Source organism: Pristiophorus japonicus, chromosome 1 (assembly GCF_044704955.1).
Source record: "Pristiophorus japonicus isolate sPriJap1 chromosome 1, sPriJap1.hap1, whole genome shotgun sequence".
NCBI classification, from domain to species: Eukaryota; Metazoa; Chordata; class Chondrichthyes; family Pristiophoridae; genus Pristiophorus; species Pristiophorus japonicus.
This window is the reverse complement of record NC_091977.1, coordinates 203,235,388-203,307,476: the sequence shown is the minus strand read 5'-3', so window position 1 is coordinate 203,307,476 and position 72,089 is coordinate 203,235,388.

Here is a 72,089-nt window from a genome sequence, read left to right as displayed (position 1 = left end):
CTTGTCTGCCTAGAGAACTGTGTACCGCATTAACAATGTTGATTCCCTGCCGCATTTGAGCCAAGATTTTTGCCAAGATTTTTGCCATAAATCATTCTGGTTTCTTCCTCCCCTGAGATAATTGTCTGGGCTATTATAGCCGCTGCTTTCAAGGTCAAGTCTTTGGTCTCAATCAGTTTCCTGAAAACCCCAGCGTGCCCGATGCCCTCAATAAAAAAGTCTCGCAGCATCTCCGCTCTGCATGCATCTGGGAACTTACATAGACTCGCCCGAGATCTGTCACGAAGTCTGGAACACTTTGCCCTTCTTGCCGCTGGTTCTTGTAAATCCGGTGTCTCGCCATGTGCATGCTGCTCGTCGATTTAAAGTGTTCCCCGATCAACTTACTGAGCTCTTCGAACGTCTTGTCCGCCAGCTTCTCTGGCGCTAGAAGGTCCTTCATCAGGGGGTACATTCTGGATCCACAAACCGTCAGGAGATGAGCCCTGCATTTGTCGGCCGAATCCTGTCTCAACCATTCCTTAGTGACAAAACTTTGCTATAGTCTCTCAATAAAGTCATCCCAATCATCACCAACACAGTACCTCTCTTCTATGCTGCTAGTGGCCATGCTCGCGTGGTTTAAATCTCAGTTTCTCGTCGCCAATAATATGTCCTTACTATACAGTATAAATGCACACGAGGCCCATACTTGAGAAAAGATCACTCTGTGACCAGTTACCTTTATTACTAAGACCTCAAGAGGCAGACGGTGGGTGGAGCTTTCCCTTTTATACCGGAAAGTCCCAGGTTAGGAGTGTCTCCCACAAGTTCGCCCCCTGTGGTCAGTGTTCTCAAGGTATACAACTTAGGTCAGCTTATACATGGGTTACAATGACAGTTGAATACACGACAGTACATGTGCTTGTATCAAATTCCTGTCCATGATATATATTGCAGATGTTTGAATTGTGTAGATAGATTTTAAATTGGCGTTGATGAGAACACTCAGCCGAAGCTGGCGGGGCCATTTTAAAACAGCATTTCACCCTCAGAAGGTGAAGGCCATCAAAGCCTGAATGCTCTCTCCCCATATCAGTATGGTCATGTAAAACATTGCATTGACTTCCATGCCGTGGTGCAAAGAAAGGAGTCAATTTTCCATTTTTGAGGCACAATGTTTTATCCAACTGAACTGTACGTTGGGACTTCACTTGTGCAAAACTCCTGATTTTCCAATTATTACATTTAATGATGGAAAATCAGAAACGGTAGGACTCTTCCCTCTGAGTTACAAAGGTTGTTCAAGTCCCACTCCAGAGATCTGAGAGAAACATCTAATCTGATATTTCAGTGCAGTATTGGGGTCGTGCTGCACCATCTTTTGGATGAGGCATTAAAATAAGGCCCCTTCTGCCCTTTTGCCAGGGTCCAGTCCAATGTTTATCCCTCAACCAAGATCACTAAAAGAGATTATCTGGTCATTTATATCGTTGCTGTTTGCGAGACCTTGCTGTGCAGAAATTGGCTGCTCCGTTTTCTACATTCCAACAGTGACTACACTCCAGAAGGCATTATATAAATGCAAGTCATTTCTATGTGCAATTCCCTTACATACACTACTAACATAGAAGGTTTCACACTGGGAGTTAGAAATTGGACAATTGACAGTATTATTTCAGCCTTGGAACTATGGACGACCAGAAAGAAAATCCTTCCATAGTCTGAATGTCAGCCTTGGCTCAGTGGGAACATTCCCTTGATTCTGAGTCAGAAGATTATGGGCTAAAACCCCACTCTGTGAATGTGCATATAATCACCGCTGACACTTCAGTGCAGTACCGAGGGAGTGTTCCACTGTCGGAGGTACCGTCCTTTGGATAAGATGTTAAGCCAAGGCCTGTTCCGGTGGAGGGAGAGGATTCCAAGGCATTATTTAAAAAAGAGCAGGGAGTTCCCCTGATGTCCTGGCCACCTGCATCCTTTTACTATACTTTCATAATCAGATTTGCTTAGCTAGTCTTTATTTCATTGCTGTTTGTGGGACCTTGCCATGAGCAAATTGGCTGCTGTGTTTTCCTGCAAAACAGTGATTACATTTCTGTAGTAATTCATTGTGTATCCAGACATTCTACTATATAAATGCAAGTTCCAGTTTCTTTCTAAAAGCTAGCCTTGCTGAATTATCATAACTCAGAAAACGTTATCTTACTTGTTGGCTTCCCAGTTGAGCTAAGTGTGGTGGGAGTGTCCATGGCAGCTGTGGCATTTGGATTTGGCATAGCCAATATGGTTGTAGAAACTAAACAAATAAAGGTTACAAATTACACACCTGTTATCAGGGATGTGGAAAAATGTTAGCATATAAATAACTGGATCAATTGTAGAATCATACAGCACAGAATTAGACCATTCAAGCCAATAGTGCCGATGCCGGCTCTTTGAAAGAGCTATCCAATTAGTCCCACACACCTACTCTTTCCCCATAACCCTGCAAAGTTTTGCTTTTCAAATAATTATCCAATTCGCTTTTGATAGTTACTATTGAATATGCTTCCACCACCCTTTCAGGCAATCAATGAACGTTATGGTTTTTGGTAAGAATGCACTTTCTTGACAATATACAAAGTGATGCTACTTTTTGGTATAAAATTATTTGCCTCTCCATTTATGTATTTTATTTTCACAGCTATCTTTTTTGCAAACTCACAACATAAATGAAGAGAAATCTGCTTTATCATGATTAACATATGAACACATTGATGCGTCCATATAAAATCTCCTAGTCTACTATTTCATGATTGACACTTCTGTCAAAAGCGGAAAAAGTAATTTCACATGCGACTAATCTCAGGCGGGCGTCGTTTTCCCTTAATAGATTTTGCAAAGTACATCCAAGACTTCTCAAATTAAATTTGAAAGCAAGTTGCTTTTGTGTGACTATCTATTGAATTTAAAGAGCTCATAAAAATATCCTGATAAACCCAGCAAAAAATATTTGGGGAGGTAATGTTAGGAAATCCATAAACAAAGGCCCCAAGTTTCCACACGCGGCGAAAAAGGCGCACCTCAGAGCTGGCCGCCTGTTTCTCGCGCCGAAAACAGTGCCGGAAAAAAAGTGCGGTATTCTCGAGCTCCTTGGAGCTCGATGTCTGCTTGGTGCGGCGCACAATGGGCGGAGCCTACCACTCGCGCCGATTTTGTAAGTAGGAGGGGGCGGGTACAATTGAAATGAGGCTTCTTGGTGCCGGCAACCCTGCGCGTGCGCGTTGGAGCGTTCGCGCACGCGCAGTCTGAAGTAAACATTGGCACTCGGCCATTTTTAAAAGTGCTGCAGAAAAAGTGAAGATTTGTTTCTTGGACCCCTGCAAAGGCTTGTATTTTAATTTTCTTGATATTTCTGTGTGTGAGCGAGTGCTTTTAGCAGCACTGCTGAATAAATCACCTGCTGAAATCAGTGAGTTCAGCTTTTCACTGCTAAACTTGCAGAACCGGTGCCTGCAAATTAAGGACTGTGTGTTTGGAGAAATAAAAGTGCCAATTCAACTTTGCAATGGATCAACTTCCACCAAGAACAAAGAATTTCTTGCATGAGGAAGCAAACCATTGCATAATATGTGGTGCACCCATTCTGCAAATTTAAATATAAAGATGTCGATGTGGCTGCCTCTCCCTGTCCAAATGGCCTCAGTCAGTCCCCCTCACAGCTCGAAGGCTGCTGCTGTTCTTTCTTCGGCTCCCGACCAGCCACTGACGCCGCTGCAATCCCATGGCCGAATGGCCTCAAGTCCGTCCGGGTGCTGCATCTTCGCGGGGAATGAAGGCCTGCCTCAAGCACCGCAGCTCAGCTCGAAGGCTGCTTGCTGCCTGTCCCTGCCGTCGAGAGACACTGATGCCACACCCCTGCCTCAAGCACCGCAGCTCAGCTCGAAGGCTGCTTGCTGCCGCTGCCGTCGAGACACTGACGCCACACCGCTGCCTGAAAGGCCTGCCTGAAGCATTTTCACACAGGTAGGAACATGGTTTATTTAATCTTTTCTTTGCTTATAAATTTTTATTCAGGTTGGATTTATTTGTATAATTATAACTAAGGATTGATTGCAGAATTTAATGACTTCCCTTCCCCCTCCTCCCCCCCCGCCCACCTTGTTCCCTATGCCAAATTTGTAACCTGCGCCTGATTTTTTAAAGTGCAGACAAGGTTTTTTCAAGCGTACAAAAATCTTCACTTACTCCATTCTAAGTTAGTTTGGAGTACGTTTTCACTGTGGAAACTATGAAATCAGGCGTCAGTGGCCGGACACGCCCCCTTTTGAAAAAAACATTCTGTTCCAAAGTGAAACTGTTCTACCTGACGAGAACTGCAGAAAATTAAATGTGGAGAATTCCGATTTCTAAGATACTCCGTTCTACACCAGTTGCTCCGAAAAATCAGGAGCAAATCATGTGGAAACTTGGGGCCTAAGTATCTAAACTTATGGAAAGTGACAAATTAAGATGGAACTATTCAAATCTCCATTCTCAACAAGCCAGGAAGAAGCACAGAACCCATGCTAATATATTCCAATAAATGATAATTAAATGTGAGTTAAATATTTTAAGGCAGCTCCCTCCTGTTTTGGACAGGAGTGCTGGAGACACCGATGTCAAAGCTTACCCAAAAATCATATTGAAGGTCTCTAGCGAGAAGATTGAAGTAAGTTTTAAAATGTTTTTGTCTCCCTACTGCCTTATTCACCTTGATAAATGGGGAGAGGGTAGTGAAGGAAAACTCATCACCCCATATTTGGGCTTTCATTTATCATGTTCCTCTTTCTCTGATTTTAATTTTAACTTCCACTGCTAAGCAGGAATGGAGTAGAGTGCAGAGACAATGGAGCTGCTCCATTTCCCCGCTCCTTTGCCTTTGAAAGCCCAGACGCCCGGTTGAAATAGTGACTCGAATTGTTGCAGGACTTGTGAGTACGAACTTCGCTCCACCGAGGACATTGCGTGAACATCCCCCCATTTGCAGTTCATCTCGGCTAACCAGCTCCTCCCCAACAGTGCGGGACCATTGCCCGGGACAATCCAGAGTGGCAGCCGGTTCACTAATCCACTGTGTGTGACAGCCATCATTGCACTGCCTAGCACCGGAATGATTTCTTTGGTGCAAGTCCGTAATTGTGTCTCAATACATTCTAATTTGGGTCTACTGGCTTTGCGTGGCCATAGCTTCTCGAATTGCTGAACGCCCATGAGTGACTGGCTGGCCCCAGTGTCCAGCTCCATGCGTACTGGGATACCGTTCAACAAAACCCTCATCATCATTGGTGGCGTTTTGATGTATGAACTGTGAATATTCGCCACATGGACCCGCTGAACCTCAGCGTCCATCGATTTTCCCCAAAAGTCATCCTGCCTCACAGAACCTTCTTCTGGTCGATCTGCCTCATAAATCAGTCTGGTTGCAGGTTTTCTGCACATTCGAGCTAAATGGCCACTGAGATTGCAGTTTCGGCAATGTAAAGTCCTTACTCCACAACATGAAACCACACGAGGCACATTCCACGGACAAGGCCACTCTGTGACCTTAACTCTTTATTACAGGACTCCAGAAGTGATGAGCCTGCGTGGGACCTCCCTTTATATACCTATGTGATCAGGTAAGGAGTGTCTCCCACAAGTTCATCCCCTGTGGTCAAAGTGTGTATCTAAGTTGAGTGTATACAGTAATACAGTGGTGTTACATTGTAGTTACAAACATAACACCGTCCTTTGGATGAGATGTTAAACTAAGGCCTGATCCGGTGGAGGTATAGGGTTCCAAGGCACTATTTAAAAAAGAGCAGGGAGCTCCCCTGATGTCCTGGCTACATGCATCCTTTTACTATACTATCATATACAGGTTTGCTTAGCTAGTCTTTATTTTATTGCTGTATGTGGGACCTTGCCATGAGCAAATTGGCTGCTGTATTTTCCTGCAAAACAGTGATTACATTTCCATAGTAATTCATTGTGTATCCAGATACTCTGCTATATAAATGAAAGTTCCAGTTTCTTTCTAAAAGCTGGCCTTGCTGAATTATCATAACTCAGAACATGTTATCTTACTTGTTGGCTTCCCAGTTGAGCTAAGTGTGGTGGGAGTGTCCATGGCAGCTGTGGCATTTGGATTTGGCATAGCCAATATGGTTGTAGAAACTAAACAAATAAAGGTTACAAATTACACACCTGTTATCAGGGATGTGGAAAAATGTTAGCATATAAATAACTCGTTCAATCATAGGACTAGAGTTTCCTCTTAAATTCCCCCTTTATGCCCAGTTACCGCCCAGAAATACAAGTTTCGTCGAAAAAACACATAGATTCCACAGTTATTACCGCTGGCCGGTATTCGATACTGTCCGCCCATATATTACCGCCCAAAAAGGAAATTTCATCATTAAGATCCGTTTACCACCGGAACTTAATGCTGTCCTGAAAAAGCAGGTCTTACTGGATCCTAAGTGGATCTTAAGTGGGCAGTGCGCACGCAGATCTGACAGGTTTGTTTGATATTACACCGATCTTTATAGTTCTCCACAGTTTTATGTATTTTTAAATGGATTGTAGTATTTTCTCGTGTTAGGCAATAATATAAATGGTCTAATAAAGCCTTATTTACTCCTTTAGTCCCTCTCACTCACGAGTCTCACCCCCACCCCAGTCTCTCTCATCCTATCCCCGTCTCTCTCATCCCCAACCCCGTCTCTCTCACCCCCACCCCTGTTTCTGGCCCCCTAGTCTCACTTCCCCCCAGTCTCTCTCCCTCCCCCCGCAGTCTCTCTCTCCCACCCCGCAGTCTCTCTCTCCCACCCCGCAGTCTCTCTCTCCCACCCCCCAGTCTCTCCTCCCCCATCCCCCAGTCTCTCCTCCCCCCAGTTTCTCCTCCCTCCCAGTCTCTCCTCCCTCCCAGTCTCTCTCACCCCCCAATCTCTCCTCCCCCGGAGTCCCTCTCACACCCAGTCTCTCCTACCCCCCAGTCTCTCCTACTCCCTACAGTGATCTCTCCCCGTCCCCCACAGCGATCTCTCCCTCCCCCCCCGCCAGCGATCTCAGGCCGTCAGTCTCTGGCCTCTTGTCGGTGCCCCTCGGAAGGGCGGAGTGTCAAGTATGTATGCTTGAGGTTATAGCCACCAGGTGGCGCGACTGTCGGAGGTCATTGGGCTGTACGCACATGTGTGTAGCCCAGGTATAAAAGGCAAGCCATCTTGTAATGCCATCACTTTGGGCTCTAATAAAGCAGAGCCAGGTTTGTACCTGTGTTCGTTTACAGTATTCAGTCTATTGAGTTATTACATACATAACATTGGGTGACAAGGTAACTTAAGAACCTTCGTATGCAAAAATAAGCACAATTGGAATTCTGGAGAGATTTGTGGAGGGAGAGGACTGGGCAGATTTTGTAGCTCGCCTGGACCAGCACTTCGTGGCCAACAAAATGGAGGAACCCACTGACGCAGTTAGGCACAGGGCAGTCTTCCTCACGGTTTGCGGTCCGAAAATCTATGGATTCATAAAGAATCTTCTCTTGCCTGCAAGTCCAACAGACAAGGACTATGAGGAATTGTGTGCTCTGGTATGTGACCATCTGAAACCAGAAGGTGGCTTCATCATCTCACAATATCGATTCTACAAGCACGTTCGTTCTGAGGGGCAGGATGTGTCGGAATTTGTTGCCGACCTAAGACGTCTAGCTGGACCGTGTAAATTCAAAAACGCTTTGGGAAACATGCTGCGGACTTCTTTGTAATCGACATCAACCATGAGGTGATCCTGCATAAGCTACTGGCGGCAGAGACGCTGGATTTGAGCAAGGCATGCATGATGACGGACAAAAACTTAAAGCAGATATCATCGGAAAATCGGAACTCGGCAAGTACTATGAACAAGATTATATCGTCGTTTGGCAGAGCTGCATATGGCAGGGCCTACTCGACTGCGTATGTGAAACCTGTGGCTGCTCAAAGTCCACCAATGGGAATGAATCTGATTTCACAGTGTAGGCGTTGTGGGGGCAATCATCGGCCTCATCAGTGTCGGTTTAAACAGTACATTTGTAAAGGTTGTTCGAGACTGGGGCATCTCCAGCGCATGTGTCTGCAACTGAGCAAGCGTGCTGAGACACACCACGTGGAGGATGATGACCAGTAGAGCACGGATCCAGATATGCAATCCAAGATACCAGAGGAGGAAGTGTATGGACTATATTCGTTCCTAACCAAGAGCCGACCGATAATGATTAATGTGAAACTTTACGGTGTGCCGGTACCGATGGAATTGGACATGGGTGCGAGCCAATCAATAATCAGCCAGAAGACATTCGACAAGCTGTGGGATACTAAGGCTGTGAGGCTGAAGCTGAGTCTTGTCAATGCCAAGTTGCGTACGTACACTAAAGAACTCATAACGGTGATTGGCAGTGCAGTAGTCAAGGTGTCATATGATGGTGAGGTTCATGATTTACCATTATGGATTGTTCCAGGCAATGGTCCAACGCTGTTGGCTAGAAAAAAATCAAATGGAATTAGAACGATATCAAAGCATTGTCGTCGGAGGATGGTACTCCATGTGCTCAAGTGCTGAGCAAGTTCCCCTCGCTGTTTGAACCAAGCATCGGCAAATTCATGGGAGCCAAGGTGCAGATCCACGTGGACTCGGATGCAAGACCCGTCCATCATAAAGCTCGGGCTGTTCCGTACATGACGAGGGAGAAGGTTGAAATCGAACTGGACAGACTCCAGCGTGAAGGGGTCATATCACTGGTCGAATTTAACGAATGGGCCAGCCCCATTGTTCCTGTGTTGAAGAATGATGGCACTGTCAGGATTTGTGGAGACTACAAGGTTACGATCAACCGAGTTTTGAAACAGGATCAATACCCATTACCGAAGGCTGATGACCTGTTTGCAACACCAGCTGGGGAGAAGTCGTTCACTAACCTGGATCTGACATTGGCCTACATGACACAGGAACTGGTCGAGATGTCGAAGAAACTTACATGCATCAACACTCATAAAGGACTGTTTATCTATAACAGGTGTCCTTTTGGAATTCGCTCGGCTGCAGCCATATTTCAGAGGAACATGGGGAGTCTACTGAAGTCCATCCCTAGAACTATTGTGTTCCAAGATGACATCCGGGTCATAGGTCGTGACACTGCCAAACATCTGAACAACCTGGAAGAGGTTCTACATCGTGGGACAAAGTGGGACTCAGACTGAAACGTTCGAAGTGTGTCTTCATGATATCGGAAGTCGGATTCCTGGGGAATTCTAATGCTAATGCTAATGCTAATATATTCCAATAAATGCTAATTAAATGTGAGTTAAATATTTTAAGGCAGCTCCCTCCTGTTTTGGACAGGAGTGCTGGAGACACCGATGTCAAAGCGTACCCAAAAATCATATTGAGGGTCTCTAGCGAGAAGATTGAAGTAAGTTTTAAAATGTTTTTGTCTCCCTACTGCCTTATTCACCTTGATAAATGGGGAGAGGGTAGTGAAGGAAAACTCATCACCCCATATTTGGGCTTTCATTTATCATGTTCCTCTTTCTCTGATTTTAATTTTAACTTCCACTGCTAAGCAGGAATGGAGTAGAGTGCAGAGACAATGGAGCTGCTCCATTTCCCTGCTCCTTTGCCTTTGAAAGCCCAGACGCCCGGTTGAAATAGTGACTCGAATTGTTGCAGGACTTGTGAGCACGAACTTCGCTCCACCGAGGACATTGCGTGAACATCCCCCCATTTCCAGTTCATCTCGGCTAACCAGCTCCTCCCCAACAGTGCGGGACCATTGCCCGGGACAATCCAGAGTGGCAGCCAGTTCACTAATCCACTGTGTGTGACAGCCATCATTGCACTGCCTAGCACCGGAATGATTTATTTGGTGTAAGTCCGTAATTGTGTCTCAATACATTCTAATTTGGGTCTACTGGCTTTGCGTGGCCATAGCTTCTCGAATTGCTGAACGCCCATGAGTGACTGGCTGGCCCCAGTGTCCAGCTCCATGCGTACTGGGATACCGTTCAACAAAACCCTCATCATCATTGGTGGCGTTTTGATGTATGAACTGTGAATATTCGCCACATGGACCCGCTGAACCTCAGCGTCCATCGATTTTCCCCAAAAGTCATCCTGCCTCACAGAACCTTCTTCTGGTCGATCTGCCTCATAAATCAGTCTGGTTGCAGGTTTTCTGCACATTCGAGCTAAATGGCCACTGAGATTGCAGTTTCGGCAGACAAACTGTTGGAATCTGCAAGATCTGGCTGGGTGTTTTCCCCCACACCTCCAGCATGAGTTAAAGTTTCCACTGTTGGGGACAAAGGGACTATGGCCAGGAATTCCGCGCTGACTGTCCCTTTGACTGCTCTTAAGTATCCTATTAGTGGGTGTCAATGGTCCCATCCCGGGCCGCATTGTCCACTGTGATGGCATGAACGTCTGTTCAGCCTGCCATTGTCTCTGTTGAGGTCCTGCTCTGGGGTCTATTGCTGCCTGGTAACTCATAACGGTGATTGGCAGTGCAGTAGTCAAGGTGTCATATGATGGTGAGGTTCATGATTTACCATTATGGATTGTTCCAGGCAATGGTCCAACGCTGTTGGCTAGAAAAAAATCAAATGGAATTAGAACGTTTGAAGTGTGTCTTCATGGCACTGGAAGTCGAATTCCTGGGGAGGAAAATTACTGCTGACGGTATCAGGCCCACAGACTCGAAAACCAAGGCCATCAAAAATGCACCCAAGCCTCAGAATGTGACGGAGCCGCCTTCGTTTCTTGGTCTACTCAACTACTTTGGTAATTTCCTACTTAGATTGAGCACTTTATTCGAGCCACTGCACATGCTGCTAAGAAAAGGTGACAACTGGATTTCTCTCCTTAATAAAGAAAGGAAAGATAGATTACAAAGGTAAACTTGCGCAAAACATAAAAACGGATCGTAAAAGCTTTTACAGATATATAAAATGGAAAAGAGTGACTTAAGTAAATGTTGGTCCCTTAGAAGATGAGAAGGGGGATTTAATAATGGGAAATGTGGAAATGGCTGAGACCTTAAACAATTATTTTGCTTCGGTCTTCACAGTGGATTACACAGAAACCATGCCAGAAATTGCTGGTCACAAGAATGTGGGAAGGGAGGACCTTGAGACAATCACTATCACTAGGAGGGTAGTGCTGGACAGGCTAATGGGACTCAAGGTAGACAAGTCCCCTGGTCCTGATGAAATGCATCCCAGGGTATTAAAAGAGATGGCGGAAGTTATAGCAGATGCATTCGTTATAATCTACCAAAATTCTCTGGACTCTGGGGAGGTACCAGCGGATTGGAAAGCAGCTAATGTCACGCCTCTGTTTAAAAAAGGAGGCAGACAAAAGGCAGGTAACTATAGGCCGGTTAGTTTAACATCTGTAGTGGGGAAAATGCTTGAAGCTATCATTAAGGAAGAAATAGCGGGACATCTAGATAGGAATAGTGCAATCAAGCAGACGCAGCATGGATTCATGAAGGGGAAATCATGTTTAACTAATTTACTGGAATTCTTTGAGGATATAACGAGCATGGTGGATAGAGGTACACCGATGGATGTGGTATATTTAGATTTTCAAAAGGCATTCGATAAGGTGCCACACAAAAGGTTACTGCAGAAGATAAAGGTATGCGGAGTCAGAGGAAATGTATTAGCATGGATCGAGAATTGGCTGGCTAACAGAAAGCAGAGAGTCGGGATAAATGGGTCCTTTTTGGGTTGGAAATCGATGGTTAATGGTGTGCCACAGGGATCGGTGCTGGGACCACAACTGTTTACAATATACATAGATGACCTGGAAGAGGGGACAGAGTGTAGTGTAACAAAATTTGCAGATGACACAAAGATTAGTGGGAAAGCGGGTTGTGTAGAGGACACAGAGATGCTGCAAAGAGATTTAGATAGGTTAAGCGAATGGGCTAAGGTTTGGAAAATGGAATACAATGTCGGAAAGTGTGAGGTCATTCACCTTGGGAAAAAAAACAGTAAAAGGGAATATTATTTGAATGGGGAGAAATTACAACATGCTGCGGTGCAGAGGGACCTGGGGGTCCTTGTGCATGAATCCCAAAAAGTTAGTTTGCAGGTGCAGCAGGTAATCAGGAAGGCGAATGAAATGTTGGCCTTCATTGCGAGAGGGATGGAGTACAAAAGCAGGGAGGTCCTTCCGCAACTGTATAGGGTATTGGTGAGGCCGCACCTGGAGTACTGCGTGCAGTTTTGGTCACCTTACTTAAGGAAGGATATACTAGCTTTCGAGGCGGTACAGAGACGATTCACTAGGCTGATTCCGGAGATGAGGGGGTTACCTTATGATGATAGATTGAGTAGACTGGGTCTTTACTCGTTGGAGTTCAGAAGGATGAGGGGTGATCTTATAGAAACATTTTAAATAATGAAAGGGATAGACAAGATAGAGGCAGAGAGGTTGTTTCCACTGGTCGGGGAGACTAGAACTAGGGGGCACAGCCTCAAAATACGGGGGAGCCAATTTAAAACCGAGTTGAGAAGGAATTTCTTCTCCCAGAGGGTTGTGAATCTGTGGAATTCTCTGCCCAGGGAAGCAGTTGAGGCTAGCTCATTGAATGTATTCAAGTCACAGATAGATAGATTTTTAACCAATAAGGGAATTAAGGGTTATGGGGAGTGGGTGGGTAAGTGGAGCTGAGTCCACGGCCAGATCAGCCATGATCTTGTTGAATGGCGGAGCAGGCTCGAGGGGCTAGATGGCCTACTGCTGTTCCTAATTCTTATGTTCTTGTGTTCTTATGTTCAACTGGGTGTCTCAAGACAGCTTTTGAGAAAGCTACTCATCTGCTTTGCTCTAACAAGCTGCTGGTACATTATGAGCCATGTAAGCATTTAGTATTGGCCTGTGATGCTTCCTCATATGGAATTGGTTGTGTGCTCCAACAAGCCAATGAGTCGGGTAAACTACAACCTGTTGCGTAAAAGTTTGTCAAAGGCGGAAAGAGCCTACAGCATGATAGAAAAAGAAGCATTTGCCTGTGTGTATGCGGTTAAAAAGATGCATCAGTAACTGTTTGGTCTTTGGTTTGAACTGGAAACAGATCACAAGCCACTCATTTCATTGTTTTCGGAAAACAAAGGTATCAATACTAATGCATCGTCCCGCATCCAGAGGTGGGCGCTGACATTATCTGCCTACGATTATGTCATTCACCATAGACCTGGCATCGAGAATTGTGCCAATTCACTGAGCCGTTTGCTGTTGCCCACATTGGAGGTGGAGACGCAATTTTCCTCCCCAGGAATTCGACTTCCCAGGTGCCATAAAAACGCACTTCGAACGTTTCAATCTGAGTCCCACTTTGTCCAGACGATGTAGAACCTCTTCCAGGTTGTTCAGATGTTGGGTGGTGTCACGACCTGTGACCAGGATGTCATCTTGGAATATGACGGTTCTAGGGACGAACTTCAGTAGACTCTCCATGTTCCTCTGAAATATGGCTGCAGCCGAGCGAATTCCGAAAGGACACCTGTTGTAGATGAATAGTCCTTTATGAGTGTTGATGCATGTAAGTTTCTTCGACATCTCGACCAGCTCCTGTGTCATGTTGGCCAACATCAGATCCAGTTTAGTGAACGACTTCCCCCCGGTTAGTGTTGCAAGCAGGTCATCAGCTTTCGGTAATGGGTATTGATCCCGTTTCGAAACTCGGTTGATCGTAACCTTGTAGTCTCCACAAATCCTGACAGTGCCATCATTCTTCAACACAGGAACCTACTGTTAGTTATGGATGCTTTTGAAAGTGAAGGAACCCCTGTCACGGCCCAACAAGTTAAGACCTGGACCAGCCAGGGCCCGATATTATCGGTTGTGAAACGTTGTGTCCTTAGTGGTGATTGGTCTGCAATATCCAAGCAACTGGGTGATGAGACCAAACCTTACAACTGTCGCAAAGACGAACTATATATTCAGTTAGATTGTTTAAGAAAGGCAGAGAGAAATTTGGACATGACCTACAGAGCACTCGCCCTGGTATTGTCATGATGAAAGCCATTGCCAGGTCTCATGTATGGTGGCCTGGAATTGACTGATCTGGAATCATGTGTGCATCAGTGCAACACTTGCATGCAGCTAAGTAAAGCACCAGCAGAATCGCCGCTGAGTCTGTGGTCGTGGCCATCCAAACCACGGTCCAGGATCCACAGCGACTTTGCAGGTCCCTTCTTGGGAAAAATATTTTTAGTTGTGGTGGATGCATATTCCAAGTGGATAGAGTGTATAATCATGTCATCCAGTACATCCACAGCTACCACTGAAAGCCTTCGTGTCATGTTTGCCACTCATAGTCTGCCCGACATCATTGTAAGCGACAACTAACCTTACATAGAAACATAGAAAATAGGTGCCCTTCGAGCCTGCACCACCATTCAATATGATCATGGCTGATCATGCACTTCAGTACCCCATTCCTGCTTTCTCTCCATACCCCTTGATACCTTGAGCCGTAAGGGCCACATCTAACTCCCTTTTGAATATATCTAATGAACTGGACTCAACAACTTTCAGTGGTAGAGAATTCCACATGCTCACAACTCACTGAGTGAAGAAGTTTCTCCTCATCTTGGTCCTAAATGGTGTACCCCATATCCTTAGACTGTGACCCCTGGTTCTGGACTTCCCCAACATCGGGAACATTCTTCCTGCATCTAACCTGTCCAATCCCGCCCGAATTTTATATGTCTCTATGAAGAATTCTACTATATTATGGTCACTCTTCCTCAAGGGGCCTTGCACAACAAGATTGCTAATTAACCCTCTCTCGACACCCAGTCTAGGATGGTCAGCTCTCTAGTTGGTTCCTCGACATATTGGTCTAGAAAACCATGCCTTATACACTCCAGGAAATCTTCCTCCACCGTATTGCTACCAGTTTGGTTAGCCCAATCTATATGTAGATTAAAGTCACCCATGATCACTGCTGTACCTTTATTGCATGCATCTCTAACTTCCTGTTTGATGCCATCCCCAACTTCACAATGACTGTTTGAAGGTCTGTACACAACTCCCACTAGCGTTTTCTGCCCTTTGGTGATCTGCAGCTCTACCCATATAGATTCCACATCATCCACGCTAATGTCCTTCCTTACTATTGCGTTAATCTCCTCTTTAACCAGCAACGCTACCCCACCTCCTTTTCCTTTCTGTCTATCTTTCCTGAATATTGAATACCCTTGGATGTTGAGTTCCCAGCCTTGGTCACCCTGGAGCCATGTCTCCGTAATCCCAATTACATCATATCCGTTGACAGCTATCTGCACAGTTAATTCATCCACTTTATTACGAATGCTCTTCGCACTGAGACACAGAGCATTCAGGCTTATTTTTTTAACACTCTTTATCCTTTTAGAATTATGTTGTAATGTGGCCCTTTTTGATTTTTGCCTTTGATTTTTCTGCCCTCCACTTCTACTTTTCTCCTTTATACCTTTTGCTTCTGACCCCATTTTAATTCCCTCTGTCTCCCTGCATAGGTTCCCATCCCCCTACCCTATTCGTTTAAATCCTCCCTAACAGCACGAGCAAATACTCCCCCTAGGACATTGTTTCCAGTCCTGCCCAGGTGCAGACCATCCGGTTTGTACTGGTCCCACCTCCCCCAGAACCGGTTCCAATGTCCCAGGAATTTGAATCCCTCCCTCTTGCACCATTCCTAAGCCACGTATTCATCCTAACTATCCTGCTATTTCTACTCTAACTAGCACATGGCACTGGTAGCAATCCTGAGATTTAAGGTCCTATTTTGCTTCACGAGTTCATGAAACTCAATGGTATCAAACACGTGAGGTCATCACCATTCAAACTTGCATCTAATGGTCAAGCAGAGTGTGCTGTACAAACCAGCAAGCGGAGTATGAAAGGTTCACTGCAGACTCGCTTGTCACGCATATTGCTTAGTTACAGGTCAAGACCCCACACGCTTACCGAGTTCTCCCTTGCTGAACTATTGATGGAGAGGTCTCAAGAACAGGCTCTCTCTTGTCCACCCTGACTTGAACGATTATGTTGAATACAGACGTCAAAGTCAGCAGTGGTATCATGATCGCGCTGCTGTATCACGTGATATTTCTGTTAATGATCCTGTGTGTATACTAAATTATGGTCAAGGTCCCAAGTGGAACGCCGGTACTGTTATGGCCAAGGAGGGTAACAGAGTGTTTATCATCAAGCTCAAGAATGGGCAAACATGCAGGAAACATGTCGATCAGATAAAGCTGCGGCACACGGATGAACCGGAACAGTCTGAGGAACACACAATCAGTGACCAACCAATCTACCCTCAGTCTTCAGAGGACTCCACTGTCATCAATGAATCTGGACTTTCAATCCCTGACATGGTCATTGCCAGTCCCATCAGATCGGCTACCCAGCCCCCAGTCATAACAGACTCAGAATGCTCGCCCAAGGCTGGAGTTGAACTGAGACGATCAACTCAGGAGTGGAAAGCCCCGAGGCATCTCAATTTGTAAAAAGACTGTTACTAATATCTTAAAGGGGGATATTGTCATGTATGTATGCTTGGAGTTACTAGCCACCAGGTGGCGCAACTATCGGAGGTCATTGGGCTGTGCGCACGTGTGTGCAGCCCAGGTATAAAAGGCAAGCCATCTTGTAATGTCATCATTTTGGGCCCTAATAAGGCATAGCCAGGTTTGTACATGTGTTAGTTTACAGTATTCAGTCTATCGAGTTATTACATATATAACATGGAGTTTGACAGCCGTGCGCGCGTGTGCATAACTTGGGAGCCAAAGATTCCCGAGTTGATAGGCCTCCTCTGTCGCATACCGCCCGCTGCACTTTGCTTCTGCACTGCTTCGCCGCCGCTGCCGACATAGAACACCCGAAAACAGCGGGAGCGTGCACCAGCGGCATTCCGGCGGTTGAAAAAGATGCAACTGCCGGAACACCGCTAGGGATCGGGCGGGGGCGATTTAAAAGGAAAATCCAGCCTGTAGAATCATACAGCACAGAATTAGGTCACTCAAGTCCATTATGCCTGTGCTGGCTCTTTGAAAGAGCTATCCAATTAGTCCCACACCCCTACTCTTTCTACTAACCCTGCAAATTTTTGCTTTTCAAATAATTATCCAATTCCTTGGAAAGAATGCACTTTCTTGACAATATACCAAGTGATGCTACTTTTTGGTATAAAATTATTCTGCCTCTCCATTTAAAAGTTTTTTATTTTCCCAGCTGTCTTTTTTGTAAACCCACAACATAAATGAAGAGAAATCTGCTTTGTCACAATTAGCATATGAACACATTAATGCATCCAAATAAAATCTCCTAGTCTACTATGTCATGATAGACACTTCTGTTAAAGATGGACACAGTAATTTCACATGGGACTAATCTCAGGCGGGCGTGGTTTTCCATCAATAAACTTCGCAAAGTACATCCAAGGCTTCTCAAATTAAATTTGCAAGCAAGTTGCTTTTGTGTGTCTATGTACTGAATTTAAAGAGACAGATCATAAAAACTCCCTGATAAACCAGCAGAAATTGCTAGGGGAGATAATGTTAGGAAATCCATAAACAGAGGGCCCGAAATTCAGTACCGCTGGAAAGCTGGTGCTCCCCCCACCTTTTTGTGGCCGTTAGCACCAAACTTTTTCCATGGCTGGGCCACCCCATATTCAGCACCAAAAGTGAACAAATGGGTTCCAGCGCTAATGAACCCTTCCAAAGTGGATTTTTCAGCGATGTGGCTGTCTTAATTTGTGCGTTATCATCACTGAGAAATTCAGCATGCAGGTAAGGGTTTCTAATGAGCCAGTTGCTTGCTGGTCTTTTTAAAGACCAGGGTTTGCAGCAAGGCCCCAAGGGGGGAAGGAGTTTTGGAAGGATGACTGGTGTAAGAGGTGCAAGGAGAGCCAACAGGTTCACTGATATGGAGCTGGAGACAATGATGGACGGTGTGGAGGACAGAAGAAGAATACTGTTTCCTGACGTGGGGAGACCTGGCAGACCGCCAGTACATAATGCATGGAGGGAGATTGCAGGGGAGGTGTCAGGCACCTCCATATATGTGAGGACGCACCCTCTCAGGAGGGTGCTGGCCAGTCTGCACCCGGCCCTTCCAGGGTGGCGATGGGTCGACGCCTCCAAGCTCTGGGGCAATGGGGATCCTCCTCCTCCTGCTCCACCTCCTCCTCCTGCCCCACCTCCTCCTCCTGCCCCACCTCCTCAGGTGGTGCTGCTGGCTCGACCTCCAGTGGCTGTCCTCTCATGGTGGCCAGGTTATGGCCAGCATGCAGCAGACCACGACGATGATGGAGACCCATTGAGGAGAGTACTGCAAGGTGCCACCAGAGCAGTCCAGGCACCGGAACCTCTGTTTCAGAATGCCTATGCACTGCTCGATGATGCACCTGGTGGCACAATGAGCGTCATTGTATAGATGCTCTGGCACTGTCCTGGGGTTCCACAGTGGAGTGAGCAGCCAAGTGGACAGGGGATATCCTTTGTCCCCAAGCAGCCAACAGCAATCCTGATTCGGGCCGGTGAAGCTGGCGGGCACACTGGTCTGTCGCAGAATGAACGAATCATGGCTGCTGCCTCCCTTGCCCGTTGCCTGTCTGCACGGTGCTGACGGCGACACCTTCTCCTGTGTGCCGCCCTGCTTCTGACCAGGTGTACCAGGTGTCGCCCTCCCAACACTCCTCCCATCCTCAGGGTGAACCCTGCCAAGCAGGTCTCTGCAGCCCACAGGCCTCCACTAAAGAGTCAGACCTGAAAGTTGTACAAAAGTATGTACAAACCTCTGAGCAGCACTCAGCAAGTTGAATGGTGCCAAAACAATTAATAAAACTATTAAAAGATAAATACAGTGGATGCTGTAATTTTAAATAAAAATGCTAAAATTAATAAAACGATTTCCCTGCCTTGATCGCGGCAACACACCAGCGGTGTCCCGTTCAAGCACCGACTCGAGTACCTCGTGGGGGCAGTGCTGGGAAAAGCCTGACTTTTTTGCAGCTGAAAATCCCTGTCCTTTCTGCTTTCCAGCAGCCCGCACGCTGCAGAGCTCTCTGCTGGAACGTCTCTTTTACAGCGACTTCACTGCAACATTTCCGACGGAAGTGCACACCGCTCAAATCCCCCCCGAGCTGAATATGGCTCGGGGAGGGAAAATCATCCCACCGCGGCAGCAGATTGAGTTTTTCAGTCGACCGCCCAAATTCCGCAGCAGCCGTCCCTTCGGGGACAGTGAATTTCAGCCCCGGAGTAGCTAAACTTATGAAAAGTGATAAATTAAGATGGAAGTTTTAAAGTTTTTAAATGTTTTTGCCTCTCTGCTGCCTTATTCACCTTGATAAATGGGGAGACGGTTGTGAAGAAAAACTCATCACCTCATATTTGGGCCTTCATTTATCATAAGAGCATAAAAAATAGGAGCAGGAGTAGGCCATTTGGCTCTTCGAGCCTGCAAGATCATGGCAGATTCAACAAGATCATGGCGGATCTTCAACCTCAACTCCAACCTACTGCTCTCTCCCAGTATCCCTTAATTCCCTTAGTTCACGAAAATGTATCAACCTCTGTCTTGAATATACTCAACGATTGAGCAGCCCCACCTCTCTGGGGTAGAGTTCCAAAGATTCACAACCCTTTACGTGGAGAAATTTCTCCTCATCTCAGTCCGAAATGGCCGACCCCTTATTCTGGAGACTGTGATCCCATGTTCTAGATTCCCCAGCCAGGGGAAACATCTTCTCAGCATTAACCCTGTCAAGCCCCTTCAGAATTTTATATGTTTCAATTAGATCACCTCTCATTTTTCGAAACTCTAGGGAATATAGGCCTAGTCTACACAATTTCTCATAAGAACATTAGAACATAAGAAATAGGAGCAGGAGTAGGCCATACGGCTCCTCGAGCCTGCTCCGCCATTAAATACGATCATGGCTGATCCGATCATGGACTCAGGTCCACTACCCTGCCCGCTCCCCATAACTCCTTATTCCCTTATCATTTAAGAAACTTTCTATTTCTGTCTTACATTTATTCAATGTCCCAACTTCCACAGCTCTCTGAGGGAGTAAATTCCACAGATTCACAACCCTCAGAGAAGAAATTTCTCCTCATCTCTGGAATCAACCTAGTGAACCTTCTCTGAACTGCCTCCAAAACAAGTATATCCTTTCGTAAATATGGAAACGAAAACAGTATTCCAGGTGAGGCCTCACCAATACCCCATATAACTGTAGCAAGACTTCCTTGCTTTTATACTCCATCCTCTTTGCAATAAAGGCCAAGATTCCATTGGCCTTCCTGATCACTTGCTATAGCTGCATACTAACCTTTTGTGTTCCTTACACAAGTACTCCCAGGTCCCGCTGAACTGTAGCACTTTGCAATTTTTATCCATTTAAATAATGACTTGCTCTGTGATTTTTTTTCTGCCAAAGTGCATAACCTCATACTTTCCAACATTATACTCCATCTGCCAAATTTTTGCCCACTCACTGAGCCTGTCTATGTTCTTTTGCAGATTTTTTTGTGTCCTCCTCACACATTGCTTTTCCTCCCATCTTTGTATCATCAGCAAACTTGGCTACGTTACACTTGGCCTCTTCTTTCAAGTCATTAATATAGATTGTAAATAGTTGGGGTCCCAGCACTGATCCCTGTGGCAACCCACTAGCCACTGATTGCCAATCCGAGAATGAACCATTTATCCCGACTCTCTGTTTTCGGTTAGTTAGCCAATCCTCTATCCATGCCTTCTTCACCGCCTGCTGTACCTGCATGCCAACTTTTAATGACTGATGTACCATGGCACCCAGGTCTCGTTACACCTCCCCTTTTCCTAATCTGTCACCATTCAGATAATATTCTGCCTTCCTGTTTTTGCCAACAAAGTGGATAACCTCACATTTATCTACATTATACTGCATCTGCCATGCATTTGCCCACTCAGCTAACCTGTCCAAGTCACCCTGCAACGTCTTAGCATCCTCCTCACAGCTCACACTGCCAGCCAGCTTAGTATCATCTGCAAACTTGGAGATATAACATTCAATTCCTTCATCTAAATCATTAATGTATATTGTAAATAGCTGGGGTCCCAGCACTGAACCTTGCGGTACCCCACTAGTCACTGCCTGTCATTCTGAAAAGGACCCGTTTATTCCTACTCTTTGCTTCCTGTCTGTCAACCAGTTCTCTATCCACTTCAATACATTACCCCCAGTACCATGTGCATTAATTTTGCACACTAATCTCTTGTGTGGGACCTTGTCAAAAGCCTTTTGAAAGTCCAAATACACCATATCCACTGGTTCTCCCTTGTCCACTCTACTAGTTACATGCTCAAAAAATTCCAGAAGATTTGTCAAGCATAATTTCCCTTTCATAAATCCATGCTGAATTGGATTGATCCTGTCACTGATTTCCAAATGTGCTGCTATTACATCTTTAATAATTGATTCCAACATTTTCCCCACTACAGATGTCAGGCTAACTGGTCTATAATTCCTCGTTTTCTCTTTCCCTCCTTTTTAAAAAAAGTAGGGTTACATTAGCTGCCCTCCAATCCACAGGAACTGATCCAGAGTCTATAGAATGTTGGAAAATGACAACCAATGCATCCACTATTTCTAGGGCCACTTCCTTAAGTACTCTGGGATGCAGACTATCAGGCCCTGGGGATTTGTCAGTCTTCAATCCCATCAATTTCCCTAACACAATTTCCTGACTAATAAGAATTTCCTTCAGTTCCTCCCTCTCGCTAGACCCTTGGTCCCCTAGTTTTTCTGGAAGGTTATTGGTGTCTTCCTTAGTGAAGACAGAACCAAAGTATTTGTTCAATTGTTCTGCCAATTCTTTGTTCCCCATTATAAATTCACCTGATTCTGACTGCAAGGAACCTACTTTTGTCTTCACTAATCTTTTTCTCTTCGCATATCTATAGAAGCTTTTGCAGTCAGTTTTTATGTTCCCTGCAAACTTACTCTCATATTCTCTTTTCCCCCTTCAAATTAAATCCTTTGTCCTCCTCTGCTGAATTCTAAATTGCTCCCAGTCATCAGGGTTGCTGCTTTTTTTTGGCCAATTTATATGCCTCTTCCTTGGTTTTAACACTATCCCTAAATTCCCTTGTTAGCCACGGTTGAGCCACTTTCCCTGTTTTATTTTTACGCCAGACAGGGATGTACAATTGTTGAAGTTCATCCATGTGATCTTTAAATGTTTGCCATTGCCTGTCCACCATCAACCCTTTAAGTATCATTCGCCAGTCTATCCTAGCCAATTCACGTCTCATACCATCGAAGTTACCTTTCTTTAAGTTCAGGACCCTAGTCTCTGAATTAACTCTGTCACTCTCCATCTTAATGAAGAATTCTACCATATTACGGTCACTCTTCCCCAAGGGGCTTCACTCAACATTACTAATTAATCCTCTCTCATTACACAACATCCAGTCTAGGATGGCCAGCTCTCTAGTTGGTTGCTCGACATATTGGTCTAGAAAACCATCCACAATGCATCCACTATCCCTGCCGCTACTTCTCTTAAGACCCTCGGATGTAAGCCATCAAATCCATGGGATTTATCCGCTTTTGCCCCATTATCGTATAAGTACCACCTCCTTAGTGATTGTGATTGTGTTAAGTTCCTCCCTCCCTATCGCTCCTTGACTATCCACTGTTGGGATATTTTTAGTGTCCTCCACCATAAAGACTGATACAAAATATTTGTTCAGAGTTTCTGCCATCTCCACGTTCCCCATTACTAATTCCCCGGTCTCATCCCTCTTATTTTAATTTTAACTCCCACTGCTTAGCAGGAATGGAGCAGGGAAGCAGATATAATAGAGCTGCGGCATTTCCCTGCTCTTTGCCTTAGATTTCCGATTTTAATGATTATTTTGCCGGTGGATGAGACTCCAGCCAAAATGAGCCTGGTGTATAAATGCTAAACGAGATCCTGTTACGTCCATAGGACCTTGATGGCATTTTAATCGGGACCTGAGTGGGTAACTGCCATGGTTTTCCCACCAGGCTGCAGCAGGTGAGATACAGTAGCATAGAGGTTACTGATCTAGTAATCCAGAGGCCTGTATTAATGACCCAGCGACATGAGTTCAAATTCCATCATGGCAGCTGGGGAATTTAAATTCAGTTAATTAAATGAATCTAGAATATAAAGCTAGTGTCAATAATGGTGCCCATGAAACTATCGCATTGTTGTAAAAACCCACTTGGTTCATTAGTGTCCTTTACGGATGGAAATCTGCCATCCTTACCTGGTCCGGCTTATATGTGACTCCAGACCCACAGCAATGTGGTTGACTCTTAACTGCCATCTGAAATGGCCTATCAAGTCATTCGGTTATATCAAACCAGTGGACTGCACTGTTCTCCCTGTATTCTACACCACCCCCCCAGAGTTTCTGACCTCCCCCTGCTCGAGCTCCTGACCTTCTTCCCCAGAGTTCCAGATCTTATTTCCCCTGGTTCCTGACCTTCTCTCCCCAAGTTCCAAGTTCCTCACTTTCTCTTCCTGAGTTCCTGACCTGCTGCTCCGCCACAAGCTCCTCTCTCTCCCCTCTGCGAGATCCTCTCTCTGCTGCCTTCATGCTCCTATCTCCCCCCACTTTGATCCCCTATCCTCTCACAACCCATCCGATCTCCAGACCTTCTTCAAAGGGAGCCGAGGAAAGCATGCCATTAAGGCACATGCAACTGGATCGAGTGCGCATGCACTGTACCAAACGAGGCGCACGCACTGTACCAAACGGGGTGCATGCACAGAGGGACTCAGAACACCGTGGAAATAATTACTCCTTAGAAAAACGCTTAACAATTTGAGCACATATATGGTGACTAAGCAGTCCCTTCAATGTGTGAGAGGTAAAGTACTTCCCTGTAATATGAACCGTCTAATAAATATGAAAGAAGGCATCTTTTTAAATATGTCACTGCAGAGTGCCAGCAATTTGAAAACACAGTCAACAACAAGTTTGTTACTTTCAGCTTAAAAATCGTTGTGTACATTATCTTTCAATGTGCTTGAACTGCATCTGTTGTCACTAAAGTGAATGTTGCCAATGTCACAGTAAAGGAGAAGATAGTAGAGAAATTAGATAGGATAGGATAAAAATAGATAAAGAAGAGGCACTTAAAAGATTGGCAGCGCTCAAAGTAAAAAAGTCACCCAGTCCGAATGGTTGCATCATAGGTTGCTGAGGGAAGTAAGGTTGGAAATTGCTGAGACCCTGGCCACAATCTTCCAATCCTCCTTAGATATGGGGGTCATGCCAGAGGACTGGAGGATTGCAAATGTTACAGCCCTATTCAAAAAAGAGGAGAGTGATAAATCCGGCAACTACAGGCCAGTTAACCTAACTTCAATGGTGGAAAAAGTTTGGAGATAATAAGCTGAGACAAAATTAATTGGCACTTGGAAAGATATTGATTAATAAATGAAAGAGAGCACACATTTGTTAAAGGTAAACCGTGTTTTCCTAACTTCATTGAATTCTTTGATGACGTAATCGAGAGAGTTGATGAGGGTAATGTGGTTGATGTTGTGCACATGGATTTTCAAAAGGCCTTTGATAAAGTACCATTAATAGACTTGTTAGCAAAATTAAAGTCTATGGGGCCGAAATTGGTGACGGCCAAGGGCCGCCCAAAGGACCGCCGAGATACCCGACGGTACTTTGCATGGGAGTTTCGGCAAAAAGGTCCTTGAAAAGGCGCCCGGTGGCAAAAGAGGGACTTACGCCATCAAGCTGGGCGGCAGCGGGCGGGAGTTCTCAATCTCAGCGGCAAAGGCTCTTGCCGCCCAAGAGCCACCAAGGATGGAGTCGAGCCCACGGAGGGTCAAACAGCTGAAAAGAAAAATCCATGCAAAAAGAAAATTGCAACACCTTCAGGGGACCCCATGCAGGTAAGTCGCTGTAAGAATTTTTAAAAAAATGGTCAGTAACCATTTTTTGCAGGTCGTCATTCCTACCGTCAGGGATAGACCAGTCTCCACGCAGTGGTCCTTCCCATTTCTGGCGATGACTACCGCCCCCACCAATCTGGCATCTCGGCGGGCGGGAGGTCACTTGCGCCACTTGGCCGTCCGCTGACATCAGCGGGCGGTTCTCCCCTCCCGCCTACTGCTATCGAGGTGGAGTGTGAAATTCTGGATGAAATAAACATCGTGAGAGAGGAGATATTAAGGGATTTAGCAGCTTTGAAAGTAGATAAGTCCCCAGGCCCGGATGAAATGCATCCCAGGCTGTTGAGTGAAGCAGAAGAGGAAATAGCAGAGGGCTTGACCATCATTTTCCAGTCCTCTTTGGATTTGGGCATGATGCTGGAGGACTGGAGGACTGCTAATGTGGTACCCTTGTTTAAGAAGGGCGAAAGGGATAGGCTGTCAGCATAACCTCAGTGGTGGGAAAATTATTGAAAAAAATCCTGAAAGACAGGATAAATTTACATTTGGAAAGGCAAGCGTTAATTAGGGACAGTCAGCATGGATTTGTTAAGGGAAGACAGTGTTTAACTACCTGATTGAATTTTTTGAGAAGGTAACCAAGAGGGTCGATGATGGTAGTGCGTACGATGTAGTGTATATGGACTTTAGCAAAGCTTTTAATAAGGTCCCACATGGTAGACTGGTCATGAAGGTTAAAGCCCATAGGATCCAGGGCAAAGTGAATAGTTGGATCCAAAATTGGCTTAGAGGTAGGAAGCAAAGGGTAATGGTTGATGGATGGTTTTGTAACTGGAAGGATGTTTCCAGTGGGGTTCCGCAGGGCTCAGTACTGGGTCCCTTGCTTTTTGTGGTATATATCAATGATTTAGATTTGAATAAAGGGAGTATGATTAAGAAGTTTTCAGATGACACTAAAATTGGCTGTGTGGTTGATAATGAAGAGGAAAGTCATGGACTGCAGGAGGATATCAATCTACTGGTTAGGTGGGCAGAGCAGTGGCAAATGAAATTTAATTTGGAGAAGTGTGAGGTAATGCACTTTGGGAGGGCTAATAAGGAAAGGGTATACACATTAAGCGGTAGACCACTTAATAGTGTAGATGAACAAAGGGACCTTGGAGTGCTTATCCACAGATCCCTGAAAGTAGCAGGCCAGGTGGATAAGGTGGTTAAGAATGCATACGGAATGCTTGCTTTTATTGGCCGAGGCATAGAATACAAGAGCAAGGAGGTTATGCTTAAATTTTATAATACTCTGGTTAGGCCACAGCTCAGTACTGCATGCAGTTCTGGTCGCCGTATTATAGAAAGGACATGATTGCACTAGAGATGGTACAGAGGAGATTTACCAGGATGCTGCCTGGAATGGAGAATCTTAGCTATGAGGACAGATTGGATAGGCTGGGTTTGTTCTCATTGGAGCAGAGGAGGTTGAAAGGAGACCACATTGAGGTGTATAAAATTTTGAGGGGCCTGGATATAGTGGATATCAAGGGCCTATTTCCCTTGGTGGAGGGGTCAATTACGAGGGGGCATAGTTTTAAGGTGGTTGGTGGAAGGTTCAGAGAGGATTTGAGGGGCTTCTTCACGCAGAGGGTTGTGGGGGTCTGGAACTCACTGCCTGGAAGGGTGGTGGATGCAGAAACCCTCACCACATTTAAAAGGTGCTTGGGTGGGCACTTGAAGTGCCGTAACCTGCAGGGTTATAGACCTAGAGCTGGTAAGTGGGATTGGACTGGATAAGCTCTTGTTGGTTGGCGCAGATACAATGGTAAGTGCTGCAGGGAATCAAATACGGCCAGGGTGATCTCCTGGACTAGTTTCGATCGCCTGGATGGATCGGAGAGGAATTTTTCCAGATTTTTTTTTCCCCAATTGGCCTGGGTTTTTATCTGGTTTTTAGCTATCCCAGGAGATCGCATGGCTCCGGTTGGGGTGGAGTGCAGAATGTTTCAGTGTAAGGGGTGTCGCAGTTGTGTGGGGCGGACTGGTTGGGCTGGGTGCTCTTTACCTTTCCGACATTGTTCATAGGTTTATATGTAACCTGAAGGGCTGCTGACTGAGGGCCATGCGGCTCTTTGTTAGCCGGTGCGGACACAATGGGCTGAAATGGCCACCTTCTGCGCTGTAAATTTCTATGTTAAATTGGCTAAGGGACAGAAAGCAGAGAGTAGCGGTGAATGGTTGTTTTCAGTCTGGAGGGAAGTATACAGTGGTGTTCCCCAGGGGTCGGTGTTGTGATCACTGCACTTTTTGATTTTTAATGACCTGGACTTGGGTATGGAGAGCATAATTTCAAAGTTTGCTGATGATAGAAAACTCGGAAATGTAGTAAACAGTGAGGATAGTAACAGTCTTCAGGAGGACATAAACAGATTGGTGGACACGTGGCAGATGAAATTTAACAGAGAAGTGAGAATTGATTCATTTTCATAGAACGAATGAAGAAAGGCAACATAAACTAAATGATACAATTTTAAGGGGAGGTGCAGGAACAGAAAGAACTTGGGGGATGTACGTAAACAAGTCTCTGAAGATGGCAGAACAAGTTGAAAAGGCTGTTAAAAAGACGCATGGGATCCTTGGCTTTATAAATGGAGGCATAGGGCTAGAAATTCATTACAGCCCAGGGATGGATGGTATAATTAGAAAAGTTGGAGAATTTGTGCCAGGCACGAATGCTTTAGACTGCATGCAAAATTTACTATGCAGAGGAGATTTACTAGAAGTACGCCAGGGATGAATGACTTCAGTTACATGGGGAGACTGGAGAAACTGGTGTTGTTCTCCATTGAACTGAGAAGGTTATGGGTAGATTTGATAGAGGTGTTCAGAATCACGAAGGGTTTTGATAGAGTAAATAAGGAGAAACTGTCTCCAGTGGCAAAAGAGTCAGTAACCAGAGGACACAGATTTAAGGTGATTGGAAAAGAACCTGAGGCGACTTGAGGTAGAAAAAATACGCAGCATGTTGTTATGATCTGCAATGCACTGCCTGAAGAGGTGGTGGAAGCAGATCAATAATAACTTTCTAAAGGGAATAGGATAAATACTTGAAGGGGAAAAATTTGTAGGGCTATGGGGAAAGAGGGGAGTGGGACTAATTGAATAGCTCTTTCAAAGAGCCGGCACAGACTCGATGGGCCAACTGTCCTCTGCCTGTGCTGTAAGATTCTATGCTATGACTACCTGGCATTTGTTGTTTGACTTTGTAGTGCATTCTTAGGGCTCAATTTTCCCCAGTATTTGCGCCATTTTTTTTGGAGTAGGCTGCTTTTTCTGGCCTAACTTAAAAATCCCCAGTTTCCCCAATCAATTTGCACCAGCGTAACTCAGTTAGTTACGAATTTTTTAAGTCAGTTTTTTTTTCAGCCAAAGGGGCATAACCAGCCACCTACGCCACTTCTGGCCATTTAGGGAAGTTTGGCCAGCTGAGAGTTACTCCAGTTCTGATTAGGCCAGCGTATGTGGCCTGTCCTGAAAAACCTTCCCCAGAGTTAAGGAAATCGGCGCGGGTAAGAAAATCGGCGCAGCAGATGCCTGGACATACTGAAAGAATTGAAAAACACATCGCAACAACTTACCTCCAACCGCACCCGAAAGCTGTCCGGTCCCATTCTCAATCCCCGGTTCACACACACAGTCCGGTCCCATTCTCAATCCCCGGTTCACACACACAGTCCGGTCCCATTCTCGGTCCCGGTTCACACACACAGTCCGGTCCCATTCTCGGTCCCCGGTTCACACACACAGTCCGGTCCCATTCTCAGTCCCCGGTTCACACACACAGTCCGGTCCCATTCTCAGTCCCCGGTTCACACACACAGTCCGGTCCCATTCTCAGTCCCCGGTTCACACACACAGTCCGGTCCCATTCTCAGTCCCCGGTTCACTCACACAGTCCGGTCCCATTCTCGGTCCCCGGTTCACACACACAGTCCGGTCCCATTCTCAGTCCCCGGTTCACACACACATTCCGGTCCCATTCTCAGTCCCCGGTTCACTCACACAGTCCGGTCCCATTCTCGGTCCCCGGTTCACACACACAGTCCGGTCCCATTCTCAGTCCCCGGTTCACACACACATTCCGGTCCCATTCTCAGTCCCCGGTTCACTCACACAGTCCGGTCCCATTCTCAGTCCCCGGTTCACACACACAGTCCGGTCCCATTCTCGGTCCCCGGTTCACACACACAGTCTGGTCCCATTCTCGGTCTCCGGTTCACACACACAGTCTGGTCCCATTCTCAGTCCCCGGTTCACACACACACAGTCCGGTCCCATTCTCGGTCCCTGGTTCACTCACACAGTCCGGTCCCATTCTCGGTCCCCGGTTCACACACACAGTCCGGTCCCATTCTCAGTCCCCGGTTCACTCACACAGTCCGGTCCCATTCTTGGTCCCCGGTTCACTCACACAGTCCGGTCCCATTCTTGGTCCCCGGTTCACACACACAGTCCGGTCCCATTCTCGGTCCCCGGTTCACACACACAGTCTGGTCCCATTCTCGGTCCCCGGTTCACATACACAGTCTGGTCCCATTCTCGGTCCCCGGTTCACACACACAGTCTGGTCCCATTCTCGGTCTCCAGTTCACACACACAGTCCGGTCCCATTCTCGGTCTCCAGTTCACACACACAGTCCGGTCCCATTCTCGGTCCCCGGTTCACACACACAGTCCGGTCCCATTCTCAGTCCCCGCTTCACTCTTGGGAGTCAGAGTCAGAGAGAGAGAGAGGGAGGGAGGGAGAGAGACGAACCGGCGACCGAGAAGACTGGACAGCCTTCGGGCGGGGATGGAGGTAAGTTGGTGCAATGTGTTTTTCAATTCTTTTAATGTGTTGGGAAGTGGCTGTATGCCTCAGCTCACATTGTGTCCCTGGTTACCATGGCAGCCCGATCTTTTTGGCACAGATCAAGGCTCCACCCCCAAAACTAAAGGTCAGGTTAGACCACGCCAAAATGAAGAGATCCAACGGGGAAACTTATAACACTTTTGTTTTGGCGTACTTGGGCCACATAAAATCGGGAGTAACTCTTCAACAATGCCAAAAAAATGCTTTGGGAAAAATTGAGCCCTTAATCCCTGAGCTGGCTCGTCAGGTGAGGCATAGAACCTTGTGTGTGTGAGCTTGAATGAAGTATTGCATTTTGCACTGTAGCTGCCATTTTCCCCCTCCCCATGTGCCATGACCTCACTTGCTGCCGCTCCAGAGAAGCATCGGTGATGTCATCGTCCCCACCACCGCAGAGATGTGGCTCTGCTTAGGGGTGACTGGAAACAGGACCTGCTAGTGAAGGAGAGAGAGAAGGAACAAGGAGAGATGTGGGGCTGGGCTGGAAGAGGGTGAACTCTTACTAATATTATTATAATTAGCAATTGGTGCAATTTCAGTGAGTTACTATTAGTCACTGGTAGAATCAAAGTTCCTCCCACCTTTCATAGAAACATAGAAACATAGAAAATAGGTGCAGGAGTAGGCCATTCGGCCCTTCGAGCCTGCACCACCATTCAATAAGATCATGGCTGATCATTCCTTCAGTACCACTTTCCTGCTTTCTCTCCATACCCCTCAATCCCTTTAGCTGTAAGGGCCATATCTAACTCCCTCTTGAATATATCCAATGAACTGGCATCAACAACTCTCTGCAGCAGGGAATTCCACAGGTTAACAACTCTTTGAGTGAAGAAATTTCTCCTCATCTCAGTCCTAAATGGCTTACCCCTTATCCTAAGATTGTGTCCCCTGGTTCTGGACTTCCCCAACATCGGGAACATTCTTCCCGCATCTAACCTGTCCCATCCCGTCAGAAGCTTATACGTTTCTATGAGATCCCCTCTCATCCTTCTAAACTCTAGTGTATAAAGGCCTAGTTGATCCAGTCTCTCCTCATACATCAGTCCAGCCATCCCTGGAATCAGTCTGGTGAACCTTCGCTGCACTCCCTCAATAGCAAGAATGTCCTTCCTCAGATTAGGAGACCAAAACTGAACGCAATATTCCAGGTGAGGCCTCACCAAGGCCCTGTACAATTGCAGTAAGACCTCCCTGCTCCTATACTCAAATCCCCTAGCTATGATGGCCAACATGCCATTTGCCTTCTTCACCGCCTGCTGTACCTGCATGTCAACTTTCAATGACTGATGAACCATGACACCCAGGTCTCGTTGCACCTCCTCTTTTTCTAATCTGTCACCATTCAGATAATATGCTGCCTTCGTGTTATTGCCTCCAAAGTGGATAACCTTACATTTATCCACATTATACTGCATCTGCCATGCATTTGCCCACTCACGTAACCTGTCCAAATCACCCTGCAGCCTCTTAGCATCCTCCTCATAGCTCACACTGCCACCCAGTTTAGTGTCATCTGCAAACTTGGAGATATTACATTCAATTCCTTCATCCAAATCATTAATGTATATTGTAAAGAGCTGGGGTCCCAGCACTGAGCCCTGCGGCACTCCACTAGTCACTGCCTCGCATTCCGAAAAGGACCAGTTTATCCCGACTCCCTGCTTCCTGTCTGCCAACCAGTTCTCTATCCACGCCAGTACATTACCCTCAATACAAACAATGTGCTTTGATTTTGCACACCAATCTCTTATGTGGGACCTTGTCAAAAGCCTTTTGAAAGTCCAAATACACCACATCCACTGGTTCTCCCTTGTCCACTCTACTAGTTACATCCTCAAAAAATTCCAGAAGGTTTGTCAAGCATGATTTCCTTTTCATAAATCCATGTTGACTTGGGCCGATCCTGTCACTGCTTTCCAAATGCGCTGCTATTTCATCCTTAATAATTGACTCCAACATTTTCCCCACTACTGATGTCAGGCTAATTACCCGTATTCTCTCTCCCTCCTTTTTTAAAAAGGGGTGTTACATTAGCTACCCTCCAGTCCATAGGAACTGATCCCGAGTTGATAGACTGTTGGAAAATGATCACCAATGCATCCACTATTTCTAGGGCCACTTCCTTAAGTATTCTGGGATGCAGACAATCAGGCCCCGGGGATTTATCGGCTTTCAATCCCATTAATTTCCCCAACACAATTTTCCACGTAATTAGGATATCCTTCAGTTCCTCCTTCTCTCTAGACCCTTGGTCCCCTAGTACATCCGGAAGGTTATTTGTGTCTTCCTTCGTGAAGACAGAACCAAAGTATTTGTTCAATTGGTCTGCCATTTCTTTGTTCCCCATTATAAATTCACCTGAGTCCGACTGCAAGGGACCTACGTTTGTCTTCACTAATCTTTTTCTCTTCACATATCTGTAGAAGCTTTTGCAGTCAGTTTTTATGTTCCCGGCAAGCTTCCTCTCGTACTCTATTTTCCCCCTCCTAATTAAACCCTTTGTCCTCCTCTGCTGAATTCTAAATTTCTCCCAGTCCTCAGGTTTGCTGCTTTTTCTGGCCAATTTATATGCCTCTTCCTTGGATGTAACACTATCCTTACTTTCCCTTGTTAGCCACGGTTGAGCCACCTTCCCTGTTTTATTTTTATTCCAGACAGGGATGTACAATTGTTGAAGTTCATCCATGTGATCTATAAATGTTTGCCATTGCCTATCCACCGTCAACCCTTTAAGTATCACTCGCCAGTCTATTCTAGCCAATTCACGCCTCATGCCGTCGAAGTTAGCTTTCCTTAAGTTCAGGACCCTAGTTTCTGAATTAACTGTGTCACTCTCCATCTTAATAAAGAATTCTACCATATTATGGTCACTCTTCCCCAAGGGGCCTCGCACATCAAGATTGCTAATTAGTACCTTCTCATTACACATCACCCAGTCTAGGATGGCCAGCTCTCTAGTTGGTTCCTCGACATATTGGTCAAGAAAACCATCCCTAATACATTCCAGGAATTCCTCCTCCACCGCATTGCTAACAGTTTGGTTAGCCCAATCTATATGTAAATTAAAGTCGCTCATGCTAACTGCTGTATCTTTATTGCACGCATCCCTTATTTCTTGTTTGATGCTGTCCCCAACCTCACTACTACGGTGTCATGTATGTAACCTTCATGTAACTGTAACCTTCATGTAACAACACTGTACACTGTATGCAGCTAAGTCATGCATACCTTGACCACAGGGGGTGAACTTGTGGAGACACTCCTCACCTGGTCATCCAGGTATATAAAGGGAGGTCCTATGCAGGGTCATCACTTCTTCGTCCTGTGAATAAAGGTACAGGTCACAGAGTGACCTTGTCTGCAGTATGTGCCTCGTGTTGATTTACAGTAGAATGTAAGGACACAACATTTGGCGACAAGAAACGGGAATCAACGACTCACGAGAATGGCCACCGGTAGCACAGAGGAACGGTATTTTGTTGGTGAGGACTGGGACGATTTCATTGAGAGGCTCCAGCAGAGCTTTGTCATGAAGGATTGGCTGGGAGTGGCAGCGGCTTACAAGCGAAGGGCGCATCTACTGACCAGCTGTGGACCTAAGACGTACGTGCTGATGAAAGACCTGCTCGCACCCGAGAAGCCGGCGGACTAGACCTTTGAGGAGCTCAGCAAACTGATCGGTGAGCACCTCAAACCGGCGGGCAGTATACACATGGCCCGACACCGATTCTATACGCACCGAGGTCAGGAAGGGCAGAGCATACCGGACTTTGTTGCGGACCTTCGGCGCTTGGCCAGCCTCTGTAAGTTCACAGACACCTGCAGCGGGGAGATGTTACGGGATTTCTTCATTGAGGGCATTGGTCATGCCGGGATTTTTAGGAAGCTAATTGAGACCAAGGACTTGACCTTGGAAGCAGCGGCGTTGATGGCTCAAACCTTCATGGCAGGGGAGGAGGAAACCAAGATCATATTCGCGCACAACTCTGCTCCCAACGTGGCGATGGAGCAGGGAGTTAACATGGTAAACGCGACTCAGAACCCCGCAGGCAGGCAAGGGCAATTCGACACCAACCAGGCAGTAACAGACTCTAGGGTGGGTCCTCAACACAGACAATGGCAGGTTGAACGGACATTCACACCATCACAAGGGACAATACGTCCCGGGATGGGGCCATTGACACCCACTAACAGAGTGCTCAAGAGTAATCAAAGAGGCAAACAGAGAGGAATGCCTGGTAACAGCTCTTTTGTTCACAACAATCTCAGCTCCTGCTGGAGGTGCGGGGGCAGACATGCTGCGAAAACCTGCAGGTTTCAACAATTTATCTGCAGAAATTGTAACTTCAGTGGACATTTGGCCAGAATGTGCAGGAAGCCCACAGTGAGGCTGGTTTCCGAAGCGGATGAACCACAAGAGGGGTCTGCAAGGCAGGGTTATGCTTGGGGCACAGCAATGGACACTGAAGTTCAGCGGGTTCAGGTGGCAAACATCCACAGCTCATACACAAAGACGCCACCTATGATGATGAGAGTACTGTTAAACGGCATCCCGGTACGCATGGAGCTGGACACAGGAGCCAGCCAGTCACTTATGAGTGTCCAACAATTCGGGAAATTATGGCCACTCAGAGCTAGCAGACCCAAACTAGAACGCATTGACACACAATTACGGACATACACCAAAGTGATCATCCCAGTGCTAGGCAGTGCAATGTTGGTGGTCACACATAATGGATCAGAGAACCGGCTGCCACTCTGGATTGTCCTGGGAAATGGTCCCATGCTTTTGGGGAGGAGCTGGCGAGCCGAGATGAACTGGAAATGGGGGGATGTGCACGCCATTTCATCTGTGGAGCGAAGTTCATGCTCACAGGTCCTACAAAGTTTGAGTCACTATTTCAACCTGGTGTCGGGACTTTCAAAGGTACCAAAGTAGTGATACGCATCACCCCTGACGCCACACCAGTGCACCATAAAGCCAGAGCTGTGCCGTATGTGATGTGGGAGAAAATTGAGAGTGAGTTGGACAGGTTGCTAAGAGAGGGCATAATTTTGCCCATTGAATTCAGCGACTGGGCAAGCCCCATCGTCCCTGTCCTAAAAACAGATGGCTCGGTCAGGATCTGTGGCGACTACAAGGCCACCATCAACCGAGTGTCACTACAAGACCAATACCCGCTTCCGAGAGCGGAGGATTGTTTTGCCACACTGGCAGGCGGCAAGCTGTTCACCAAGTTGGACCTCACTTCGGCCTACATGACCCAAGAACTGGCCTAAGAATCCAAGCTACTGACCACCATCACCAAGCACAAGGGGCTGTTTGTCTACAACAGGTGTCCGTTTGGCATTCGTTCAGCAGCTGCTATCTTTCAAAGGAACATGGAAAACCTGCTCAAATCCATCCCCGGAACAATCGTGTTTCAGGACGACATCCTTATCACGGGTCGAGACACTGAGGAACACCTCCACAACCTGGAGGAGGTGCTACGCCGACAGGACCGGGTAGGCCTGCGACCACAGAAGTTCAATTGTGTGTTTTTGGCCCAGAGGTTGAGTTTTTGGGCAGGAGGGTTGCCGCAGACGGGATCCAGCCTACCGAATCCAAAGCGGAGGCGATCCGTCGCGCGTCCAGGCCCGGCATAACATCGGAGTTGCGTTCATTTCTGGGACTTTTGAACTATTTTGGGAACTTTCTGCCAAACTTAAGCACATTGTTGGAGCCGCTACATGTGCTCCTGCATAAGGATTGCGATTGGTTTTGGGGGTCTGTCAGGAACGGGCTTTCAATCGGGCGCGGAACCTGCTTTGTTCTAATAAGCTGTTGACAAAACCTGTAAGAAATTGGTTTTGACATGCGATGCATCATTATATGGGGTTGGTTGCGTGTTGCAGCAGAGTAATGATAAGGGCCAACTCCAACCTGTGGCTTATGCTTCTAGGTCGCTCTCCCAAGCAGAAAGGGGATAAGGGATGTTTGAAAAGGAAGCACTCGCATGTGTCTACGGGGTGAAAAAGATGCACCAGTCCCTTCTTGGCAGAAGGTTCAAGTTAGAAACGGACCACAAGCTGTTAACATCCCTGCTGTCAGACAGCAAGGCTGTCAATGCCAATGCATCAGCTCACATACAGCGATGGGCTCTTACACTGGCTGCGTATGACTACACCATACGGCACCGGCCAGGCACCAAAAACTGCGCTGACGCGCTCAGCAGGCTTCCACTGGCCACCACACAGGGGGCAGCGGAGCAAAGCGCTGAGATGGTCATGGCTGTCGATGCTTTCGACAGCGCAGGCTCCCCCATCACAGCCCACCAGATCAAAACATGGACAAACAGAGATCCCCTCCTATCCTTGATTAAGAAATGTGTCCTGACTGGGGATTGGGCGCCCGCACACGGAGCATGCCCTGAAGAGGTCAGACCGTTTCACAGACGGGTGGATGAACTCTCCATCCAAGCCCACTGCCTACTATGGGGCAGCCGGGTAGTCATGCCCCAGAAGGGAAGGGAAGCATTCATCAGGGAACTCCACAGCGAGCACCCAGGCATTGTGCTGATGAAGGCCATTGCCCGGTCACATGTATGGTGGCCGGGAATTGACGCAGACCTGAAACATTGTGTTCACAGGTGCACAACGTGTGCCCAGCTGGGCAATGCTCTCATGGAGGCCCCACTCAGCCCGTGGCCCTGGCCCACCAAGCCATGGTCACTTATTCACGTAGACTACGCGAGCCTGTTCATGGGGAAAATGTTCCTTATTGTTGTTGATGCATACTCGAAATGGATCGAGTGCATCATATTGAATTCGTGCACGACATCCACCACAGTGGAGTGTTTGCGTGCGGTCTTTGCGATCCACGGCTTGCCGGACATCCTGGTTAGCGACAACGGCCCGTGCTTCACTAGTTATGAATTCCGGGAGTTCATGTCGGGTAATGGCATCAAACTTGTCAGGACAGCACCATTCAAGCCGGCTTCCAATGTCCAGGTGGAACGTGTGGTCCAATTCATAAAGCAAGGCATGCTCCGGATTCAAGGACCCTCCCTTCAATGCCGCCTATCGCGCCTCCTGCTGGCCTACAGGTCCCGACCGCATTCGCTCACGGGAGTCCCGCCAGCGGAACTACTCATGAAACGCACACTTAAAACTCGGCTGTCCCTCATTCACCCAGTCCTGTCAGACATAGTTGAGGGCAAGCGCCAGTCCCAAAATGAGTGCCATAACCGTAACTCAAAGGGGAGATGTATAGAAATCGATGACCCTGTATTTATTCTTAATCACGCTTTGGGGCCCAAGTGGCTTGAGGGTACTGTAATTGATAAAGAGGGGAATAGGGTCATAGTGGTCAGACTTAACAATGGACAGATATGCCACAAGCATTTGGACCAAGTAAAAAAAAAGGTTCAGCATGGACACTGAGGAACCTGAGGAAAATCATGAGATACTGCCCACACCACCGCCAGTGAACGAGCAACAAGAACCTTCAGCAGCATGCACAGTTCCTGTGGCCAGCCCGGACGAGCTGGAATCACCACAGGGGACAAAGACGCATGGTGAACAACCAGAGCCCAAACTGCGGTGCTCCACGAGAGAGCGTCGACCGCCTGAAAGACTCAATCTTTGACCCAAAGACGTTGGGGAGGGGGAGATGATGTCATGTATGTAACCTTCATGTAACTGTAACCTTCATGTAACAACACTGTACACTGTATACACCTAAGTAATGCACACGTTGACCACAGGGGGTGAACTTGTGGGAGACACTCCTCACCTGGTCATCCAGGTATATAAAGGGAGGTCCCACGCAGGATCATCACTTCTTGGTCCTGTGAATAAAGGTACAGGTCACAGAGTGACCTTGTCTCCAGTATGTGCCTCGTGTTGATGTACAGTAGAGTGTAAGGACACAACATACTGTTTGGAGGTCTGTACACAACTCCCACCAGCGTTTTCTGCCCTTTGGTATTCCGTAGCTCCACCCATACCGATTCCACATCATCCAAGCCAATGTCCTTCCTTATTATTGCATTAATTTTCTCTTTAACCAGTAATGCCACCCCGCCTCCTTTTCCTTTCTGTCTATCCTTCCTAAGTGTTGAATACCCCTGGATGTTGAGTTCCCAGCCTTGGTCATCCTGGAGCCATGTCTCCGTAATCCCAATTATATCATAATCGTTAATAGCTGCCTGCGTAGTTAATTCGTCCACCTTATTCCGAATACTCCTCGCATTGAGGCACAGAGCTTCAGGTTTGTCTTTTTAACACACTTTGCCCCTTTAGAATTTTGCTGTAATGTGGGCCTTTTTATTTTTTGCCTTAGGTTTCTCTGCCCTCCACTTTTACTATTCTCCTTTCTATCTTTTGCCTCTGTCTCCCTTTTATTTACCTCTGCCTCCCTGCATAGGTTCCCATCCCCCTGCCATATTAGTTTAACTCCTCCCCAACAGCACTAGCAAACACTCTCCCTAGGATATTGGTTCCGGTCCTGCCCAGGTGCAGACTGTCCGGTTTATACTGGTCCCACCTCCCCCAGAACCGGTTCCAATGTCCCAGGAATTTGAATCCCTCCCTTCTGCACCACTCCTCAAGCCACGCATTTATCTGAGCTATCCTGTGATTCCTACTCTGACTAGCATGTGGCACTGGTAGAAATCCTGAGATTACTACTTTTGAGATCCTACTTTTTAATTTGGCTCCAAGCTCCCTAAATTCTTCTCGTAGGACCTCATCCCATTATTTACCTATATCGTTAGTACCTATATGCACCATGACAACTGACTGTTCACCCTCCCTTTTCAGAATGTCCTGCATCCGCTCCAAGGCATCCTTGACCCTTGCACCAGGGAGGCTACATACCATCCTGGAGTCTCGGTTGCAGCCGCAGAAACGCCTATCTATTCCCCTTACAATTGAATCCCCTCTCACTATTGCACTCCCACTCTTTTTCCTGCCCTCCTGTGCAGCAGAGCAACCCACGGTGCCATGAACTTGGCTGCTGCTGTCTTCCCCTGAAGAGTCATCCCCCCCAACAGTACCCAAAGCGGTGTATCTGTTTTGCAGGGGGATGACCACAGGGGACCCCTGCACGACCTTCCTTGCACTGCTCTCCCTGTTGGTCACCCATTTACTATCTGGCTGTGTACCGTTTACCTGCGGTGAGACCAACTCACTAAACGTGCTATTCACGTCATGCTCAGCATCGTGCATGCTCCAGATGCTCCAGAGTGAATCCAACCACAGCTCCAGTGCCGCAATGCGTTCCGTCAGGATCTGCAGGCGGATGCATTTCCAGCACACGTCGTCGTCAGGGACACCGGAAGCGTCCCTGAGTTCCCACATAATGCAGAAGGAGGATAACACGTGTCCGAGCTCTCCTGCCATGACTTAACCCTTGGATTAACTTAATTGGGCAACAACAATGTTAAAAGGTTACTTACTGATAAAGAAAGAAATCGAAAAACTACTTATCAATCACCAGCCAATCACTTAGCCCCTTGGCTGTGACGTCAACTTTCAATTTCTTTCTACTTCTTTTTTGCCTTCTGCCCCTGCTGCAGCTGCACAAGCACGCCTCTCCGACTCACTTTCGTTTCCCTCCTGCCAATTGCTCTCCCACCTTTGGTTCCCCCTTCCCCTCTGTGGATTCCCTTCAGCACCTGATCACGGGGGGCCAACTGGTTCTCGGAAACTCTCGCACTACAGCTGCTGCCGCGAAACCACCAGCAAAGATACTCAACTATTGGGGACCCACGCTTTATCAGGTAAATGCAATCATCTTTGCAGACGTCGCACGATCAGAACTGACATGATCAATGATCAGACATTACGTGATCAGACATCACGTGGTTGGATGTCACGTGATCAGATGTCACATGGTCAGATGTCAAGTGGTCAGATATCAAATGATCAGACCTCCAGGATTACTTCCAATCAGAGTTAGCAACCTTAACAGACTTTCATCCAGCTCCATTGCATCCACTACTGCCGACAGCCATCTCAGAGAAGGATGATGGCAAGGGGCACAAGAGGACATTTGAATTTTGAGATGACAGAGAATCAATATCAGCAATGAAAATATGTTTCCTGGACAACAGAATCCACAGCTGTTGACTGATCTTCCATTGGGGCTTCTTTGAGGCACACTTAACAAACAAAGGGGTCTGTAACAACAGAACAGCAGTAAGCGACAAATACTAGCCCTTTCAAACGCTCACCACTATCATAGAGCTTATATCATAGACCTGTATAATTAGGCCACTGACAATATTGGTGTCAGCGTGCAGTTCTCTAACACGCAGTTGCATACGTCACATTGCACAATATCATGCAGTTGGGGTGTCCAGAGTTGGTATAACAGAGAGTCAATCTATACACTGAACAGGAAGAACAATTATGAACCCTCCCCTTTCATGGTGCTCCAGGATATTGGTCTTCAGAGGTCTCTTCAGTCATTTGAAGACCTTTCTGTGCACATTCTGGGGCCAGCATAGAGTTCTGCTGTGGCCTGATGTAGAACACCACCCTGTGCAGGATCCTTCCTGTGCCAATCCTTCCAAAGCTTGACAGCCAATACTTTGACACCTACCAGTATAAATATAGCAGATGCTTAATATTAGAGTGCAAATCACGCATAATATCAGATACATTGACACAATCATTTTGTTTTTTTTCAATGTTTTACTGTAATCTCATGTCAATAATAGGCAATATAACTGGGGAACTGCAAACACAGTTACAATTATTATAAAATGTGTCATGTATTCTTATATAAATACATTGATTTGGCAATGCAAGTGGATATTTAATTTACCTGTATTTCCAGCTGTTGAAGCAAAAGACGCTTGCTTTTCTAACATTTGTCTTCAGTATCATGTGTTCTCTCCACAAATATCTTCAGCGTGCCAGTGTTAACTCCCTTGGTCGTACTTTAGCGGCTCCTGGAACATTCAGTCACACGCAGCACTCTTTTATCTCATGAGTTTTGCATGTCATGTAGAGGACTTCTTGAAACCGCCAATTGCAATAGGCAACTTATTCCCTTGAAGTGAACGTTGCTTTGCATCCATGTCCAAAGTGTGCATTCAGAATAATGGACTGATATAATGCACTAGACATTCATTATTGCACTAATGTAATGCATTGCAAATTCATTAATGCACTAACGTAAAACCTATAACTTCATTAATGCACTAATGTAAAACGCTGTTAATTCATTAATGCACTACTGTAAAACCCTGTAAATTAATTAAGGCACTAATGTAAAACCATGTAAATTAATTAATGCACTAATGTAATGCCCTGTAAATTCATCACAGCACTAATGTATTACACTGTGTTGCTCACGCTATAAAGCACACCAGTATGGAGGATACTGATCAATGTTTATGCATGAAGTCTGTGCGTCATTTTAATTGATGCGTTCTGACAGACAATTAAAACATTACTTCTATTGTGTTCCAAACACAGATGAGGCTGCACACAGGGAGGTTAAAGTAACAGTGACCTCAGTCTTTAATAAGACACTCCAGAGTGAGGAACAGGACTTAGGGGCCAGCTTATATACAGTGCTCCCAAGGGATGCTGGGATCCCTTGGGACTTCAGGGGATGAGCTCCCTGGTGGCGGAACATGGGAGTGCATGCTTTACAGATGCACAACATCACTCCCCCGCCAAAGTCAAAGTGAAAACTATTTACAAGGTGAGGCGGCCTTTCTTTCCCTGGTGGACCACCTCGGTACAAATGTCTGTTCTGGTGTGTTGGCTGTGCCCTCGCTGGGCTGGCATGTTGTTGGCCCTGCAGGGCTGCTGGGTGAGCCTGGCCTTGCTGGGCTGTTGGGCATGATTAGTTCGATTTCCTGGTCCGGCATGGTGTCGTTGATCCTTTAGGTGTCTATTCTGAGCTCGAAAAAGGTGGTGTCTGCTGTGGGTTGTTCAGGGCAGTCTGTGAACCGCAGCCTCGTTTGCTCCAGGTGCTTTCTGCAAATTTGTCCATTGTCTAGTTTGACTACAAACACCCTACTCCCTTCTTTAGCTATCACCGTGCCCGCGATCCACTTGGGACCATGTCCATAGTTTAGCACATACACAGGGTCATTCAGATTAATTTCCCGTGACACAGTGGCGCGACCATCGTTACATTTTTTTGCTGCCGCCTGCTCTCTACCTGATCATGCAGGTTGGGGTGAACCAGCGAGAGTCTGGTTTTAAGTGTCCCTTTCATGAGTAGCTCAGCCGGGGCACCCCGTGAGCAAGTGGGGTCTTGTGCGGTAGCTGAGCGGTACTCGGGACAGGTGGGTTTGGAGTAAGCCTTCTGTGACTCGTTTAAGGCTCTGTTTGATTGTTTGTATTGCCCGCTCTGCCTGCCCATTGGAGGCTGGTTTAAACGGGGCCGAAGTGTCATGTTTGATCCCATTGCGGGTCATGAATTCTTTAAATTCGGCACTGCTGAAACATGGCCTGTTGTCACTGACCAGTATGTCAGGCAGGCCGTGGGTGGCAAACATGGCCCTCAGGCTTTCAATGGTGGCAGTGGCGGTGCTTCCCGACATTATTTCACATTCAATCCATTTTGAAAAAGCATCCACCACCACCAGGAACATTTTACCGAGAAACGGGCCCGCATAGTCAACATAGATCCTCGACCATGGTCTGAGGGCCAGGACCACAAACTTAGTGGTGCCTCTCTGGGCGCGTTGCTCAACTGAGCACATACGCTGCATTGCCATACACAGGACTCTAAGTCAGAGTCGATACCGGGCCACCACACATGGAATCTGGCTATCGCTTTCATCATTACTATACCCATGTGTGTGCTGTGGAGATCCGAGATGAATGTCTCCCTGCCCTTTTTGGGTCGCACTATGCGGTTACCCCACAACAGGCAGTCTGCCTGAATGGACAGCTCATCCTTTCGCTACTGGAATGGCTTGATTAGCTCTTGCATTTCAATGGGGATGCTGGCCCAGCTCCCATGCAGTACACAGTTTTTTACTCGGGACAGCAGAGGATCTTGGCTGATCCAAGTCCTAATCTGGCGGGCTGTGACAGGTGATTTATCATTTTCAAATGCTTCAATGACCATCAACAAGTCTGAGGGCTGCACCACCATCAACAAGTTTGCAGGCTGCGCCATTTCCACCCCCCTGGTAGCCGACTGAGAGCATCCGCACAGTTCTCGCTGCCTGGCCGATGGCGGATGGTATAGTTATAGGCTGATAGCGCGAGTGCCCATCTTTGTATGCGGGCTGAGGCATTAGTATTTATCCCCTTGTTTTCAGCGAACAGGGATGTGAGGGGCTTGTGATCGGTTTCCAGCTCAAATTTGAGGCCAAACAGGTACTGATGCATTTTTTTTACCCCGAACACACACGCTAATGCCTCTTTCTCAATTGTGCTGTAGGCCCTCTCGGCCTTAGACAAGCTCCTGGAAGCATAGGCGACAGGTTGCAACTTCCCCGCAACGCTAGCTTGTTGTAATACACACCCGAATCCGTACGGCGACGCGTCACATGCTAGCACAAGTCTTTTACACAGGTTATACAATACAAGCAGCTTGTTGGAGCATAAAATGTTTCTGGCTTTCTCAAAAGCAATTACTTGGTTTTTTTCCCCATACCCAGTTCTCACCTTTGCGCAATCACACATGTAGGGCTCTAAAATTGTGCTTAATCCCGGTAGGAAGTTACCAAAATAGTTGAGAAGTCCCAGGAACAACTGCAGCTCCGTGGCATTCTGTGGCCTGGGTGCGTTCCTGATAGCCTCTATCTTGGCATCTGTGGGCCGAATGCCCTCCGCCGTGATCTTTCTCCCCAAAAATTCCACTTCTGTTGCCATGAAGAAGCATTTCGACCTCTTCAGTCGCAGCCCTATGCGATCCAGTCGCTGGAGGACCTTCTCCAGGTTTTGTAGGTGCTCGACGGTGTCCCGACCCGTGACCAATATGTCGTCCTGAAAGACCACCGTGTGTGGTACCGACTTGAGTAGGCTCTCCATGTTTCTCTGGAAGATCGCTGCAGCCGACCGAATTCCAAACAGGCATTTGTTGTAGATGAACAGTCCCTTGTGCGTGTTGATGCAGGTGAGGGCCTTCGAAGACCCCTCCAGATCCTGCGTCGCGTAGGCCTAAGTCTGGTCGAGCTTAGTGAACATCTTGCCTGCTGCCAGCATCGCAAATAGGTCGTCTGCCTTAGTTAGCAGGTATTGGTCCTGTAGCGAGAAACGATTAATAGTTACTTTATAATCGCCACAAATCCTGACCATGCCATCACTTTTGAGTACTGGAACAATCGGGCTGGCCCATTCGCTGAATTCCACTGGGGAGATGATGCCCTTGCGTTGCAGCCTGTCCAGCTTGATTTCCACTCTCTCCCTCATCATGTGAGGTACCGCTTGCGCCTTGTGGTGAATGGGTCGTGCCTCTGGGACCAAGTGGATTCGCACCTTCGCCCGGAAAAGTTTCCAATGCCTGGCTCAAAGAGGGAAGGAAATTTATTAAGAACATGAGGCCTCATCGACATGTGACAGCACTCGGATGTAATCCCAGCTCCAGCGGATTTTGCCCAGCCAGATCCTTCCAAGCAGTGTGGGGCCATCGCCCGGGACAATCCAGAGTGGCAATTTGTGCACCGTGCCCTCATAGGTGACCTTGACCATGGCACTGCCCAGGACAGTGATAAGCTCTTTGGTGTACGTTCTCAGTTTCGTGTGGAAGGGGCTCAGGGCTGGTCTGAATGCCTTGTTGCATCACAGACTCTCAAACATCTTTTTACTCATGATGGATTGGCTAGCGCCAGTGTCCAGTTCCATGGCTACGGGTACGCCATTCAATTTTACGTTCAGCATTATCGGTGGACATTTCGTCGAAAATGTGTGCACCCCGTGTACTTCAGCATCTGCCTCCTCTCTCTGAGGCTCAAAATTGCTTTGGTCCACCATGGACCGATCTTCCTCTGCCACATGCTGGCTAACAGGTTTTGCAGAGCTTGCAGCTCATTTGCAAGCTCGTTGGAGGTGCCCCATTGTTCCACAGCTCTTGCAAACATACCCTTTGAAGCGGCATGAATCGGCTGAATGGAAGCCTCCACTACGCCAACAAGGTGTGAATTGCCTTGCATTCATCCTTTGTTGGGGACTCTAAGTCATCTGGGTCACCTGAGGCCTGCTGGCAGTTGCAGACTCGTGGGTTCTGCCTTGTACATTTCTGCTCGTAAACACAGTTCCAGTTAATTTATGAACATTGCTAGCTCTTGTATGCTGAGAGATTTGTTTGGTGTTATCACTGGTGGACATAAACGCCTGTGCTATCACAATGGCCTTACTGAGGGTCAGTGTCTCTACAGTCAAAAGTTTTCGTAGGATGGTCTCGTGGCCAATGCCCAGTAGAAAAATGCCTCCTGAGCATTTGCTCCAGGTAGCCATCAAACATTGTCCTGAAAGTCACCTTAGCTCGGCAATGTAGCTCGCCACTTCCTGACCTTCAGATCGCTGGCACGTGTAGTACCGATACCTTGCCATCAGCACGCTCTCCCTCGGGTTAAGATGCTCCTGAACCAATGTACACAGCTCCTCATACGACTTATCTGTGGGTTTCACCGGAGCCAGAAGATCCTTCATGAGGCTGTGTACAGCGGTGAGGAGGACCGCTCTCCTTTTTGCAGTGCTTTCTTCTCTGTCCAGCTCGTTGGCTACAAAGTACTGGCCTAGCCGTTCGACATAGGCTTCCCAGTCCTCACTCTCCAAGAACTTCTCCAGGATGCCCACAGTTTGCTGCATCTTTGCATTGGATTCGTATTTTCATCGCCAGTTATTGTGTTCCTAACACTAGATGAGGCTGCACACAGGGAGGTTAAAGTAACAGTGATCTCAGTCTTTATTAAGGCACTCCAGAGTGTCGGCTCTTAGGGGCCGGCTTATATACAGTGCTCCCAAGGGATGCTGGGATCCCTTAGGACTTCAGGGGATGAGCTCCCTGGTGGCGGAACATGGGAGTGCATGCTTTACAGATACACAACAACTTCAGTCGTATCGAGTTCTGGTTAACAGTGGAGATTAACTTCTAGTCTCAATCTGCTTTCTAGTTGTCGTAGATTATGGCACGTAACTATATTGAATTAGCAGTCTTATTACAGGCAGTTGGACCCACACCCTCTGAATTATTTTACAGTAGCTGGGGCTGAAATTTAGGCCCACCAGAAAGCTGGCGCACCTACGTTTTTCAAGATGTTTTTACCGTCCAGTCCGACGAGGCGGACTCTTGATCCATTTTCAGCTCTTTGGCAATTTTTTTGGAGCGGTCCGGAAGTCTGTTATAATGGGGGTCGATGTGTGGCAGTAAGTGCTGGTGAGGGGTGGAAGTGGGGCGGGACGGAATCTTAGCCGCTGTCAGTCAGTGACGCAGAGGTGGTGACATCAGTGCGCGTGTGCGTCACCACGTCTCTCCCCTCATTTAAAGCGGAGAGAAGCAGCAATTTTTTTTAGGTTCGGCCACTGGGCCACCAGGGAAGGTTTCGGCTGGGCCAGTGGGTGCCAGGTTGCCTGTTGGCGGCCCGGCCGAATCCAGGGCAATAACAGTCCGGCCGATCATGAAGTCGGCCGGCAAAAAAAACCATGGCGGTCACGGCAATGCGTCCTTCCCTTGAAGGGCCGCCATGATGCTGTGGCTCAGGCACAGAAAAAAAGGTGCACTGACAGAAGAAGCTGTCGGGGGCACTGCACGGCAAATCATGGATTTTTCGCGCGGAGTGGGATGGAGGTGCAGGAGATCGGTGGTGTGCGCTTTGATGACGCATTTGGGGTGGAAGTGGGGACCGTCCAAAAAATTCCTGAGTTGAACTTGGATCGTGGCGGACAATCGACTGCAACACGATGGCCACTTGATTCCGCCGTGTGGCCGTCACAAAACGGCGCTAACGGGCCTCATCCGGACCCTGAATTTCGGCCCCGCTCAGTGTGAAAACACTTACTGCAGTTTCACATGGAATTTGCTCCCCAAAGTAGCCTTAATACCTAGACCGCCATTTTCTATTGATAAAGCAGCAGAAAATTTGATTGAATAAAGTGGGAAAAAGTAACAGATGCATCTTTGAACAAGTTAATGTTGTAGAAACCTGCACAAAATACCATGAAGATAATATCTCAATAAAAAAACACTGGTTCAGAATTGGAGCCTTCCACTGTAAGGGAATAACATGACACTTAAAGAGGCATTTCAAGAATAGAGACTAATAATAATGTGTCTTTATTTAAAAACAAGAAGATAGAAATTAATCAACATTGAATTATTCAAGGTAGATAGCTTACCACTGTTGAAAAGAGATTTTGCTTGTGCTTGACTGATTTCTGAAATGAATAAAGATGTAAAAGATCATCGTTACTGACGAGGGTGAATCAATGCTTTTGTGAAATGATTGACAGAGCTGCTCAATGGTGACACTACCCTATAAAAACATTGGTTAGATCCCATCTAGATTACTGTGGGTATCACATTGCTCACCGTACCATAGAAAAGATATGCTGCTTTTGAGAGGATGCAGCATAGAACAATCAATATATCATTAGGTCTCAGGAAATTAAGTTATTGAAAAAATATTAGGCGGATGGAGATTAGTCTTGTCAGAAAGGAGATTTTAAGCAGAGTAATTAAAAATGTTCAATTGCCATTTCATCTTCTAAGTACGTTTTTGAGCGCAGTTGTTCACAGCTATTCCAGAAACCAATCCTGCCTGAAAACACCTTCAACTAATTTCCATTGCCAGCAAGGCTTTCTCTTACGCTGTGAAATGTATGCTAAATAACAAAGTTCAATTGCCACTTTTTATATTAAACGGGTTATAAACACCCCATCAATACAAGACAACTAGCATACCTGAAGGGCATTTATTCCATTTTATTTTTCTAATTATGAAATTCCTCCCTGACCCCAAAAAGCTTCTGGGTAAAATCTTGTAGCGATCAGCCAAATATTACACCTTGTGTTGTTCAGTCCTGACATTGCTGTTCTGCTGATATCAATTACTGACACATCTCAGAGTAGCTGGAACTAGGCCTATAATCCATTCCTGAGCTGACGAACCCTGGAAAACCAAATTGCAGGCCAGGAGTGCAGATTTCCCAGCTTAAAGCTTGGTTTCCTAAGGTGAGGGAGCTCCACAAAGGCTCTTGGGTTGATCCCAACTCACAGTCTCAGGGGATGATTGTTTATCACGCCCAACTTGAGGGCTAACCAAACTGGTAGCAATACTGTGGAGGAGGATTTCCTCGAGTGTGTTAGGGATGGTTTTCTAGACCAATATGTAGAGGAACCAACAACAGGGCTGGCCATCCTAGACTGGCTGATGTGTAATGAGAAAGGACTAATTAGCAATCTTGTTGTGCGAGGCCCCTTGGGGAAGAGTGACCATAATATGGTAGAATTCTTTATTAAGATGGAGAGCGACACAGTTAATTCAGAGACTAGGGCCCTGAACTTGGGGAAAGGTAACTTTGTTGGTATGAGACGTGAATTGGCTAGAATAGACTGGTGAGTGATACTTAAAGGGTTGACGGTGGATAGGCAATGGCAGACATTTAAAGATCACATGGATGAACTTCAACAATTTTACATCCCTGTCTGGAGTAAAATTAAAACGGGGAAGGTGGCTCAACTGTGGCTAACAAGGGAAATTAAGGATAATGTTAAATACAAGGAAGAGGCATATAAATTGGCCAGAAAAAGCAGCAAACCTGATGACTGGGAGCATTTTATAATACAGCAGAGGAGGACAAAGGGTTTAATTAGGAGGGTGAAAATAGAGTATGAGAGGAAGCTTGCTGGCAACATAAAAACTGACGGAAAAAGCTTCTATAGATTTGTGAAGAGAAAAAGATTAGTGAAAACAAATGTAGGTCCCTTGCAGTCAGATTCAGGCGAATTTATAATGGGCAACAAAGAAATGGCGGACCAGTTAAACAAATACTTTGGTTCTGTCTTCACGAAAGAAGACACAAATAACCTTCCGGAAATACTAGGGGACCGAGGGTCTAGTGAGAAGGAGGAACTGAGGGAAATCCTTATTGGGAAATTGTGTTAGGGAAATTGATGGGATTGAAGATCGATAAATTCATGGGGCCTGATGGTCTGCATCCCAGAATACTTAAAGAAGTAGCTCTAGAAAAAGTGGATGCATTGGTGATCATTTTCCAACAGTCTATCGACTCTGGATCAGTTCCTATGGACTGGAGGGTAGCTAATGTAACACCACATTTTAAGAAAGGAGGGAAGAGAGAAAACAGTTAATTATAGACCGGTTAGCCTGACATCGGTAGTGGGGAAAATGTTGGACTCAGTTATTAAAGATGAAATAGCAGCATATTTGGAAAGCAGTGACAGGATCGGTCCAAGTCAGCATGGATTTATGAGGGGGAAATTCTGCTCGACAAATCTTCTGGAATTTTTTGAGGATGTAACTGGTAGAGTGGACAAGGGAGAACCAGTGGATATGGTGTATTTGGACTTTCAAAAGGCTTTTGACAAGGTCCCACACAAGAGATTGGTATGCAAAATTAAAGCACATGGTATTGGGCATAGTGTACTGATGCGGATAGAGAACTGGTTGGCAGACAGGAAGCAGAGAATTGGGATAAATGGGTCCTTTTCAGAATGGCAGGCAGTGACTAGTGGGGTGCCGCAGGGCTCAGTGCTGAGACCCCAGCTATTTACAACATACATTAATGATTTGGATGAGGAAATTGAGTGTAATATCTCCAAGTTTGCAGATGACACTAAGCTGGGTGGCGGTATGAGCTGTGAGGAGGACGCTAAAAGGCTGCAAGGTGACTTGGACAGGTTAGGTGAGTGGGCAAACGCATGGCAGATGCAGTATAATGTGGATAAATGTGAGGTTATCCACTTTGGTGGCAAAAACACGAAGGCAGAATATTATCTGAATGGCGGCAGATTAGGAAAAGGGGAGGTGCAACGAGACCTGGGTGTCATGGTACATCAGTCATTGAAAGTTGGCATGCAGGTACAGCAGGCGGTGAAGATCGCAAATGGTATATTGGCCTTCATAGCTAGGGGATTTGAGTATCAGAGCAGGGAGGTCTTACTGCAGTTGTACAGGGCCTTAGTGAGGCCTCACCTTGAATATTGTGTTCAGTTTTGGTCTCCTAATCTGAGGAAAGACATTCTTGCTATTGAGGGAGTGCAGCAAAGGTTCACCAGACTGGTTCCCGGGATGGCAGGACTGACATATGAAGAGAGACTGGATCGACTGGACCTGTATTCACTGGAGTTTAGAAGGATGAGAGGTGATCTCTTAGAAACATATAAAATTCTGACGGGACTGGACAGATTAGATGCAGGAAGAATGTTCCCGATGTTGGGGAAGTCCAGAATCAGGGGACATAATCTAAGGATAAGGGGTAAGCCATTTAGGACTGAGACGAGGAGAAACTTTTCACTCAGAGAGTTGTTAACCTGTGGAAATCTCTACCGCAGAGAGTTGTTAATGCCAGTTCATTGGATATATTCAAGAGGGAGTTTGATATGGCATTTACGGCTAAAGAAATCAAGGGGTATGGAGAGAAAGCGGGAAAGGGGTACTGAGGGAATGATCAGCCATGATCTTATTGAATGGTGGTGCAGGCTCGAAGGTCCGAATGGCCTACTCCTGCACCTATTTTCTATGTTTCTATGTTCTAACTATCAAAGAAAATTATCAGAGGATAATATTATCTTCTATAAAGAAGGATTACTTCAAACAAAAATACTCTACTTATACTGCCCTTTCTCTTTAATGCTTTGAATTTCTTGGTAACACCAGCTTTACCGACTTCTATGTATTGTAGAGCTTCAAACTATTTTAGCCAGATCTGGGATTTGACTTCAGCCTTCAAGTGAAGATTGATGTGAAAAATTCAGCTGCTGACTCCTGTCACTAACATAGTCATATTATTTTAACGTAATGCAGATTACCCACATTAGATGCTGGAATAAATATTATAAGCTCCAGAAAACATTGTACCAGTGAACAGAATTGAGGTCACGTCTACTCTGAAGCGACCCAAGGAACCAGTTTGGTTAGACACTTGTGCCAGGCTTTGCCGAAATATTTTTTCAACTGTTCCTTCCGTTACAGAGGTGTTTCCATCTCCCTTGAAATGTTGTATGAGTGACACTCTAACACTGCCTGACCTGTCAGGAGAAAAAGGAAGCATTAAATCCAATGTACAACTTAAGTGAAAAGTAAGTTACAGTCAAATTGGCATATTAGTAAAGTTCAACCAAAAAAATCCCTGATGCAAATCATTTTCACAATTTGTTGAATTTTCTCGACACATTGCGAATATTGGGTTATTTGTTTATAAGTATGGTGATATTTCTTGTAGAAATGTAGCCAGAACCCATGCATATCTTGGTAGACTGAAGGCACATATGAAACCATTCTTCCAAATAGAAAAAGGTATCATAAATAGGGAGCATCAAATTGTTATTATGCATCACTAGGTTTATTTAACAAGTGAAAAACACACATTGGAGTAAGATTTGGTTCATATAGAGTCCATTTACTGTCTGCCTGAAACATAGCAACATAAGAAATAGGAGCAGGAGTCGGCCATCTGGCCTCTCAAGCTTGCTCCGCCATTCAATGAGATCATAAGTGTTATATATGTGGACTAGTATTTACTCTGTACAGCCACCAGAGGGCTCATCTCCTGGAGTCCCAAGGGATCCCATAATCCCTTGGGAGCATAGGTACTTAAGGAAGCTTCACAGGTTGGAGAGGCACTCTGGAGACCTGCAACAAAAGACTAAGATCACACTTTACTTTGAGCTCACAGTGTTCAGTCTGACTTTTTCTCCATACACAACAATTGGCGACAAGATACAGATTGCAAACCCAAAGATGCAGGGAACAATGGGCATCCTGGAGAAATTTTCGGAGGGAGATGATTGGGAAATTTTTGTGGAACGACTCAACCAATACTTCGTGGCCAACGAGCTAGATGGGGAAGAGAGCGCTGCCAAATGAAGGGCTATCCTCCTCACCGTCTGTGGGTCACCAACATATGGCCTCATGAAGAATCTGCTCACTCCAGCGAAACCCACGGAGAAATCGTACGACGATTTGTGCACACTGATCCGAGAGCGCTTGAACCCGAAGGAAAGCGTTCTGATGGCAAGGTACCGGTTCTACACCTACAAAAGGTCTGAAGGCCAGGAAGTGGTGAGCTATGTCGCTGAGCTAAGACGCCTTGCAGGACATTGCGAATTTGAAGGACATTTGGAGCACATGCTCATAGACTTTTTCGATTTGGCATTGGCCACGAAACCATACTTCGCAAACTTTTGACTGTAGGGACCCCAACCTTGAGTAAGTCCATAGTGATAGCCCAGGCGTTCATTGCCACCAGTGACAATACGAAGCAAATCTCTCAGCACACAAGTGCTGCTACAAATACATTGAACAAAGTGATGTTGTTTTCAAATCGTAATGTACAGGCAGGTCACACATACCTACAGCTACACGTCCGCAGATGACTCAGAGTCCACCGTCAAGGGTGATGAATGCAAAGCTATGAACACCTTGTTGGCGCTGCGGGGGTAATCATCGTTTCTATTCATGCCGATTCAAAGAGTACGTTTGCAAGGGCTGTGGAACAGTGTGACACTTCCAACGAGTGTGCAGGCGAGCTGCAAAGCATGTTAAACCTGCAAACCACCATGTTGCAGAGGAAGACAGATCCACGGAGGATCACGACGAATCAGAGCCTTGGATCGAGGAGGCAGGGGTGCATGGGGTGCACACATTCACCACGAATTGTCCCCCGATAATGCTGAAGGTTGAACTAAATGGACTCCCGGTGTCAATGGAGCTGGACACGGGCGCGAGCTAGTCCATCATGGGCAAAAAGACTTTCGAAAGGTTGCGGTGCAACAAGGCCTCAAGGCCAATCTTAACTCCAGTTTGCATGAAACTAAGAACTTACACAAAAGAACTGATTCCTGTAATCGGCAGTGCTACCGTAAAGGTCTCCTACGATGGAGTGATCCCACGCTGCTAAGTTTATGGTCTTGGCCCTCCAAACCGTGGTCTTGGGTAAAATGTTCCTTGTGGTTGTAGACGCGTACTCCAAGTCGCCACTACTGAAAGCCTGCGGGCCATGTTTACCACACATGGCTTACCCGATTTCCTGGTGAGCGACAACGGGCCATGTTTTACCAGTGCTGAGTTCAAAGAATTCATGACCCATAACAGGATCAAATATGTCACATCTGCCCCGTTTAAACCAGCGTCTAATTGTCAGGCAGAGAGAACAGTGCAAACAATCAAGCAAGGCTTGAAGAGGGTAACTGAAGGCTCACTGCAGACTCGCCTATCCCGAGTCCTGTTTAGCGACCGCATGAGACCCCACTCACTCACTGGGATCCCATCTGCTGAACTGCTCATGAAAAGAGCACTTAAGACAAGGCTCTCGTTAGTTCACCCTGATCTACATGAACAGGTAGAGAGCAGGCGACTTCTACAAAGTACATACCATGATAGCGCAAATGTGTCACGCAAGATTGAAATCAATGATCCTGTATTTGTATTAAATTATGGACAAGGTCCCAAGTGGCTTCCCGGCACTGTCGTAACCAAAGAGGGGAGCAGGGTGTTTCGGGTCAAACTTTCAAATGGATTCATTCACTGGAAACACTTGGACCAAATCAAACTCAGATTCACAGACTATCCTGAGCAACCCACCTTGGACCCTACCTTTTTTGATACCCCAACATACACACCAGTGGCAACCGGCACCACGGTTGACCACGAAGCAGAACCTATCATTCACAGCAGCCCTGCAGGGCCCAACACATGAGGCAGCTCAGCAAAGACAGCTGCATAGCAGCCCAATGAGGACCCAACAAATGATTCAACAATACCAGCTTTCACACCGAGACGATCAACCAGGACAAAAAGGGCCCCAGATCGACTCACATTGTAAATAGTTACACGATTGATATGTGGACTTATATTTACTCTGTACAGCCACAAGAGGGCTCATCCCCTGGAGTCCCAAGGGATCCCATAATCCCTTGGGATCACAGGTATTTAAGGAGGCTTCACAGGTTGGAGAGCCACTCTGGAGACCTGCAATAAAAGACTAAGGTCACACTTTACTTTGAGCTCACAGTGTTCAGTCAGACTCTTTCTCCATACACAACAATAAGAACATAAGAAATAAGAGCAGAAGTAGGCCACCTGGCCCCTTGAGCCTGCTCCGCCATTTAATAAGATCATGGCTGATCTGATCATGGACTCAGCTCCACTTCCCTGCCCGCCCTCAAAATCCTTTATTCCCTTATTGCTCAAAAAATCTGTCCATCTCCGCCTTAAATATATTAAATGACCCAGCCTCCACAGCTCTCTGGGGCAGAGAATTCCATAGATTTGCAACCCTCAGAAAATAAATTCTTCCTCATCTCAGTTTTAAATGAGCAACCCCTTATTCTGAGACTATGTCCCCTAGTTTTAGTTTCCCCTATGAGTGGAAATATCCTCTCTGCATCCACCTTGCTGAGCCCCCTAATTATCTTATATGTTTCGATAAGATCACCTCTCATTCTTCTGAACTCCAATGTGTATAGGCCCAACCTGCTCAACCTATGTTCATAAGTCAACCCCCTCATCTCTGGAATCAACCTAGTGAACCTTCTCTGAACAGCCTCCACTGCAAGTATATCCTTCCTTAAATACGGAGACCAAAACTGTCCAGGTGTGGCCTCACCAATACCCTGTACAGTTGTAGCAGGACTTCTCTGATTTTACACTCTATCCCCCTTGCAATAAAAGCCAACATTCCATTTGCCTTCCTGATTACTTGCTGTACCTGCATACTAACTTTTTGTGTTTCATGCACAAGGACCCCCAGGTCTCTCTGTACTGCAGCACTTTTTAATTTTTTACCATTTCAATTATAATTTGCTTTTCTATTATTTCTGCCAAAGTGGATAACCTCACATTTTCCCACATTATACTCCATCTACCAATTTTTTGCCCACTCAGTTCGCCAGTCTGTATCCCTTTGCAGATTCTTTGTGTCCTCCTCACAATTTGCTTTCCCACCCATCTTTGTATCATCAGCAAATTTGGCTACATTACACTAGGTCCCTTCATCCAAGTCATTAATATAGTTTGTAAATAGTTGAGGACCCAGCACCGTCACTGTTTGCTAACCGGAAAATGATCCATTTATCCCGACTCTCTGTTTTCTGTTAGTTAGCCAATCCTCTATCCATGCTATTACCCTCAACCCCATGAGCTTTTATCTTGTGCAGTAACCTTTTATGTGGCACCTTATTGAATGCCTTCTGGAAATCCAAGTACACCACATCCACTAGTTCCCCCTTATCCACCCTGCTCGTTACATCCTCAAAGAACTCCAGCAAATTTGTCAAATATGATTTCCTTTTGGGTAGAGAAGCAAAGAGATCTAGGGGTAGGGATACACAAATCATTAAAATTAGCGACACAATAAATAATGCCTTAAAAGAAAGAAACACTTCTTTTTTTAGAGGGATAGAATTGAAAAGCAGAGAAGTTATGTGAAGCTTGTATCTTCTCTTCCTTAGACCACACTGTGCACACATCTGGACGGCGAAATTCCCCAGCACCCCGATTGGGAACTGTAACTGACTTGGGGCGGGACTTCCTGTCCCGGCTGTGACATTGCGGTTACCTCCTCTCACAGGAAGTGGAGCACAATCTCATGCGCTCCACTTCCTGTTGGGCTGGGTTCCGGGACACTACTGGGGCATGTTCGTCAGCGCTATGTGGCTGCTCCGCACAGCACTGACGCATTTCAATGGCCCTCCCCTTCGGTTATGGGGAGGGCTGCTAAACATTCTGCTGGGCCTCTAATGGCCTCCACTGGACCACCAGGGTGGCATGGTGCCGAGTCCGCAGCTTGGCACCCAAAACGGAGTGCCGGGCTGCACAATGGGGGCCCTGACCACTCAACAGAGGAAGAAGTCGGGCCGACCAGCAAGTTAGCAAAACCGGCAAGATGGCGGAGCACTCTACATCTCCCCTTTAACTTCCGCCCGTGAGCAACGCCTCTGCTAACTCTCGCACAATTACGCGGGAGCCGGTATCTTCCCCCCCACGAAAACAATTTCGCTAAACAGGGCAATTTTGACCCCTTGGTCTCCATATTATTAAAAAGGATATAGAGGCATTGGAGAAGGTCCAAAAAAGATTTAAAAGGATGATACCAGTGCTGAGAGGTTACATTTATCAGGAATGGCTACACCAGCTGGGGCTCTTTTGTCTAGAAAAGAGAAGTTTGAATGATGACTTTAAAATTTTGAAGCGATTCAATAGGGTAATTATAGAGATGTTTCCACTTGTGGGGAGACCAAAACTAGGGGACATAAATATAAGTTAGTCCAATGAATCCAATAGGGAATTCTATGAGGAACTTTATTACCTAAAGAATACGGAACTCGCTACCACAAGGTATAAGTTGAGATGAATAGCATAGATGCATTTCAGAGGAAGCTAGATGAGCACACGAGGGAGAAAGGAATAAAAGACTATGCTGATAGGGTTAGATGAAGAATGGTGAGAGGAGGCTGATGTGGAGCATAACACCAGCACGGAGCAGTTGGGCTGAATGGCCTGTTTATGGACTGTAAATTCTACGTCATATTATTTAATATAGTGTGGCCTGGTACGTCTTTGCTTCACCGCTGACCCCGAAGAAAGCTGCCCACAGAGATCTCACGAGCTCTGTGGTGAGAGGTTTGCCTTTTTCAATGTATAATTGATTTCAGCGCCAGAAATAGAGAAAGAAATATAAAAACAGATAGTAAGAGCTTCTACAGGTATATAAAAAGGAAGAGGGTAGCTAAAGTTAACATTGCTCCCTTAGAGGATGAAACTGGAGAATTAATAATGGAGAACAGTGAAATGGCAGAAACTTTGAACAAATATTTTGTATCGGTCTTCACGGTAGAGGACACTAAAAACATCTCAATAATAGATAATCAAGGGGCTGTAGGGAGGGGGAAACGTAAAAAAAAATCTGTCAATAAAGAAAAAGTACTCGGTAAAATAATGGGACTAAAGGCAGACAAGTCCCCTGGACCTGATGGCTTGCATCCTAGGGTCTTAAAAGAAGTGGCTGCAGAAATAGTGGATGCTTTGGTTGCAATCTACCAAAATTCCCTGGAGTCTGGAGAGGTCCCAGCAGATTGGAAAACTACAAATGTTAATGCCCCTATTTAAAAATGGAGGGAGACAGAGAGCAGGAAACTATAGACCAGGTAACCTAACATCTGTCGTTGGGAAAATGCTGGAGTCCATTATTGAGGAAGCAGTAGCAGGACATTTGGAAAAGCATAATACAGCCAAGTGGAGTCAGCATGGTTTTATGAAAGGGAAATCATGTTTGACAAATTTGCTGGAGTTCTTTGAGGATGTAACGAGCAGGATGGATAAGGGGTTACCAGTGGATGTGGGGTATTTGGATCTCCAGAAGATATTCGATGAGGTGCCACATAAAAGGTTACTGCACAAGATAAGAGCTCATGGGGTTGGGGTAATATATTCACATGGATAGAGAATTGGCAAACTAACAAAACTAACAAACAGAAAACAGAGTCAGGATAAATGGGTTATTTTCTGGTTGGCAAATGGTAACTAGGAGGGTGCCACAGGGATCAATGCTGGTGTCTCAATTATTTACAATCTATATTAATTACTTGGATGAAGGGACCGAGTGTAATGTAGCCAAGTTTGCTGATGATACAAAGCAAGTTGTGAGGAGGACACAAACAATCTGCAAAGGGATATAGACAGGCTAAGTGAGTGGGCAAACATTTGGCAGATGGAGTACAATGTGGGAAAGTGTGAGGTTATCCACTTTGACCTGATCTCGTCTGATTCCCGCTGAGCAGGCTAGATTACTATTTCCCCCAAGTTTACTCACTAAGTTATTGGTAACTCTCTTGATTTTAGATTTCGTATAAAATTTGCGGGTCTAGACAATGCCTACTTGTCCAGTTTTGGTTGCTACATGCCCTGCCTTTTACCTCCTATGAAGGATAGTCTTTCCTATGTTTTGGATTATTTAAGGAAACTAAGAATTTTACTAAACCTGTCACAGTACTGTACAACTTAGAGATAAAAGTAATTCCCTTCCTACACTCTCTGTGCTGTTCCTTATTAGACTTTACAGATTTCAAAACACGATGGGTCACAGTGAGTAGACTAGCTGTACTCAAAGGTTAATACCTCTTCCTTTACCACTGCTTGCAAAACAACTATGGAGGTTGGGATCAGCAAGTGACCTCTGCAAATCAACTCCTGAAAGTAGAATCATTTAATCTGTCAAAGCTTCACCTTTGTCATTACTTTACAGGTACTAGATATGAAAATTGCATGGGACATACCTGAATTGTACAACTTTGGAATTGTCAAATTGCATGGACAAGTCTGATTTCGAATACACATTTTTTATCTGTAAACAATGAAAATAAAATAAATGTCATATCCTGCAGTACTTTGTGAGTGTAGGAGTGGTTTCTAATACTAACTGAAGGGTGGGGTACTCAGAAAATATATTATTAATACCATAGTTCATTCAACATTATACTCTTAGGTTAAACTATTTGCACATATCTTGCTGTTATTTTTAAAGGAGTTGCATATTACATTGCTCCTCCAAAAGCATATTTAAGCAATACAAAGTGTACTGTTAAGTTCTTTTAACTTTAAAATGGTTTTGGTAGCCATTTCTGTCAGCCTCCGCATGCTCTGAAAGAGAGAGAGAGAAAGCGAGAGCGATAAAGACAGAAATAGCGAGACAGAGAGAATAATGTAACTTTCAGCCGATCCCTTCTGTCACTGCAAAACATTTATTTCTGTCGTGCTACCAAATAACACCAGAGCAATTCCTTTTTACGCCATTTTACACATGAACCTCCTCATATTTTCTGTCATGCCTGCACCAGACTGTATCTGAAGAAGGTGCAGTTGTTTAAATTAAATACAAATTAACACCAAACTACATTACTTGAGCATGTGCCCAGATTTCATTTACTTCCACTGGTCATATGCCAGGAAAAACACGAATGCTTCCTGTGTTGGAATTTAGGTACGAGCTATATTCAAGGGACAGACTGCTGAACCCGAGTATGTGCTGAAAAGTTGGTAAATTGCTTGAAGATTCATCTTTCAGCATCTGAAACTGTTTCTAAAGTAGTAGTAGTATTAGTACTGACAGTCTGCCTAATGTATTGCTCACCTCCAACAGTAACATGGTAGTATCACATTGGACTACACATGTATTTAGAATATGTAAATGTAGCAGTGAATTGCTACATTTGAATACATCCTATTGCAACAACAACAACTTGCATTTATATAGCACCTTTAACATAGTAAATCATCCCAAGGCACAAGGGACTCGTCAGGGTCATTGGGCAATGACATATTTAACTAAACAAAAAGAGCACACATGATTATGTTTGAGTTTTTGGCTATCTGAGATGGATTTTAACATGAATATTTGTCAGCAGCTGACAGTAAAAAGTTCCTTCTTCCACGAACAGACATGAATCACTCTATACCTTTCATGGGGGCTTCAACTGTACCTTCTTCTTTAATGTACTGCCAAGGCCTCAGAAATGTCCAAACTTATACATCTCTGTTTGCCTGCACCCAATATCTTCATTATTGTGTTCCTAACACAGATGAGACTGCACACAGGGAGGTTAAAGTAACATTGACCTCAGTCTTTATAAAGACACTCCAGTGTGAGGAACAGGCCTTAGGGGCCGGCTTATATACGGTGCTCCCAAGGGATGCTGGGATCCCTTGGGACTTCAGGGGATGTGCTCCCTGCTGGTGGAACATGGGAGTGCATGCTTTACAGATACACAACATCAATCCTCCCACCAAAGTCAAAGTGAAAACTATTTACAAGGTGAGGCGGTCGGGAGCCTTTCTTTCCCTGGTGGACCGCCTCGGTACAAATGTCTGTTCTGGTGTGTTGGCTGTGCCCTCGCAGGCTGGCGTGTTGTTGGCCCTGCAGGGCTGCTGGGTGAGCCTGGCCTTGCTGGGCTGTTGGGTGTGATGGATTCAATTTCCTGGTCCGTGGTGATGTCGTTGATCCTTTGGGTGTGTTTGTGGGCTCGAAAAAGATGGTGTCTGCTGTGGGTTGTTCAAGGCAGTCTGTGAACCGCAGCCTCGTTTGGTCTAGGTGCTTTCTGGAAATTTGTCCATTGTCTAGTTTGACTACAAACACCCTACTCCCTTCTTTAGCTATCACCGTGCCCGCGATCCACTTGGGACCATGTCCATAGTTTAGCACATACACAGGGTCATTCAGATCAATTTCTCGTGACACAGTGGCGCGACCATTATTTACATTTTGTTGTTGCCGCCTGCTCCCTACCTGATCGTGCAGGTTGGGTGAACCAGCGAGAGTCTGGTTTTAAGTGTCCCTTTCATGTGTAGCTCAGTTGGGGGCACCCCTGTGAGCGAGTGGGGTCTCGTGCAGTAGCTGAGCAGTACTCGGGACAGGCGGGTTTGGAGTGAGCCTTCTGTGACTCATTTAAGGCTCTATTTGATTGTTTGTACTGCCCGCTCTGCCTGCCCATTGGAGGCTGGTTTAAACGAGGCTGAGGTGACATCTTTGATCCCATTGCGGGTCATGAATTCTTTAAATTCAGCACTGGTGCAACATGGCCCATTGTCACTGACCAGTATGTCAGGCAGGCCGTGGGTGGCAAACATGGCCCTCAGGCTTTCAATGGTGGCGGTGGCGGTGCTTCCCGACATTATTTCACATTCAATCCATTTTGAAAAAGCATCCACCACCACCACCAGGAACATTTTACCGAGAAACGGGCCCGCATAGTCGACATGGATCCTTGACCATGGTCTGGAGGGCCAGGACCACAAACTTAGTGCTGCGATGGCTCAGCTGAGCACACACGCTGCATTGCCGTACACAGGACTCTAAGTCAGAGTCGATACCGGGCCACCACACGTGGGATCTGGCTATCGCTTTCATCTTTACTATACCCGGGTGTGTGCTGTGGAGATCCGAGCTGAACGTCTCCCTGCCCTTTTTGGGTAGCCACAACAGACAGTCTGCCTGAATGGACAGTTCATCCTTTCGCTACTGGAATGGCTTGATTAGCTCTTGCATTTCAACGGGGATGCTGGCCCAGCTCCCATGCAGTACACAGTTTTTTACTAGGGACAGCAGAGGATCTTGGCTCGTCCAAGACCTAATCTGGCGGGCCGTGACAGGTGATTTATCATTTTCAAATGCTTCCATGACCATCAACAAGTCTGCGGGCTGCACCACCATCAACGAGTTTGCAGGCTGCGCCATTTCCACCCCCCTGGTGGGCAACGGTAGCCGACTGAGAGCATCCGCACAGTTCTCGGTGCCTGGCCTGTGACGGATGGTATAGTTATAGGCTGATAGCGCGAGTGCCCACCTTTGTATGCGGGCTGAGGCATTAGTATTTATCTCCTTGTTTTCAGCGAACAGGGATATGAGGGGCTTGTGATCGGTTTCCAGCTCAAATTTGAGGCCAAACAGGTACTGATGCATTTTCTTTACCCTGAACACACACGCTAATGCTGTAGGCCCTCTCGGCCTTCGACAAACTCCTGGAAGCAGAGGCGACAAGTTGCAACTTCCCCGCAACGTTAGCTTGTTGTAATACGGACCCAACTCCGTAAGACAATGCGTTACCTGCTAGCACAAGTCTTTTACACGGGTTATACAATACAAGCAACTTGTTGGAGCATAAAATGTTTCAGGCTTTCTCAAAAGCAATTACTTGTTTTTTTCCCCATACCCAGTTCTCACCTTTACACAATAGCACATGTAAGGGCTCCAAGAGGGTGCTTAACCCCGGTAGGAAGTTACTAAAATAGTTGAGGAGTCCCAGGAACGACCGCAGCTCCGTGATGTTCAGTGGCCTGGGCGCATTCCTGATAGCCTCTGTCTTGGCGTCTGTGGGCCGCATGCCGTCCGCCGCGATCTTTCTCCCCAAAAACTACACTCTGTTGCCATGAAGACGCATTTCGACCTCTTCAGTCGCAGCCCTACGCGATCCAGTCGCTGGAGGACCTCCTCCAGGTTTTGTAGGTGCTCGACGGTGTCCCGACCTGTGACCAATATGTCGTCCTGAAAGACCACCGTGTGTGGTACTGACTTGAGTGGGCTCTCCATGGTTCTCTGGAAGATCGCTGCAGCCGACCGAATTCCAAACGGGCATCTTTTTTAGATGAACAGTCCCTTGTGCGTGTTGATGCAGGTGAGGCCCTTCAAAGACTTTTCCAGCTTCTGCGTCATGTAGGCCGAAGTTAGGTCGAGCTTGGTGAACGTCTTGTCTCCTGCCAGCGTCGCAAATAGGTCATCTCCCTTAGGTAGCGGGTATTGGTCCTGTAGCGAGAAACGATTAATAGTTACTTTATAATCGCTGCAAGTCCTGACTGTGCCATCACTTTTGAGTACTGGAATAATCGGGCTGGCCCACTCGCTGAATTCCACTGGGGAGATGGTGCCCTCGCGTTGCAGCCTGTCCAGCTTGATTTCCACTCTCTCCCTCATCATGTGAGGTACCGCTTGCGCCTTGTGGTGAATGGGTCGTGCCTCTGGTACCAAGTGGATCCGCACCTTCACCTCGGAAAAGTTTCCAATGCCAGACTCAAAGAGGGAAGGAAATTTGTTAAGAACCTGGGTACATGAGGCCTCATCGACATGTGATAGTGCTCGGATGTCATCCCAGTTCCAGTGGATTTTGCCCAGCCAGCTCCTTCCAAGCAGTGTGGGGCCATCGCCAGGGACAATCCAGATTTGCAGTTCATGCACCGTGCCTTCGTAGGTGACCTTGACCATGGCGTTGCCCAGGACAGTGATGAGCTCTTTGGTGTACGTTCTCAGTTTCGTGTGGATGGGGCTCAGGGCTGATCTGAGTGCCTTGTTGCACCACAATCTCTCAAACATCTTTTTCTCATGATGGATTGGCTAGCACCAGTGTCCAGTTCCATGGCTACGGGTAAGCCATTCAATTTTACATTTAGCATTATAGGTGGAAATTTCGTCGAAAATGTGTGCACCCCGTGTACTTCAGCATCTGCCTCCTCTCTCTGAGGCTCGAAATTGCTTTGATCCACCATGGACCGATCTTCCTCTGCCACGTGGTGGTTAGCAGGTTTTGCAGAGCTTGCAGCTCATCTGCAAGCTCCTTGGAGGTGTCCCATTGTTCCACAGCTCTTGCAAACATACCCTTTGAAGCGGCATTAATAGGCTGAATGGAAGCCTCCACAACGCCAACAAGGTGTGAATTGCCTTGCATTCATCCTTTGTTGGAGACTCTAAGTCATCTGGGTCACCTGAGGCCTGCTGGCAGATGCAGACTCATGGTTTCTGCCCTGTACATTTCCGCTCACAAACACAGTTCCAGTTAATTTATGAACTTGTGTGCTGAGAGATATGTTTGGTGTTATCACTGGTGGACATAAACGCCTGTGCTATTGCAATGGCCTTACTGAAGGTCGATGTTTCTGCAGTCAAAAGTTTTCGTAGGATGGTCTCGTGGCCAATGCTCAGTACAAAAAGGTCTCTGAGCATTTGCTCCAGGTAGCCATCAAACTCACATTGTCCTGCAAGTCGCCTTAGCTTGGCGATGTAGCCCGCCACTTCCTGACCTTCAGATTGCTGGCACATGCAGAACCGATACTTCGCCATCAGCACGCTCTCCCTCGGGTTAAGATGCTGCCGAACCAGTGTACACAGCTCCTCATACGACTTATCTGTGGGTTTCACTGGAGCCAGAAGATTCTTCATGAGGTTGTAGGTCGGTGCAGACCGTGAGGAGGACCGCTCTCCTTTTTGCAGCGCTTCCTTCTCCTTCCAGCTCATTGGCTACAAAGTACTGGTCTAGTGGTTCGACATAGGCTTCCCAGTCCTCACCCTCCGAGAACTTCTACAGGATGCCCACAGTTTTCTGCACCTTTGCGTTGGATTCGTATTCTTGTCGCCAGTTGTTGTGTTTCTAACACAGATGAGACTGCACACAGGGAGGTCAAAGTAACAGTGACCTCATTCTTTATTAAGACACTCCAGAGTGAGTAACAGGCCTGAGCGGTAGGCTTATATACAGTGCTCCCAAGGGATGCTGGAATCCCTTGGGGCTTCAGGGGATGCATTCCCTGGTGGCGGAACATGGGAGTGCATGCTTTAAAGATACACAATTATCATCATCATAGGAAGTCCCTCGGAATCGAGAAAGACTTGCTTCCATTCTTAACATGAGTTCTTTGGTGGCTGTACAGTCCAATACGAGAGCCATAGTCTCTGTCACAGGTGGGACAGATAGTTGTTGAGGGAAGGGGTGGGTGGGACTTGTTTGCTGCACGCTCTTTCCGCTGCCTGCGCTTGATTTCTGAATGCTCTCGGCGACGAGATTCGAGGTGCTCAGCGCCCTCCCGGATGCGCTTCCTCCACTTAGGGCAGTCTTTGGCCACGGTTTCCCAGGTGTCAGTGGGAATGTTGCACTTTATCAAGGAGGCTTTCAGGCTGTCCTTGTAATGTTTATGCTGCCCACCTTTCGCTCATTTGCCGTGAAAGAATTCCGAGTAGAGCGCTTGCTTTGGTAGTCTCGTGTCTGGCATGAGAACTGCGTGGCCTGCCCAGTGGAGCTGATCAAGTGTGGTTAGTGCTTCGATGCTGGGGATGTTGGCCTGGTTGAGGACGCTAATGTTGGTGTGTCTGTGCTCCCAGTGGATTTGTAGGAACTTGCAGAGACATCGTTGGTGGTATTTCTCCAGCGACTTGAGGTGTCTACTGTACATGGTCCATGTCTCTGAGCTATACAGGAGGGCGGGTATTACTACAGCCCTGTAGACCATGAGCTTGGTGGCAGTTTTGAGGGCCTCTTTTCCTCAGGCGGCCGAAGGCTGCGCTGGCGCACTGGAGGTAGTGTTGGATCTCGTCATCAATGCCTGCGCTTGATGATAGGAGGCTCCCGAGGTACAGGAAGTGGTCCACATTGTCTAGGGCAGCGTTGTGGATCTTGATGACTGGGTGACAGTGTTGTGCGGTAAGGACAGGCTGGTGGAGGACCTTTGTCTTGCTGATGTTTAGCGTAAGGCCCATGCTTTCGTACGCCTCAGTAAATACGTCGCCTATGTCCTGGAGTTCAGGCTCTGTATGTGCGCAGGCATCGTCCGCGTACTGTAGCTCGACAACAGAGTTTGGGGTGGTCTTGGACCTGGCCTGAATACGGCGAAGGCTGATCAGGTTCCCACTGGTTGTGTAGTTTAGTTTCACTCCAGTGGGGAGCTTGTTGGCTGTGAGGTGGAGCATGGCAGCGAGGAAGATTGAGAAGAGGGTTGTGGCGATGATGCAGCCCTGTTTGATCGCGGTCCAGACGTGGATTGGGTCTGTGATGGATCCGTTGGTAAGGATCACGGCCTGCATGTCATTGTGGAGCAGGCGGAGGGTGGTGCCGAACTTTTGGGGGCATCCGAAACGAAGGCGGACGCTCCATAAACCCTCGTGGTTGATGGTGTCAGAGACCTTTGTAAGATCGAAGAAAGCCATGTATAAGGGCTGGCGCTGTTCCCTGCATTTTTCCTGCAGCTGTCACGCTGCAAAAATCACGTCCGTTGTGCCCCGGAGGGGACGAAATCCACACTGCGACTCCGGGAGGAGCTCCTCGGCCACAGGGAGAAGGCGGTTGAGGAGGACTCTAGCGATGACTTTCCCAGTGGCTGATAACACGGAGATTCCTCTGTAGTTGCCGCAGTTGGACTTGTCCCCTTTTTTAAAGATGGTCACGATCTCTGAGATCTCCCGGCATGCTCTCCTCCCTGCAGATGAGCGGGATGAGGTCATTTATTCGCACCAGCAGTGCCTCTTCGCCATACCTCAAAGCCTCGGCAGGGATTCCATCTGCTCCCGAAGCCTTGTTGTTCTTAAGCTGTCTTATGGCTTTTTCTACCTTGTGCAGTGTTAGGGTTTTACTGAGGAGGTGGCGAGTAGCATGCTGCGGGATAGAGTCAAGAACACTTGAGTCAAAGGCAGCGTCTTGGTTGAGGAGATCTTTGAAGTGCTCATTCCAGCGGGCCCTGACTGCCTCGGTGCCTTTGATGAGTATTTCCACGTTCTTGGCCAGCAGTGGGGTGGGGCCTTGGCTGTTTGGACCGTAGGTGGCCTTGACTGCAATGAAGAATCCTCGCATATCACGGCTGTCGGCCAGCTGCTATATCTCCTGTGCTTTCTACATCCACTACCTGTTCTTTAGGTCCCGGGTTTTTTTGTTGGACCTCAGCCTTCAGGCGTCTGTAATGCTGCCTTGCTACTCCGGAGTTAAGGCTCAGAAATGCCCTGTGTTTTCGATCTATTAGCTCTTGGATCTCCTGATCGTTCTCATCAAACCAGTCCTGGTGTTTCCTGGTTGATTGACCAAGCGTCTCTTCACAGGCACGGATTATGGAGGCCTGGAGGGCAGACCAAGCACTGTGGGCATTCTGCGACTCAGGGTCATCAAGGCACGCCAGGTTAGCTGTGAGACGCTGACTGTATAGGGCTCTCTTAACTGGGTCTTTAAGTGCCCCGGCATTGACTTTTTTGCGGCACAGCTTCTGCTGCCCCCTCCGCTTTGGGGTTATGTTGATGTCAATGACGCATGCGGTCACCCCACGTTAAAAGAACTCATGCACAGGCATCTTCCACTCCTCTAACATGAAGTTCGGGACTTGGAACATCAGGACCCTCATGGACAACCCCAACAGCGACAGGCCGGAACACCACATCACCATAGTTGCCTGGGAACTTAGATGCTTTGATATCGACATCGCCGCCCTTAGCGAGACCTGGCAGGCAGGGGAAGGTCAGCTCAAGGAACAAGGTGGAGGTTACACCTTCTTCTGGAAAGGGAAATCAGAGGAAGAACGCCACCTCCATGGAGTCGGCTTCGCCATCAAAAACGACCGCCTCAAAGACTCCCCCAATGGGGTTAATGAACGCCTCATGACTCTTCGACTCACCCTATCCTGGAATCAATGCGCCACAGTCATCAGTGCATACGCCCCAACACTCGATGCAACAGATGAGACCAAAGAGGGTTTCTACTCCAACCTCAAAAAATCCCTATCCCACGTCCCCGTGGATCTCCTCCTTAGTGACTTCAACACCAGGGTCAGCAAGGATACAGCTCTCTGGGGAGGCGTGATTGGCAGAGAGGGGGTAGGGAAAGCCAACTCCAGTGGTACCCTATTCCTGACAAAATGTCTAGAACATGAACTTGTCATCACCAACAACTTGTTCCACCAGAGGGGCAAATACAAGGCATTGTGGCAACACCCTCGCTCCAAACACTGGCACCTGCTCGATTATGTCATTGCTCGAGCCAGGGATTGCAAGGATGTGCGCATCACCTGCGTCATGACAGGAGCTGACGACTGCTGGACGGACCACCGCCTAGCCCAATAAGACACCTGGTGATAACCCATGATATTTAAATGAGGCCCAAGAGGACGTTTGGGCGCTCACATGAAGGCCCAAATGCAGCGCACTGGCATTGCACTGCACCTAAAGTGCACCTGGAAAACACCGGGAGAGAAAAATTGGCCTTAATATTTTGGGAATAGTAAAATACTGCTGCCAAGTGACTGCATACAATAGTCTGCCTGTCATCGTGAGTGTTTCCCATATACCTCCTAGTCAAACACCCAGTGTGCATTCAACATGAAAAGTGAACTGCCATTTAATGATGATTTCTTAAAAAGTTACTATCTCTCCTGATGTGCATTAGTTGCTAATAAAATCAAGCACATCATCAAATCAGTGTTTGAATCAAATCAAATTTTAATTCTCATATTGCATAATGTCGACATTTAAAAAAATAGTTTTGTTGGCAGCTGACGGGTTGTTTGGGAAAATTTCTATTTCCTAGGGAGTCGGAGTAACCTCAAGCTTTGCAGTAAGCAGCACACTGTGTAATGTGGTGGAGGCATGACACTGGTGTTGGCCCCAAAGTGCTTCATACCCAATAAATTACTTTTGTATTTAGGAGTACTTGAGTTGTCGGCAAATGTGGCACACAGCAAGATCCCACAAACAATAATGAGATAAGTGACAAGTTACACTGCTTTTGGTTGGCACGCGATCTTTTACATGCACCTGAGAAGGTTTTGGTTTAATGTTTCATTTGAAAGTCAGCATATCCAGCAGTGCAGTACTCTGAGCCTATATTAAGCGCTCAAGCCCTAGAGTACAGCTTAAATCCACTATCTTCTGACTCAGAGGTGAGAGTGGTACCAGTGAGCCAAGGCTGATCATTAAATTGAGCACATAGCTGATGAAAACAGTAGATAAATGACACTTGAAATCAAGAATAGAGCTTTGACCAATCAGATTTCATTAACTGTTTATTTTTGGCTTCAACTGTCATGTAGGTTCATGCTGTTTGTAGCCACCGATGGCGTCATTGTTGGAGGCCGCTGAGCAGAACACACATGGTGCTGCTCAGGTATAAAAGGCCAGCCATTTTGAGAGTCAGGCACTTTTGGCCAAAATAAAGCAGAGCCAAGGTTGTACCTTGCTTAGTTAAATAGTACTCAGTTTGAACCTTTACTGCATACATAACATCAACCATCACACCAATCAGATCACATCTCGTCATTATGATACTGCAGATGTCCTGATCATGATGAGCCCTGATGGACCCACTCCACTGGGTTCTCATTGCTTCCCCACTAGGATAGCAAAGATGAATATGTGGCTTGAGGAGTGGTGCAAGAGGGAGGGATTCAAATTCCTGGGACATTGGAACCGGTTCTGGGGGAGGTAGGACCAGTACAAACTGGACGGTCTGTACCTGGGCAGGACCAGGACCAATGTCCTAGGGGGAGTGTTTGCTAGTGCTGTTGGGGAGGGTTTAAACTAATGTGGCAGGGGGATGGGCACCTATGCAGGGAGACAGAGGGAAATAAAATGGGGGCAGAAGCAAAAGATGGAAAGGAGAATAGTAAAAGTGAATGGCAGAGAAACCCAAGGCAAGAATCAAAAAGGGCCACATTACAGCAAAATTCTAAAGGGGCAAAGAGTGTTAAAAAGACAAGCCTGAAGGCTCTGTGCCTCAATGCGAGGAGTATTCTTAATAAGGTGGATGAATTAACTACGCAGGCAGCTATTAACGATTATGATATAATTGGGATTACGGAGACATGGCTCCAGGGTGACCAAGGCTGGGAACTCAACATCCAGGGTTATTCAACATTCAGGAAGGATAGACAGAAAGGAAAAGGAGGTGGGGTAGCATTGCTGGTTAAAGAGGAAATTAACGCAATAGTAAGAAAGGACATTATAGCTTGGATGATGTGGAATTTGTATGGGTAGATCTGCGGAATACCAAAGGGCAGAAAACGCTAGTGGGAGCTGTGTACAGACCACCAAACAGTAGCAGTGAGATTGGGGATGGCATCAAACAAGAAATTAGGGATGCATGCAATAAAGGTACAGCAGTTATCATGGGTGACTTTAATGTACATATAGATTGGGCTAACCAAATTGGTAGCAATGCGGTGGAGGAGGATTTCCTGGAGTGTATTAGGGAAGGCTTTCTTGACCAATATGTCAAGGAACCAACTAGAGAGCTGGCCATCCTAGACTGGGTGTTGTGAAATGAGAGAGGACTAATTAGCAATCTTGTTGTGCAAGGCCCCCTGGGGAAGAGTGACCATAATATGGTAGAATTCTTTATTAAGATAGAGAGTGACAGTGTTAATTCAGAGACTAGGGTCCTGAACTTAAGGAAAGGTAACTTCGATGGTATGAGACGTGAATTGGCTAGGATAGGCTGGCAAATGATACTTAAAGGGTTGACAGTGGATAGGCAATGGCAGACATTTATAGATCACATGGATGAACTTCAACAATTGTACATCCCTGTCTGGAGTAAAAGTAAAACGGGGAAGGTGGCTCAACTGTGGTTGACAAGGGAAATGGCAGACCAATTGAAAAAATACTTTGGATCTGTCTTCACTAAGGAAGACACAAATAACGTTCCGGAAATACTAGGGGTTCGAGGGTCTAGTGAAAAGGAGGAACTGAAGGAAATCCTTATTAGTCAGGAAATTGTGTTAGGGAAATTGATGGGATTGAAGGTCGATAAATCCCCAGGGTCTGATAGCTGCATCCCAGAGTATTTAAGGAAGTGGCCCTAGAAATAGTAGATGCATTGGTCATCATTTTCCAACATTCTATTGACTCTGGATCAGTTCCTATGGAATGTAACACCACTTTTTAAAAACGGAGGGAGAGCAAAAACAGGGAATTATAGACTGGTTAGTCTGACATCGGTGGTGGGGAAAATGTTGGAACCAATTATTAAAGATGAAATAGCAGCGCATTTGGAAAGCAGTTACAGGATCGGTCTAAGTCAGCATGGATTTAGGAAAAGGAAATCATGCTTGACAAATCTTCTAGAATTATTTGAGGATGTAACTAGTAGAGTGGACAAGGGAGAACCAGTGGATGTGGTGTATTTGGACTTTCAAAAGGCTTGTGACAAGATACCACACAAGAGATTAGTGTGCAAAGTTAAAGCACATGGTATTGGGGGTAATGTATAGGATAGAAAACCAGTTGTCAGACAGGAAGCAGAGAGTCGGAATAAATGGGTCCTTTTCAGATTGGCAGGCAGTGACCAGTGGAGTGCCGCAGGGCTCAGTGCTGGGATCCCAGCTATTTACAATATACATCAATGATTTAGATGAAGGAATTGAATGTAATATCTCCAAGTTTGCAGATGACACTAAGCTGGATGGCAGTGTGAGCTGTGAGGAGGATGCTAAGAGGCTGTGGGGTGACTTGGACAGGTTAGGTGAGTGGGCAAATGCATGGCAGATGCAGTATAATGTGGATAAATGTGAGGTTATCCACTTTGCTGGCAAAAACAGGAAGACAGAATATTATCTGAATGGTGACAGATTAAGAAAAGGGGAGGTGCAACGAGACCTGGGTGTCATGGTACATCAGTCATTGAAAGTTGGCATGTAGGTATAGCAGGCGGTGAAGAAGGCAAATGGCATGTTGGCCTTCATAGCCAGAGGATTTGAGTATAAGAGCAGGGAGATCTTACTGCAATTGTACAGGGCCTTGGTGAGGCCATATCTCGAATATTGTGTTCAGTTTTGGTCTCCTAATCTGAGGAAGGATGTTCTTGCTATTGAGGGAGTACAGCGAAGGTTCACCAGACTGATTCCTGGGATGACAGGACTGACATATAAGAAGAGACTAGATCAACTGGGCTTGAATTCACTGGAGTTTAGAAGAATGAGAGGGGGTCTCATAGCTACATATAAAATTCTGATGGGATTGGACAGGTTAGAGACAGGAAGAATGTTCCTGTTGCTGGGGAGTTTCAGAACCAGGGGTCACAGTCTAAGAATAAGGGGTAAGCCATTTAGGACCAAGATGAGGAGAAACTTCTTCACTCAGAGAGTGGTTAACCTGTGGAATTCTCTAGCACAGAAAGTTGTTGATGCCAGTTCGTTAGATATATTCAAAAGGCAGTTAGATGTGGCCCTTACGGCCAAAGGGATCAAGGAGTATGGAGTGAAAGCAGGAAAGGGGTACTGAGGTTGAATGATCAGCCATGATCTTATTGAATGGCGATGCAGGCTCGAAGGGCCAAATGGCATGCTCCTGCACCTAATTTCTATGTTTCTACTCAATCCTGCCCCCTTGCAACCCCAGGCTTCCGTTCCCAGACTTACAAAGAGAGTGGGAGGTATGCAATATAGAGAGAGGAGACCAAGGGAAGGGAATCGGAGACAAGCAGGAAAAATAAAAACCGAAAGTGTGTGAAAGATGGAAAAAGGGACAGAAACACCAACATCATCTATAGCGCCTTTAACATAGTAAAATGTCCCAAGGTGCTTCACAAGAGTATAATAAGAAAAAACTGACATTGAGCCAAAGAAGAAGACATTAGGACAGGCGGCAGGATTTAAGGAGTGTCTTAAAGGAGGAGAGAGAGCTGGAGATATGGAGAGCTTGAGGGAAGGAAGTCCAGAGCTTAGGGCCTATACGGCTGAAGGCACGGCCACCAATGTTTGGGCATAGTAGGCAGAAAGAATTAGAGATGAACAAAGAGAGACAACTATGGTAAGATAGAGGAATATTTAAAATAAACCTGCCCATGAACAGCA